We start from the raw sequence: 72,089 nt of genomic DNA, 5'->3' as shown, positions 1-72,089 counted from the left end.
ATCCAGGGGAGGGCAACCAGGCACAAAGGGTTCGACGTACAAGACCTACAAAGAGAGCTTGAGGGAACTGAGCTTGTTTAGCCTGACAAAGAGGGGCCTAGAGCTACTTGAAAGGAGTTATGATGATAGCAGAGCCAAACTCTTCCTGGCAGTGGCAGAGAGTGAAAGACGGGATGCTGGCCACAAGATGTAGCTTAGGAGGTGAAGAATGGACACTAGAAAAAGTTATTTCACCAAGACAGCAGCACAGCCCTGAAATAGGTACCTGGAAAGATGGTGGAAAGTGCTTTCTTGGAGATTTCCAAGAGCTGGCTGGAGAAAGCCAGAGCTGGCTTGGTCCGGTGCTGGTGACTGTCCTGCTCCAAGCAGGAGGCTGGGCTAGAGACCTGCAGAGAGCTCCCCCAGCCAACACTCTTGTCATTCTGTGACCTCTTAATGTCTCATGAAAAAAACAAGAGTCAAACACTGTGAAGAAAAATTGTACACTGAAACTAAATCATCTGAGAGTGTAAGAAACATGTTAGTTATTTCATAAATATGAAATCACCTAATGCAATCTAGACAGCTGATCACTTCTGGAGCTAATCAGACTGCATATTACTGAGAGACAATTTTAAAGAGAGACAGAAAAAGGGTTTTGAGGGGTGGCCTGGCACAACCAAACAGCAGTAGCAATGACTGTTGGAAAGCCCAACAGCCATTTCTGAAGAGGAGAAATATTTGGCCATGACACTGGAGACGGGACAGTGCAGATACCCATCTGGATGTTGTAGCACAAGATTAGAGCCACCTCTTCTTGGGAACAGGAACAACAGAAGCATAATTTTTTTTTTTATTTCATGATCCAAAGCACATGCTCTTCCAGTGTTACCCATGCTATTCTGACTCTGTACTGTCTAAGGATAACTGTTGCTAGACAGTATACATCCTTTTCTGAATGATTCACAATCTCTCAAGATATACTGTAATTACTGTAACTTTCCAAAAAGATATAATTTTCTATCTTACCAGAAGAATGTTCAAGTTGAGTTAAACATTTACAGAAAAGATTGAAATCAGAGGGCTCAAATCCTATCTCATGGCCGGGCTTGACAGGCATCATGTGAGATAAGATCATTGAGAACAGAATTATCGGAAGAATTTTGTCAACCAACTGAAAATTAATTCCATCTGAAATCATTCTAATTAGTTAGCTGTTTTAATGGTAAAACATTCAGCATTTTGGGGGGGAGCTGGGTATTTAAAAACAAAAATGATAATTTATTTAGTCTATATAGACTTGCTCAGCTGTAAATCACTGATGCATCAGATAATACTTTGCATTTTGTCTTGAAAAATCACACTAAGTAGAAAATATTATTTTTTGTGTTATCAGGAGCAGCAGAGGCAGCTGGCTCACTCTTTCTAATCCTTACTAACATAACTGCATAATCACCTCACTGAGCACTGAACCTCAGCTCCGAGGGCTCTGTCTTCTGTTGTTAGTTTCTAAAAGCACAGGGAAGATCCTCCCCAAGTGGGATTTGCATCACTAATTATTATGGAATAATTAGGAACAACAGATGCCAACTTTTGAACTCACTGAGCCTGGTAAAATTCCCAGGGGCTCAGAGTTTTGGAAATGCTGAAATTCTAACTTTTCATTCGTGCGGGAGCTGGATTGCTGTCACTAAGAACCATGTGATGATATCAGGATTACAGAGACCCACCACTGTAACTAGAGTTCCACTGACCCATCTAAACGCCCAGAGTTCATGCATCTCTCCTAGTGATTTTTTAGACAGGCTCTATAATTTAATATTTTAATGGAGACTACTCATGAGTCAATAATAGGGCTTTGACAGCATTATAAATGACATAGCATTCTTCTAAAATACACTGCAAATTTTTAATAGAGAGATTTTTTTTTTCCCAGTGTAGTTAGACAGTAATGGAAGGTTTTTAAAAAGAACAAGACCCTTTTGTAAGTTAAAGACCCCCTGCCTACAGTGAGTTTTTCTATACTTGGGAATATTATACTACGTTAAGTATGTCTTACAAACAGGAATTGCCTTTAAAGACTTCAATAATTGCCTTGGAATATTTAATTAAAGAAGAATGTCTAGACTCAGATGAAAAATTTAAGTCAGCATTGATTCCACTACAAGCCATTGACTAAACTCTACCCACCTATAACATCAGCAGAGAGTGACATGCTTTCCTCAAATATAGCTCAACTTGAGCTGGAAAACACTAAGAAAAACAAGAATTGAGCTTCTTTATGCTCAATTATTTGCTCAAGTTTTAATTTCCTGAAAAAGAAGAGGTGGAAGCTTCACTGAATTCACAACAAGCCCATGAGGGACACCTGCTGCCTATGCCACTGCCAGCAGCCATGGGCACACACCAGGCACCCATACACATGCTAGATGGACTTTTAGCAGTGACGCTTTCTGAAGTTGGCCGCTTGGATAAAGGTGTTTAAGGAACGCAAGATGGGATTAGGCTAAGGATAGATCTCAGCCTCTGTGCAGCTTTGGGACCAACACTTAAAGGCAGCTCCAGGAAGTCCAAATCGGTTGTTGGGACCAGCAGAGATCACCGATACCTATGTGAAGGGAGGACCATTATGATTTAGACTGAATTCCAGTTTGGGTAAGATCTGATGTGCTCCCCAGCAGCAAAATATTCAACAAAACTATAAAAACCAAGTACATTGACCCAAAACCTGGTGAGACTGCTCCATCCTTCAGCGGTAAAAATGTTCATGAAAGTTCATGGAAAACTAATACAACGAAGAGCAGGAGAAGATTGTTCTAGGGAGGGTCACTCAGCCTGATGATGCTTTCCCTTAGGCTACTTCCATTGTCAGTTGACAGAAATTAGCTTCTTTCTGAAAATGAATCACAGCCCCAAATTACCTTCTGGAGGATCCTCTCTCTACAGATCACCCTAACAGCCTAAAGAGAAGAGTATCTAAGCCAGTCACAAAGTGTCTGTAAAAGAGGGCCAAACAAACATCTGTGCACTTGCAATGAAGCCACGGACTCTCTGAAATCAATTTGTCATTGATTAAAAGGGGACCTGTGCCTCTGGGATGTCTGGATCAATAACTCCAGACTCCCACTGCTCCAGGGTTGCTGCAAGGCTGCATCACTTAGCTCTTCAGGTTACCAGGCTTTTACAAATGAATATTACAGCTTCTTTGTAATAATTACAGAGCAATTATGGAACTAACAGCAAAATCTATACAAGGCCAACCCTGATCCTGTCTGGGAAACTAACTCCTACCAGACATATCCTAATAGTACCTGGGGAACTCCAGACATTTCCAACTCTATCCTTAATCCACAACCCCATGCTGCTCCTAGCCTTAGTTTAACCCTCACCCACAACACACATATGTCTTTAGCACATTCTTTCTCCCCATAATCCCACCTAAGAAGCTGCTTCAAGATCCTCATCTTTACCTGGCCAGGGTCCCACTTCTGGCCCCAAACATAGCAGGCAAGGTACTGATCCCAGCTTGGTCTCTGGGATCCATTTGTTGCAGAGACCTAAATAAAACAATGTTTTGCAGAAACACACCATTTCAGTGTCTAACAACCACTTATTGGTTGGGCTAAGCCATGCGTGTGATCACAATCAAGTCAGATAACCAAGACTGTGGAACTAATTTAAATTATCAGGATCAAATGCCATAATTCCTATTTTTAAAAGTACAATTTCTGCCTGGTTTTTATATACACTTAATCTATGAAGAAATTAAAATAATGCAAACACTCATGTTTCTATCACTCTCTTTAAAGTAGTATTTAGAAATCTGTGTACCTCGAAAGAGTTTTCAGTGTCACCTTTAAATCACAATCTCAGATTAAAATGATAAGGATCTAGTTGCATCTCTATTCCCCCTCTATGCAGAGGCTGTAGGAACAATTGGTTTTCTGGTTCAGCTGCTGAATCAAAAAACACAGAGTGAAAATAAAAAAAAAAATTAAACAAACAGTCCTGGATCAAACTTTATTTATTTTTTTCTCTGCACAACAAAATCCACCCCCCCCCCAATCATTTCACTTGACATTCCATTTGCTCTGAAATGAAATGTTTTGTTCCATGTGCTTGTGTGAAAAGGAAAGGAAATACCAACTTTAATAAAGCAAATCAGGGAAACCTTCTGCCTGATTTAAGGCTGGGAGTCTGCCTTTCATCTGAGTGTTTTAACCTCTGTGTGGATGACAGCACTCTTCTGTGAGAGGGCACTGGAGAGGGTCTTCTCCACCACCTACAGCCACCACCCCATTCAGCACAATGGAAAAAGTCATGGAGAGAGGGCATGAGAAAGACTGCCTGCAATGGTGAATAGGACACTTCGCTAGAAGCTTGTGCACCACCTGCAGTGAATGTCCACTGATTTACTGAAGAAACAATGCCAGAGAGACAAGCTGAGGACACCTTGCCCTAGGAAAATGCTGGAACATGTCCAGAGAAGGGCAATGAAGTTGGTGAGGGGTCTGGAGCACAAGTCTGATGAGGAGCAGCTGAGGGAACTGGGGGTGTTCAGTCTGGAGAAGAGGAGGCTGAGGGGAGACCTTATCGCTCTCTACAACTACCTGAAAGGAGGTTATAGTGAGGTGGGTGTTGGCCTCTTCTCCCATGTAACTAGTGACAGAATGAGAGGAAATGGCCTCAAGTTGCGCCAGGGGAGGTTTAGGCTGGATATTAGGAAACATTGCTTTACTGAAAAAGTGGTGAAGCATTGGAACAGGCTGCCCAGGGAGGTGGTGGAGCCACCATCGCTGGAGGTATTCAAAAAACGTCTAGACGTGGCACTTCGGGACATGGTTTAGTGGGCATGGTGGGGTTGGGTTGATGGTTGGACTTGATGATCTTACAGGTCTCTTCCAACCTTAGTGATTCTGTGATTCTGTGACAGCCAAAGGAGAATTTAAACCAAGCTAGAAACCACCCTGAGACTTGCTAAGGCTGAGTCAATATGCTAACTTCTAAACTTCACAGCAGGATATTTACTGTGGAAGTTTGTGTGTCTAGTTCAAAGAAAATCAAACTCAACTTCAGGGTGGCTGAAACTGTACTTAACATTTACCCCAAACTACAGCTGCCTACTCGTCTTAAACACTCGGTCACAAACTATCAGCTGAAAGTGCTGCTTCTTGGGGCAACTTAATCCTGCTGAAAATCAATAGTAAAAAACCACAGGAGAGGTAATGTCTAGGGAATGGGGAAACACAGGCACATGTAGCCATGACCCTGTAAATGGAAGTGGTCTTGGGAGACCAGAACATCCAGCTGAGCTGCCAACAACTCCCCGTATTTCCCAGGAAATTTTAGTCACAGCTCTGCCACTGGTGTTATAATGACCTCAGTCATCAACTGTAGCCACACAGCTTGGTCAGTCCTGTTTTCATTGGTGGAAGAAAAAAATAAGAAAAAAAACCTTAAGAATTGCCATTATGTCAAACACCAGTTAATGCCTGCTTTTTCTTCTGGCCTCTTCTACTGCCTTATTGCTAGCCACTTTTTCACTGCCTGCAATATACACGTTTCAGTGCAGGGACAGACCTTGGTTTAGCAGACTGTATTACGAGTTATGTGCTGTTCTCTTATAGCGAAGGTTGCTCTTTATAGGAGCTGAATACACACAAAGCGATCACAGCTAATAGTCAGTGGTCCTGATTGCCACAAATTTAATATGGCTCGCAAAAAAGTTTTGAAACCTCAGCTCCTAGACTCACAGGATAAGGAAATTATGTTTTCAATAAAAAGCAGTTTCTAACATCCACAATGATGAAGGAGAACCTAGAAATGTAATTATCTCATATCCCAAGAACCCATTCCTCCACCAAAAGGCAATGAAACTAACATCAAGTTACGTCTTTAAATGTTCACAGCACTCGCCAACTAATGACCTCCGCATACTTGTGGGAGAGAGCACAACATCACCACTCTGGAATTTCTCTTAGCAGCAGGTAAGACAGAGTCTTTGTCTCCTGCTGATCATTCAGACCTCTCACATGGGGAAAGTTGTCTGAATTCCCAAAGTCCACATGTAAAGCTCAGAAAATCAGGAACTTAGAATATTTTTTTCATTTCTTCTCCTGCATAAGCACTCATTTTAGAAGATCTGCTGCTATTTCCACTGCCTGTTTGCACCAGCAGCTGAAGATAACCTTTTGATAACATTTGCAACTCACACACTCATGTACCATCTATCTTTCATTATATCTCCTCACTGCATGTTTTTCTATTCACAGCAATTATTCAGATTATTCTGTCTTGTTTTACCATCTCTCTCTGTGCATACAAACAAACTGAAGAAATTAGCAATGCAGAATTCAGAGAGGTGTTTTGAAACTCTTATCTCAGCCTCCACCAGGCAGAGTTTCCTTCCCCCCCACCTCCCCACTCAGATTTGCCTACCATTAAGAGTGTCTTATAGCATTATGCAGCATATAAAGGTGCACTGGAAAACTGTGAATGCTGCCTTTATTTTCCATTGTTACTGTCCCTTCAGTAGTGAGAATTCAGAGGGCACGTCCAGTCAATTCCTGACATGCTGACAATTTTACAATTGTTCATCTGAACCACAAAATAGTACAACATTTTGAAGGTGTTTTCATTTTGTGTGATATGAAGTTCACTTTATGATATTTTTTCATAATGTGCTGTCAAAAATCCATCTTTTCAGGACACTGACACTTCAGTGATAATTTTGTGGTGCAGTATTTTTCTAGAAAAATTATTTAGAAAAGTTAATTTTTGATTTTTAAAATAAAGCATCAGAAAAACATTGGCTACAATTCCTCTATATACAGCATTTAGGTCAACAAGCGAAATTGCTATGGCATTTTGGGAGGCAGTGTTTAAATTCCTATTCACTGTAAATGGCATAAGGTGAGTAAAAAGTTATTATTACACATACATGACTTTAGAAATTACATGAATGAATTTAGCTTAATATTTACTAATATATAAATAACCATTAAGCCATATCAAGCAGTGCACATCTTAATGAAAAGAAAGTGAAACAAACCAACCCCATCAAATCAATACATGTTTCCCAGAAAGTTCAGTTTGCTCCGTAAGATGCACTCCTCTTGAAGCATTTTAAATGAAACTCAAACCAATGCTATGAAACCTCAAGAGTGAAGGGCAACAAATACCAGACTTCCCTCCCTGTGTTAAATTCTGCACTTTTGTGGTACTTTCCACATCCAAACTAAAAGGGAACAACCTTTTTCACTCTACAGCATTCATACCACTGTAAAATCAAAGCAGTCTGTGCTCTCAGCTCGCTACCTTCTGATTTATTTTCTGGCTCTAAGGAGGACTTCAGAAGCCCCAGTTCAGCAATGTGCTTTAGAGGAATGACCAAACTCTTTCCAACCACCTCACTACACAAGCCAGGATCCATCTTTTGGCACCTCCCAAGTCCCATTAATCTGAAACTGATCCTATCACAAACTCATGCATGGGAGCTTTGCTGAAACACGTCGGGATGAACACCTGTATCTGATCTGATGCAGGCTTGCGTGTGTGTCTGAGCCTGTACCCACTTAAGTCGAGCGGACAAACCCCATGGATGACACGATCACTGAGACATGCCCCTGCACTCAAGGGAGGTGAATGCTGCTTCTACAAGGGTGAGCAGTAACCTCATCCAGGCCAGCAAACGCTCCCAGGCTGGAAGCAAAGCAGCAGCTAAAGAAAGCAGCTTGTATGCCTCCTTTTGTCTCATCCCACCAAAGCTGTAAGATATTCTTGAAGCATCCTGTTGTTTGGGATTGCCAGGTATAACAGGAACAAACCTGGCAAATGGAGGGATCCGGTCACCCTCCCTGCAGCTGCTCTATTCCCTCCATTTCCTAGGAACCTCCTGCCCTAGCATCAGAGGGGGAAAATGAGCAAAAAGAAGGGTTCTGACCACTTTCCCCTTTTTCAGATCGAGCTCAATGCAAAAAACCCACCTGAATAAACATCATGGCATAGGATAAACTAATACTAATACTTATTTATTACATTCATGTCTCTCCTCCCTTTTTGATAGGTCCATAAACCTGATAATCAATAAACTCATTAAATAGCTGGGCATCTGACCCAAATAAGAGATACAAATAAAATATATATGCAATAAAAACTAAATCATCATATAGTTCTGATAGATAATGAAGACCTAGGCTGTAAAATGATTCCACGCCTCTCCATCTCCCAGAATCCTACATATCGATATATCCATTAGCCCCCAGGAATATTACCAGACAAGAGCAGAGTGGAAAGCTGTACAACAAAAACCCAGCATCTTGCTCAATATTTCCAATGAAAATCATTGGTAGAAATAATAAAATGTATTACTGTAGTGTGAATTTACAGACCTGGTTATGTTCTTTTATAGAAAGTGATAGTTACAGATGAAAAGATAAATATCACTCCAGATCCAAAACCAAAAGCATTGTTAGTTTTATTCCCACAAGATTGATACTAATCATGCACTGTAGCCAACCAGGAACAGTTGATAACAGTCAGGAGGTGCTAGATTCAATTCTGCTTTAGTGGTGGGGCTGCTAAGTCAATGACTTCAAAAGGCAGTTTTAAAAAAAAAAAATCATCTACTTTTTAGAGAGGCACATAATAGGAACCCATTCGTAAGTCAGGATTTTAAGCAGATATAAAAACAGATCATGGCCCTAGTTACCCTTCAAAGGATGTTTTTGCTTGGGTTTAGCTCAGCCAGGAGAGAAAATCTGTGTCTATCCCAGCATTGTCATGGACTACTGTGGGGCAACCCTATCCTCAAACGAGCAGCCCAAAGCCTGCCATGGATTGGTTTGTCTGGCAACAGGCAGAGTCCTGTTGCCCTGACTGCAGATATGCCTGTTTGCACTTGCTGCGGAGCCCCTGTGAATCACCTCAAGCCTCAAAGCTACAGCATTTCTCATGTAGTGCGTTAGAGGTCTGCATTAGAAATTTTACGTGAGCATATAACGGCCCTTGCACACCAACACCTGCATTTACCATTCCTTGCTGGAAGCCTCCCTGAAGTTGCAAGGAAGCCTTCACTGCTGGCGCTCGTCTGCTTGCCAGAAACTTTTTTTGCTGAACTTGCTGAGAAACTCCTCTGTGCACTTTGACTCTTTTGCCAATTCAGTTTACTTTCACGAAAGCTGGCTACTGCCTCTGTACAGTAGCTATGTCAGGAAGCAAGCATGGCAGGAGGGCTACAAGGTGTTGCAGTACCAGACTCCTCAATATTGAGTATTTTTGCATGCCCCAGGGAAAAAAAAAAAAGGACAACGAGGAGGCAGTGGAAAGCTGAGAATTTTGTGGCTGCTGTTCCCACACTAAATTTCTACAAATTTACATGTACACACTGAGCCTAGAAAAGAAGAGACCTGGCCCCAGGTCATGTATAAATTAAGATGGAATGAGTGAGATTAACATCAGGAGAGCAGCAGAACTAAAGGCACCGGGACCCCTAAATACATATTTCCACATGCTCACATTTCTGAATGTCTTTCACCCGTTACCCTCCCTCTGTATCGCTGGATTCTAAAGCTCAGAAATTCTCAAAAATAAGACAACAGAAGTATTTGAAGGGCTTTTTTTGAAAGCCTTAAGTAATTAAAAAGTATTCCAATTCTTGACCCCACAAAACTGTAGGCAATGTTCACTGATTACTACTGTTACTCAACATTTTCCCACTATATGATGATGTCCTGGTTTGGTTATTAGCTCTGTCAGACCACCCCCATTCAGACTGAAGTCTTCTGTGATTCTGTGCTGTACAAGACAGCCTTTTTGTTTGGAGGAAGAAAGGGGATTTCAGTTTTAATGGCTTAGATATTTTCAAAATTAAGTGGGGTGAGGGTAGGAAGGAAACTGTTTTAAGGATTAAAAAATAATACTAATTATTCTGGAGATGGTTATTTCTCCTGCAGAAAATTCTGTCATCACCATACCGAAGAACATGGATTCAATATCCTGCAAACAGCCACTGTGGCAGGGACACACAGCTTACTGCCCACCTAAATTTGGCAAAGATACATGAAGTCTTTGAAATAAAGCACAGTTATTTAAGAGCAACCTAACTTCTAATTCCTGACCAACTCTAATGGAAAAAAAAACAACTGGCTACATAAGAGACCCATGTCCAACAGAAATTTTAAAAATAATTTGATGCTACCGATGCTGTAACATGAATGATGGTTTTGCTAATTAATCTCATAATGAAGACTAGACGTACAGCTTAATTTGCTAAAACTTATGTACTCTGGGGCACCAAAGCCAGGAACCGAGATTGTGTATGTTCCCTCAACCAGTCCTCGCATTGTTGCAATACATAGTCACAAGCATGTGAAAAATGTCTTGCTGTACAATCAGGAGAACTACATTCAGACCAAAATATTATTTCTGAGTTTACGCCTGACTGCCTTCTGGATTTTGAACTGTTCATTGGCTCTCAGGCCTTTCTTCACAGCTTTTCTTCACAGCCCAGAGATTTAGTTTCGTTTTCTTCCCAACCTGAGGTTTGAACATTGATCACTTGTCTCTGGGAGCTGGGATGCACAAAAAAAAAATCTCAAACCTAACTTTGCCTCTATGAATGTACAAAACCAGTCTGAAAATACATTTAGAAATCAAGAAAACTATTGAAGCATCAAACCCAGAAATTTTGCCGTGCATGCTGCAGATTAAACTTCTCAATGTAAAAGCCATGTCAGCCAACGTTGCTGGCAGCAGAGACACAAAACTTCCCTTTCAAATATTCCAAGTGATGAGTGCTAACAGAGCCCAAGGAGACGGTGTATTTCAAACATCGATTCCACGCTGGGCAGCTAGACACAAAAAACCTCGGCGTATGCGGGCAGCAGCTCTCCACCTGCAATCACAAAATGGAGCTCCCTACAAATGGCTGTGGGGCCGTCATCATGAAAGCAGCTTGTCTAGAACTGCTAGTGTGCATACGTGATTAGTCATATTGGCGATGAAGCAAAGCAGAATTCAAGTGTTTCCATACAGAAGAAATACAAGCAGCGAAATCAGAGATTTGATACGTCTGGGCAGCATTACTTCCCAGTTGCTCAACAAAGCGAACCACTTATGAGGCATGAAATACCTGATTGACCTTGAAGCGAGGTAGCTGAGGATTTATGTACAGGGAGCAATCGAGAACACCCTGCCATGGCTGAATTTTATTTCGACTCTTGGGAAATATGGCAGATCCCTCACATATGATAGCAGCTGCCTCCGTTAAACACTGCAACAGCAAACAAATCATTTAGCCTGCCACGAAATCCCAGAGAGAGCAATCATAGAAAATAGACCTCCATTTGCTTGTCAGCAATTTGCAATGTCAGCAGGTTTTGAACAAGTCACTGTTTTGCACTGTGTTGCAGTCCGTGGAGGACCAAAGACGACGTAAAAATGGGCTGGAAGACCTGGGATAAGAGTCCCGGAGGGTGAGTGACCACCCCTGGAGAACCAGCCGCTGCTGGCTACGGGCGGCAGGATCCCATGGGCTGTGCAGGCACGCCAGAAAACAAACATCTCCCATCAGTCACGATGCGCTGGGCAGGGTGCAGCCATGGGGTGACTGGGGAGCTGCAAGCAGGAGGCCAGTAGTGCTCCATCTTTGCATAATGGGGAAGGGATGTCCCCAACACCTCACAAACATTCGGGAAAAGCTGTGGGAACCGAACAGTACACGCAAACAGTAGGAAAGAGGCGGCAACAACAACAACATGAGGTGCATGACTACCACTATGTCCTTGATGCTGCCATTTCTTTACAAGGAGGGCATTTCTGCTCCAGGAGGAGGGAATCTTCCAGGAAACACTGATGACCAAAAAAGCTCCCTCCCCTGGTCCACGCTAGCAGAGTCCTTCTAGGAAGAGGCAATTAACTCTGCAGCCAATTCAGTACTTAATTGGCACAGGGAAATGTCAGGGGGAGAAAAAAAATAGCTGTACAGAGAAGTTGTTGAAAACTCTTTGAAGATAAACCTCAAAAACAACTGAAGTCCAGAAAACAAAACCACCTGAAGAGGAGTAAGGGGAAAGGTTCCTAGCAATTTCCATGTTATTTTTCATTGTTAATTCAAACCATCCCACAGCTAGAACTTTTGAACAATTGACTCCAGCTGCAAGAAGAGCCGTTCTGACTGAAGAGGACATGGGATGGCAGGGACACGCAAGGGGCACTCAGATAGCCCAGTAAGGCAGTGCCATCTGCAGGTCTCTGAAAACACTTGAGCCTGTTACTTTTTGAAAGCCAGTAAAGCTGTTGTTGCTGCGGCAGAGGAGCACTCCCCCCATGCAGAACGAGGGCTGCCCAACAAACCAACCGGGTCACCTCTTCTGAAGGAAATTAGGACAAATAGTAAAAGATCTTTCAGCAACAAAAACAAGAAAAGAGAGATGTCACTACACAAGGAGCATGAGACCTTTCAAAGCACTGAAGTGAGAGGGTAATGAGTTAATTTTGATCTCAGACCATCTCATAAGTCACAGCATCACCATTTGGGCAAGGGAGGACATAGCACCTCCAGAGGAAAAAAGGGGAAAACATTTCTGACCACTGCAGCAGCGAGGATCTGGAACAGCCTCCCAGGGAGGGTCTGAAAAATCTACCTCATCTCCAGGAAAAGGGACTGCAAAACCCTGAGCTTGTGTTGACAAAGAGCTTTACTTGTTGACCCAAAACATCTTACTGAGTCTTCTATTCATATACATGCAATGTTTACATTGCAGAACAGATTTAGGAGGAGAAGGCATTTCCTGGAAGGTGGAGACTTACTAACCATGGGGTGTTAGTATTGGAAAATGACTGGCACTGAGGATAGAAGGCTCCCACACCACCGGGATGAGTAAAATGGTGTATGGAAAAGGAAACATTTACTGATGCTTTGCTTTTCCTGCAGTAATACACAGCCTCAAACTGCTTGTCTTCTACCAGGCTTTTGTACCGACTTAATTACCAGTTGTTCAGCCTGCAGTGTGTTTAGAGCCTAACCCCAAAAGAAAGGGTTTTCTGTTCCTTTCCTAACTTAATAGAAAAATAGAAATGGAGAAAAAGATATCTGCTGCCATGTTGCTACCAGAAAAAAAAAAATATTCTCATTCCGTATTCTCCAGTCCACTGTCCTGCTCAATTTTGCATTTCAGAGTTCCGTTGCTCTTCAGGGAATGTCTGAGATTGAGAGATCTTGGAATAGTGAATCGGGGCAGGGAACAATTTCAGTACACAAATTCACCCAGCTGAGAGCGGTGCCGAGCTTGCAGATTGAGCCAGAAGGCTGGAACAATCAACATTCTCCAACTGCAAGGACTTGAAGACCCCTCTATTAATTGCAGATAAGTACATTATGCTCAGTACCACAGTGGGCTGTCCACCAGCCAGATTACTGGTAAGATTATGCACCTGGAACCCCTTGTCATTCGAACTTCTGCTCATTCATAAAAGCCAGTACAACAGGTTTTTTTAAACTACCTTTGTGCAAAGCAGTTTACTGTAAACTAAAGAACATGGGCTAAGCTGAAAGCCAGCAATGAAACAGGTCTGTTGCTGTGTTGTGCAGCAACACCCCACAGTAACACCAGCTTATTAATTCTGGCCCGCAAAGCTCTTTGAAGTTACAGAAAACCATTGCTTGCCTGAAAATGCTATTATTTTCTTGAAATCAGCATCTGTTGTTTTCAGTGTGATCTATTCATTGTCACAAAACAGCATCCGAGCATCCCTGCTGCCTGTTTATGAGAGAATCACCACCCCCACGTTAACATTTGTTTACTCCCAATGCCAGAGCAACTGCAACTGCGAGAGGTCAATACCCTGCCATAACATTTCATCCCATTACGCTGAATCATGCTAGGAGGTGCAAATTATAGCTCTGAGTCCTTGCCGGCCCCACGCATCGGCTTGACTAAACACAGCCTTCTGGAAGCAAATTTTGGTGGGCTGGGAGCAGAAGCTTGACACGCCTTATTGCATATGCCTCTTGCTTATCTCCATGGGCAATTAATAGGATCTCTCTTGAGTGATGGGTTTTGATGGGCTGGGAGGATGGGCTCTTGAACACTGCACAGTTACTGAGATTTAATTACAGGGCCAGACTGCCACTTTCACAGCACTGGCACTCAGGTGCAGGATTGGGGGCAGGAGGGAGGTGGGTGCCAGACAGCTGCCTGGGCACCCGCTGCCTGTTCCCACCATGCCACTGAAATGCACAGTTCCCCTCCCATGCCGCAGTCCCACTCGCCTGCACAACGGGAAAGAAAACCACACACAGGCCACTCACCCCTCTGTTGACTTTCTCTGGAAGGCTGCTAAGTTGCAAAAGCACATAGGGAGGCTGGTGGGAACCTTTACATTCAGCACCTTCAGGAATCGGACCCAGGCGGACACACTTAAAACTGTGGTGCCTCCGCGCACAGTGGTACCAGACTCTTGCTGTTTCCATGGGAGCTGAGAGGAGCTGCAATATTTTGGGGCAGGAGCAGTCTCGGCCACACCTCTCTCCAAGCAGAGGCCACTGACTCCTGCATCCTACCACCTCTTCCTCTGTCTCAGCAAGGAGGAGACCTTTGCTGATGATCTCTGGGGATTCCGCAATACACACTGAGCTTAAGCTGAAGCTTGTGCACATTCTCCCTCTCCAGGAAGAAGTCTAACATGGAAGTGGTGGCTGTTTTCCCATGTGACTGAGAACCCGCCATAGCCCTGTTTACCAGTTCTCATTTTTAATTACCTTTCCAGCAGCAAAGAGTACATGCTGCTGGAGGTCACTGCAGCCCATTGTCCCCAGAGAAGCACATGAAACATGAATGACTCAAGCCTTCTGGTGGGAGAAAAACTTCCAGGCCATCCATAAGTAATGTCTGTTCATTACAAATTTCAGCATGTCAATGGCTAAGACCACAGAGGTCCATGAAGAGCCAGCAAGCACGACAGACAGAAAGAACCTGGCTGGAATTCAGTTTTCAGAGGTTGAGTAAGGTTGGCAATATGAAGTTAAAGGTACTGCAAGTTTTCTAGTGACTCTTTCTGTATTTCTTAAAAATACAATTAAAAAAAAAAGAATTAATGTGGAATGGAAAAAACAAGAACTCAAAGCTCTGTGTTAATGGCAAATATTTACCAGCAGCAAGAGACATCTCCATGCTGATCACACTAGTAGTGGTCACTGCATTATCACAGCAAAACACCAGAATTATTATTACTTTATTTAATTATGTTATTACTGCAGATGCATGTGGAAATCTTAATACTCTATTGCCCAAAAAGAAGAAATTGGTTTTGTGATGAGATTACACACATTCTGCTGTGTAAGGAGAATATTGGAGATTATAAAAAGAGGGCAGGTGGGTGAGAAGGCAAAGAGGAAGAATAAGGTGGAAATAAATTAGAATGAGTTTATAATATATTAATTAACATCAGAAAATAATTTCGGAGCTATAATACCTCCTGTTATTAAGAGTCCTTAGCATTACTATTTCATCCAGCCTCAGACAGTCCCTATCCCAGAAAGGGAAAGTGGCTAGTAAATGAAAAAAAGTCAAATGCAAGGAAACCCCATGCTACACTAGATGCGAGTGTAGGGAAAACAACAGGAAATGTCTTTGGAGTCATGCAGAGTGGCGAAGGAGCTGGAAGGAGAGCAGACATGGCAACACATGAACACTGAGGCATCTAATCCACCCAGTTGCGTTTCATAACCCTGCTATGAGTGTGCTCCATAAGCACGACACTTCTGTAGGCATGTGAATGCATCACATGAGAAATGACAGACGAAACAGTCCATTTAATAAAACTACACACACAGCCACAGAACTGGGAATATAAGAACAGAAGCTAAGCCCACCCCATTCTGATACATAAAACTCTGGGCATATACGTTTCTAGCACTCGCAGGCTGGCTGGTCCCAAGTGCTGTGCACACACGTGCACGTAGGCATCAGCCAATCAATGCAAAGGACACTGCACGCTGGCAAGAAATGATGCAGCATTTCCAACCGGCTAGTAAATTCAGCAAAGTTGCTGTTGCGGTCAGTGGTTCCCCAAAGCCTGGTGGCTGTGCCAACATGCTCACCTGGGCACTGGCCCCATGCAGCAGAAGTTTGGAAAGGCAGGAAATCACTGTGTATCAGGAGGGGTGTTGCTGAGTGCCCTCTGGGCAAACGAGAAGAGCCGCTCATCCTATGCTACTGTTCAAGAAGCTCTGCTAAGTCAGTACCCTCTGTCCCTAGGGTTGTCAAGAAAGGAAAGAACACAAAAAACCCCAGAATTTGGCCCTGAACAGCAATGTATTAAAAAAAAAATAGATTATTTTGACAGGAGTCCCATAACCCAGCTATAGATAAAAGGCTTGATTCTGTTACCAGTTGCACAGGTGTGAACCAGACCAACACTATGGGCGTCCATGAAGTAACAAGAATGTGAAGCTCACGAACATGAATACAGGATACAACCCAGAATCCACAGTAGTTTTATCAAAGGAAGAAGAAAGGAGGGGAAAAAAAAACACAACAAAGAAGAAGTTGTATCCACACTTTGAAGATGTTATGTGAAAGTCAAAGAAAATTCATGAGACAAAGTCATACTGTAGACAGATAGAGACAGTCGACTGCTGTATTATAATACCCCCTGCATCAAAATGCCTCCTGTGCACTTCAGGATAGTAGTTTGCCTGAAATCCCCTTAGCTTACTACACTAGGAAGAAAATCACTATAGTGCTCAGATCTGTACATGGGATGGACCAGGTGGCAGGATCCTAAATACTTCTCCTTCAAGCACCATGCCATGCTGAAGAGTTGCATCCTTTCTGGTGAGCAGGTCCCTCCTTTCCTCGCCATCTCTCGGAGCCGGTGGCTGGACTGGTACCTGATACACCTGGCATAGCAAGGCAGGCAAAAACACATCAAACAAGGACACCAGCCGTGCAGAGAAACCAAACACAGATAAAGTAAGGCCAAGAGTAACAGTTGACCTGAAAAGCGATGTTTTCTCCTGTTAAATGGAGGACTGGAGATGCCCTTCACAAGTGCTCTTGCTTCCCACAGCACCCATCCTTACCAGAGAGCCCTGCTGAGTTCATAACATATATTGCCACTGGAGGATCCAAGTCAGACCTCAGATGTTGTCTTCCCCAGCAGCTCAATAATCAACTTAAGTGACTGAATTTTACCTGTATTGAGTTCCCTAACAGTAGGTCAGGCCACGTGTAACCAGCTCAGAGTGGTCTCTCTTACATGAAGCCACATTATTATTACATGGATGGCTGAACCGGTTGGGTCGCATGAAGTGCCACAAACTTCTGCTCATTCCTCAAAACAGACCCATGAACCCGACACAAAACAGGTGCTTCTTCCTTAAAACAAGTCTGATCTGAGCTTTTCACCTCCTCTGCCTATTGCCTAAACAGAGCGGACCCAAGACTGCCAAGCTGCTCAACACCCAGCACAAGATGAACACTTTCCCTCAAACTTTTAAAATGACCTTCACTGATCCTCAGAGCTGGCCTTCCCCCTTGCTTGTGCTCTTTGGGTCCCCCAGCTGGCTGGCAGAGCTTGTAGCTAGCCTTTGCTTCCTTGAGACATACCATCCTTGGAAAGATCTGGAGATGAGTCCTCAGTCATGCCCCCTTTCAGGGCAGGAACAGCTCAAGAGACTAACAATATCACTGCCCATTGCTCAAAATTACATGTGTATTTTCTAGGAAGCTATAAATGAAAGCAGTAAAAAACCTTTAAAAAGATCCTGCTTTAAAAGCCTGCGCACTTCCTGGCTTTAGAGGGACACAAAGGCATTGCAGAAGACATCTATGAAGCATTTCTGTCCTCTTCCCATACAGAACTACCCTTAACACCTTGAAGTTTGCATTAGCTTTGAAGTAATATCTGCATTTCAGAGGTCTTCTCTACCCGAACTGCATGGCTACCTGATGCCAGCCGTGTGCTCCAGCAGTTACCAGCCTTCCCATACCCTCTTGCGAGCCCCTGGCAACACCCAGGATACAATCTCGCCCAGGCAGTTGTAGAGAGCAGCTATTATTTTGCAAACAGAGCTGTGGGATTCAACCCTCTGCTTATTCAGCCAGCTCTCCCATTCATGGCTTTATTGAGCTTATTGATTTCATTGTATGTCATAGACTAAAGCTGACATTTCCTTATCAAAATGGACTAAACACCTGCTTCATTTCAGCCCACATATAACTCCCAAGAAATAACACAGTGACCCAGAAGAATCAGAAGTACCTTAGTCATCAACTACCCTGTTTTTGCTGTACCTCACACTTCAGAATCACTTAGGAGCGCATCTTCACCACCCAAGGTTTGGGGTTTTTTTAAAAAATAAATTACGTATGTTGAAATGTATATCAAATTAAAATAAAAGTAAAAAAAAATCCTGACATGAAAAAAAATACAGCAACGTGACTCGTGACAGACACCAGACATAGCCCTCTCATGCTGGTCTTGCACTAATGCACCGACAACTGTAGAGACTCTCATCATCCATATTTATGTAGCAATATCCAGACTGAATGGAGCATATGCAGTTTTTGAGCCGACATTTTCAGCCAGCTCCTCCCAGCTGCGTTTAACTGGATCCTCAGTTAAGTGTTGTCAGACACGGTGCACGGGAAGCTCACTCTTCTGAAGGTGTGCTAACACTAGAGCAAGATTACAAGCTTCTAAATGACTTAGAGGTGCACTTGTTATGGGCTCATTCCTATCTCTCAAAATGCTTGGGAAGCCCTCTCCCCCTGCATGACAGTTTACAGGATCAAAACCTCCCTTTGCAAACACTAGCACACCTAAGTAAATTTACTTTCAGGACTAGCTCTAATAAAGCCAATGATGCACTCAAATTCCCAGCAGTGCTCTCATTTGCAGGATCAGAAGCTTCAAGAGCCTTTTAATTTTATAACAGAAAGGGAAGAAAATCAAGAACAGTGATTTCCCTGGAGCTGCTTACCTTAGCACCGGGCCTGGAATTCAACACTGAATCAGAGAAAAACCAGTACAAGATGCAAGGTCAAAAGCTGACCCTCACTGCTTGTCTTTCACTTGCTGAAATCACCAGGCACCCAAGCATGCAAGGGTTGAACATTTGTGCCCAGAAGCAATCATGTATGAGAAGACAACAACTTGTAGCTTTCCACTTTTTGTCTGGATGACCAAGTCCTGAAGGAGCGTCTCCAAAGCACAGTCAACACAGGTAACGGAGGCATAACAAGCAAATCGTAACTCTTACTCTGTAGACCCCTGTCACTAACTCACAGTGCCGAGGGTTAACAAGTCTCATCACCAGCACATACTGCATCCAGTGCAGAGGAATATACAGCAACAACTAAGTTTTCAGAAACATGTAAGTTTTTGAGGCCTCTGCTGACCATGGCATAACAACAGTGAACCAGTGTCAGCCCAGTCCATCCAGTCTACTCCAACTGGAGCATTTCTGAGTTCAGCAAGACAAGGGGTGAGGAACAACTTTGCTACCTATCATCTCCGTGAAGCAACATTTCTAGAAAGATCTGCTTTATCTGACCCCATCAGAGAGCTTTTTATTTTTGCAGGATCTGAGTATCACAAGAGACTCAACAAGTAATAAAACAGTGCATGCCAGATCCTCAACTGGTGGGCATTAGTTGGGAGGGGAGGTGGTCTGATTTACATCAGGAATGTCAAGCCCAGTATGCTAAGGCAATTCAAACTATGCTCGTCCACAAGTAAATGGGCATCATTTACAGAAATTAATAAAGGTTAAATTTAAAAATAAACAGAACTAAATGCCATCAGGCTTTTCCATACCTCTTCACTTGCAAACAAGGAACTATAATGTATTCCAAGGTCCAAGTCATTCTAGCCAGCATCTGCTAATCAGAAACCCTCCAACAAATTGGCGACGCTGTTTTGCTCACAGAAAAGAGGTCGTATGAATGTGCTTTGCTTTGCCTTGCTATCAGCTTTCTGCTGCTGCATCCAGCAAAGGCAGGAAAAAAGGAATACAAATCCACAGCACTGCTCCACTAGCAAGCTCTTGGCAAAAGTCGTCAGAGCTGCTTGGGTTACTAATCAACTTGCCATCTGGCCAAGCAACAGGAGCTATGAAACTGTGCAGAGATAAGGTGGTAGTAGACATTTTTAAATGCATACATGAATTTTTGAAGTTTGGATCACCAGCTACTTTTCTCACTTTCTTCCCACTCCTGTTAGTAAATTGGGCCTTTGCACTTTGGTAGAACCCCCATGAATATCCTTATAAATCCTCCACGGCATGAGGCCAGGGCAGGGCCATATCCATACTCACTGTGGAGTACCTGGGAAATCTCCCTTTGCATGAACATCATGGGAAATCTGGAAGTTGCAGATTTAATAAGCATCAAAGGTCCACACAGATGTTAGAGGCCACTAATCCTGGCCACATAACAGGAATACTCTCCAGCCCTGAAGCCCTGGCACGGGAAACTTAAGCTCCACTGCTAATGGTGGTGGTCCCTGGGGCAATGGGAACTAACAATACAGTCTAGAGGAAATGCAAAAAATTATGCATGGCTCCTAAATCACTTGACCTACCTGGAATCCCACCTTATGATCCAACATCACTTATTTAAAAGTCAAGCCATCTAGGATCTAAACGAGTTACCCCTTCTGTGCCTACAGGCAGTTTGTGCCAAGGGCAGGGAAGTAGCACGTGGCAGATACAGCAGCGACGTGGCAGCTACAGCAGCCCTGCACTGTATATGTAGACAGACAATTCAGCAGGTGCTTTCTCACCCTCAACTGCATGGCATATACATGTCCTACAAATGGCTCACAGACCCACTTTCTTTTTTTGCTGTGAAGTTTATCTATTTCACCTTCAGAGCTTGCAGCTAATGAGTAGTGCCACTCCATCATTTTTATAGAGGCACTCTCCTGTGGGCCATTAAAATCACCCAGTGGCAGTCTCTCAACAGCTTCCAGTGGGGTCTGAAACCACCGCAGATGTCTGGAAACATGAGACTTGATTCCAGACTCGTTCACGTTGGATTTACTTTATTTAAATTAAATTTACTGTCTTTGATGAAGTGTTGCTCCAGATTCACATGGAGCACCAAGTAAGGCTGGCTCTGTGTGGCTTTTCACACAGTGATTCACACTGAGTGAGTCTACTTAACTATGAAAACATCTATTTTAAATTACTAATTTCCAAGACAAATTAAAAGCCGTTCATCTTAACACATCCAGGCTGAAAAATCATCAACTGTCTTAGCCACCACAGCAGAAGCCTCTTTCTAAGAACCACACTTTCTTTAGCACTGAAATAGCAGGAGACTAGGAAAAAACCTCACCAGTGATAGACTGTCTCCATTATGAAGTATTAGACATGAGAGTGATTGAAATTAAGGGCTTTTCCCTGGAAAGCTTTGGACTCTTTATGACAGGCCATAAGCAATGTCCCTCATCTTCTGCAGCTGCAGAACTAAGGTGCTGCCGAGGAATTCAGCAGGTTGGACTGCAAAGGTCAGATGCTCAACTGGCATAAATCAGTACAGCTCTGCTGACCTTCCGTGGAAGTGCAGGGATTTACCCCAGGTGAAAGTCTTGCTGGAAGAGATGTTTTTATGCATTGCAAAGAAAGGTGCCCAAGAAGCAGACTGCCAGCTGGCTAAAAGCAATTTTGCTCCACTGAAGTCACTGTCAGATGCCTCAGAAGTTGATGGCAAAACTGACAGTGACTGGCATGGACGTGCTGTGACCCCAGTGTGCTCTGCTTTCAGAAATGAGTTTTGTTTGTGACCACCTATTGCTGAGTGGCAGTTTCTAGCTTACTTCCTCCACCAAGCTTCTGGGGACGGTAGGAGAACAGTAATAGAGCAGTAAATAAACACATATGCAAGCTTATCTGATTGGTATGCTTGAGAAGAGAGCAAATGTACTGAAATGAGAAGACAAAAACTGAGTTTACCCAAGCTTGCCCCTGGTGACTTTGCTGAAGGGAGCAGCCCTTAGTTGCTGCAGGCTCCCTTCAGCTTGCCTGTCCCAGAACTCAGCCACCGTGCAGTGCCACCGACAGCCACAGGACTTCATCCCAGTCCCTAGGTCACCCTCTGGTGACACCTGCATCTGGTAACAAAGAGGCAGAACCAGAGGATACGCAGTTGAGCTCCCATATTCTTTTACAGCCCCCAAGGTAAATTCAAACCGATGGCATCGTTTCCAGAAGATACAGTCTTTCTTGTTAAAGAATCTTGCTTTAAAATATAACTATAAAGTAGCGGTGTTTGGCTGGGAATATTGTGCAGCCAGCTAGCAGAACCTGGTATTTTAATAGTGGGTGGCTCGGGACTTTCTGAAAATCAGCCCTTTGAGCACGTCAAACTGAGCACCCAGAATTTAAAGCACTTAATGTATCAGACACTCTAAAATGCTGGCCCTTGATTATGAAGGAGTACAGCTGTACAAGAAGGGACAGAAGCTCCTCACGGGAATGATTTGATCTTCAGAGTAAAAAGGCAAGAGCCCAGCAATATTTACTTATTTGGCTTTTAAACAAAGTTTAAAAAAAAAAAAAAAGAAGGGGCCATGGCTAGCAGCAGCAAGGAACAAACTTCTCATTAGTGGGCTGTGCCAGATTCTTTATCTAAAAATAGTCTGTTCAGCAGCTTTTGAAAAAACGCCGACATGTTTAATTGAGATGCCACTGTATATGCAAAAGAACAAACAGAAACCTTACACCTCTCTTCTGCAAAAGCTGTATTTCACTTGCTAATTGCTGAATCTGATCTAGGTGTAAAAACACTTGGCAATATTAGAACTAATGGGCTAAGTTAAGCACAGAATGTGAAGACATGAAGGGGTTTCTGCCCTCCCCCTCTTTTCTGGGAATGTCTCAATGAAAAACAGAATCAGCATCAGTTAGTATTAACTAACACAATTAAAGAGGGAATCCGGTACCAGGCACAGAAGATGACCAAACCAAGAACCTTAACAAGAGTGTATGGCAAAGCTTTAGTAAATCTAGGTCTTTACCAATAAAACCCAAATAAACAAACCTCCCATTTTCCTTCCCAGTGCTACTCAAGTGGAGATAACACAGATCTTCCCCAACTCTTAGAGGTGAAAATTGCTGCAGGAGCTGGTTATTTCTGTGTTCAAATCATTTGTAAATGATGACTTTATTTTTGGGCACTGAGTTAGCACAGAGGTTGGTGTTGTAAAGTAAATAAAAATGCTCTTTAACTGCATCTCTCTGAAGGCATCAATACTTTGCAACATCAATGTCTCTTTCATTCAAGAAAAACTGCAGGTCATGTTTCAGCTGAGCAGTCCTTCGCTGACATTTCCCAGCTGAAGGCTCTAATGGACAGGAAGTGGAGGGAATTTTCATATATTTGTTGTTGGAGTGAGCTTTTGTATAGAGGACTTCAAGATGTCACATAAATATTGTAGGCTCTTATTGATTTGTAGAATAGGAACTATAAAGTCCCTTCACACCAATGAAGCCTGGTATTGTTTCTCAGCTGGATTAAAGTGGAGTCACTTAAAAGAGGAGAAGCGATTTCATTCTTTGTGACCTTACTGCTAAAAAAAAGCTTAAGAAAATTATTTATTTTGTACTGCATCCACACCAGCTCGAATCTCTAGCAAATACACCTGTCAACGTGCACTCAGTATTACTCTGTACATCCCAGTTAGCGCTGTGTCTGCCAGGCACATCTTTGTGGCTCTGAAAAGAGGCACTGGCTAACACACCCTGTTAGAGTTAGGGCATTCTCCATGCTCATTTCTGGTAAAACAGACATTTCCTAACCTTTATTTTCCCACTAGCCCAGTGACTTCCTAGCTAACAGTCTTCCATGGACACTTACTATTTTCTAGCAGGTTGGGCTAGCAAACAAGGGACATAATTAGTTGATAGGCTAGCAGCTTTACTAGAGGAATATCCTAGAAGAATCACTCTCCTTTATCCCTGGCCCATGAGGTTTCCCATAAGAAATGGCGGTATGGCCTGTTACAAGCATACTTCAGCTGTGGCAGCATTTCCCAGCTCTGCTAATTGAATTAATCTCCTGTTACAAACATCTAAAACAGCTTCACCAGAGCATTCGCATTCTCAGTAAAACCTGCTGCATCTTCAGATGTCTGGAGCTTATGTGATTTCATAGGCTTCCCTCGAGTGACTGGGATTTTCATGCTTTATCATGAATAGGGAAAAATCTATTTTCTTTTGTCATAGCCATCCCTGTTGTTAGAAGTTACAAGTAGGGGGTGAGAGGAGATGGGGGAAGGGGATATATGAGAATATTAAATACTTCAGAAACATCCCCAATACATTTGTGCTATTACTGAGCTTCAGAAATGTCATTTGTATAAATGCTTTTACAACGCTCCTAAAGAAACCTGATTTATCATTTTCTGCAGCAATACAGCTGTGCTACAACTATCTTGCTGTACACCATACCAGGTGAAGCGCTGCCTACAGGAGAGCAGATAGGAATGTACCAAAGGCAAGGACATGTAACGTCCCACAACAAGAAAGCATTTCACAAACATGTGTAGAAGTGCTTTGTTGAGTGGAAAAGAATGACCAAAATGGGGTTTAAAATGCCAGGCTGGTTTCTGGCACAGCACCGAGCTGGCACATCTCCCAATTCTGTTCAATCTGGTTCTTTGTTAGGCTGTGGATATATTGTAATTAGTGATTATACAAGATACTATTGGTTAAATCCCTCAGCCCCTGTTTTGTATATTTGCTGCATCTTGATGTTTCTTCTGCCCAAATTAACATCCTTTTGGGGGGCACCTGAATAGGGCTGACAACCAGCTGATGGCTCAGAGACCTCGGATCAAGTCTCTGCACCATCACTGATCTCCTGCCTGTGCTCAGACTCCCCTCACTCAGTTGCCTCCACTGCACAAGAAGAGTTAACAGCACTGCAGCACCAGCCTCAACTTTGGTGGGGAAGACCAGCGAAGTACAGTTAAACGTCGAGTTTCCTTGCCAAATTGGATGCAAAGGAAAAAAGGAAACAAATCTTTTCTCCCTACTCCTACAAAGATTTTACCATGGAGAAAGATTTTTACCATGAGAATACTAATGGAAATTTGAAGACCTCTAGAAAGTATCACCATTCATAGCAAGGGATAGTTGGAAGCTAAAATAAATTATGCCCTAGAAGTCACGCAGTTTTTAAAAAAATCTCCAGGATTGAGATGTGCTAAAACAATTTTGAAAAATATAGAGCCTTGCATATCAGTGACTCCACCATTTACTGACATACACTATAACATTCCCCACCAGGCAATATACACTGTAAGATTCACCAGTCAGGTAAAGCCTGAGAGGACGAAGCTTCAAAAAAGCTGATCCCCTCTAGCTGCTGGTACCTAAAGTACAGCTATTAGCACTCACAGCTTGGGACAGGGGTTTTGCTGTGCTTTTCCTTGCAAGGAAGAGATGCCAATGCCTGAGCTTGAACACTTGCAAAAATAAATTAAGAGAAAAAAACCCCAATATCAAAATTAGAACAAAATTACCAAACTAATGCCCACCTAACTGGGCAAGTTGTAGATCAAACACATTTTTAGGATGCTGGCAGAATTTCAGAGTCAAGGTTACCTTTTTGCATGTGCTTCAGCAACCATTAAAGCAGAGAGACAGGCATGCACTTTCTGAAAGTCAACCATTTTGGGTGATACCATTGTTTATTAAAAACACACCCCATTGCAAATTCTACTTGTTACCATTTTTTGGGTGTGCTGGTGAGAAGACAAGACAGTAACAGACAATGGGCAAGGCATTTGGATAATTACCATTGCAGAGGACTTGCCTCCCCGGTACCTTTTCAGTGGTTTAATACAATTGCCATCTAATGAACTTATGCATGACCTTCACGGGTAGCACTCCAAAAACGCCGTTTGGTCTCCTTCACCTCATATACCACATTTAAACACAAACATGCCAAAAGAATTATAATTACAATATTGCAGTAAAGTGTTTTCAAAAATAGCCAGATCTACTATTCTGTTCTGAGGACACGTGCAGAGAAATGAGCTAACTATACACTCGCCCATCTGAACGCTGACTACGGAGTTTATTCATCCCGGTTGCAAAAATCATAAATAGAACAGGAAGGTGAATCAGAGGGTACAGTTTTACGGCTATAATTTTGCTTTCCTCTTCAGATCAGATGGCTGAGCTGAAAGAATTAAAGCCCATCAGACTTCACACCGCATGCGTATGCTCAAAATGCTCAGCAAGGATAATACACAATATGTGGTGAAGCAAATATTTAAAGGAAGATTTTGTAGGCTACTGTTTCTTATGCATATAACCACACTGAGGAGCAGGTTTGAAGCACAAATCTTAAAGAATTCCTGGTTTGAATGCTTAACTGTGTAGCTTTAATATTTTATCTCCCTAGAGTTGCTTTTAACTAGCTGGGGCATTTGACTTAACAGCTCCAGGTTCACTTTCACCTGAATTTCCAAAAATTTTGGGAAATTCTCCAAAAACTGTTGAGAGTATGAGAAAGAATCACTAGTTTTGCTCTGTCTCCAATTCATTCAAGAAACAGGACACAGCAAAATCAGATTCACCAGTAGGCTGCGATTGCCAGTTACTTGACAGGTGGGTTTATTACCAGACATGGCAATTTACAGACACAATCTGACATTTTGAAATGCCTGTTCTCATACCACTGTAAATTTCTCACTGCAACTTACATTACATTTAGGAAACAATTCAGAAAGGTCTAAAATCAACCTGACTCCAGCTGCTGCAATGTCCCTTAAATCAAGACTATTTCATGTTAAGCAAAGAGCCAGTGAATCTGAAGAGTTGGTGTTTTGAGAAGGAGCTGTTTCTCTTAAGCCCCACAGAAAGGCACGAGAGAAGCAGGTTGCAGGCCTTCTTTCCAGCTTTTAGTTCCTTCAACTCTCTGTCTGGAAACCAAATGCAAATCTTGGTCACCCTGAAAGTACCAGGGGTGAAATCTCGGCGTCAGTGCTAACAGCCCCACTAACTGCAGCGGAGCAGAATTTCACACCAAGCAATGCGAGTAGAGTACAAATCTAATGAAAGGGTAGTGAAGTCCTCCCTCCCTCCATCAACACTCGGATCTTGGGATAAAGCATCAGCAACAAACAGCTGCCGCTCTCCCAGCTCTTGTGAAAGCACAAGGAACCTCCTTACTTGGCATAATCCTGCGTCACAGAAAGACTAGTCCCTGGTCTGGAAGCGCTGCTGCATTGACATAGTGCTCTGGACCCAGCTTAAGGATTTCCAAAATCTGTTAAGTGACACTAGCCACCAGTGCCAATGTGTAAGGTTGCAGTCTTGGTCTTCATGAAGTCAATGACGAACTCTTGCAGAGTTGAGTGGGGAAATAAGAAGTCTTTCTGGTGCAGATTGCCAAGCCCTTGGTAGTCCACAGAAAGGGGGGCTAATAGCCAAATGTGTCTTTGTGGAAGAATCTAAGCATACCACTACCTAGGGGTGAAAAAAGGCTGGGGATTCACAACTGAGTCTTTACCTTCTATTGTGTTACTCAGTCATTTTGTTATATGAAATATTATTTGCATTATATTCATCATTTACTATCATACTAATAATATCCTATCGCATTCAGCTCCGTTGTCTGGCAATTGCCTACAAAGGACTCCCAGGAATTGGTGCGAGAAGTGGTAAGCTAAGACTTCTTCATTTCATAGTTTTGGATCACTACATCACGCTGCTTTGTCCTCTCCTGAGCAAGAAGAGTGGAGGACTTCGTTGTCCTCCACTTGTGCTCTGAAACCACATCCTCAGCTGACTAAGACTCAGCTCTTCATTTGCACAGTGCTCAACAGAATGAGGGCCTGATGCTTGGGAGCGTTTGTGGAGCACAAAGTACCACAGTTACTATCTAGTGGGTGTATTTCATTAGGAGCTGTACGAGAGTCAGCATAACTTACCTCATTTGACATAAGGAAATAAAGCACTAAACATAAAAGGAACATCTACTGCACTCAGCACCTGCCTTGGCTCACTGCAAGGCACCTCCTGGCTGTCTCTGGGAAAGGGGGAGGCAGAGGAGCTCCCCAGGCTCGAGGAGAGGCTGAAGGACTCCTCTGAGCCTTGGGCAATCTTAGACCTGCAGTTCTGACTCTACTGCAGGCTCCCGTCAAGCTCGAGGTGATGATTATATATCTCCGTGTCTCTGCTTCCCCTCTATAAAACCATGAGAGCGTTTCCCTCATCCCATGCACTTTCTGCCTCACCTACTTTATGACTCCGATTCTCAGAAGATGGGCACCCCTTTCTGCAGCATTTGTAGCACCACTGAATCCGAGTCGTGACTGGTCCCCTAGGTGATGCTTTGAAACAAATACAGATAGAAATCTTTCATAAACAATTGACTGACCCCCCCACCCCAGGTACCAGGAATGTGCTGCAGCCATCCCCGAGAGCCCCCCAGACTTTCCCAGCAAATCCATAGAAGATGAAATACTCGGAGCAGAAGGCAACAATTATTTCAAGGTAAAAGCTAAGATACCAAAATTTGCCTTCCTGCCAAATGAAGAAGAGATACATTTGCACATTTTTCTAAAAGAACGTGTAGGAAGATCTGCAATGCAAAAATCCCATGTGCAAAGTCCGAGGACTGCAAATTATAAAGCACTTTTTTCTTTTCTTTTTTTCCCTTCATCCTAAAAAAAAGGGATTTGAACACAAGTTCTTTGCAACTGAGGTCAGTGCATAAAACACTGCTTTCTGCCGCAGACCCAAGAGTCCCCTGCAAGAGGATCCTAGAAGTAAATATGCCTCTGCAAAACCCTCCAGCTTTGATAAAATAACATTTTGACTGAATTGTTATTTTACCCACAGTGTTCTCACTAACTCCATTCCAGCTACAATTAAGTTAAAAAACATTACATCTCCAATCCTTTCTCCTGTTCTGTAACCGTCATAAAGAATTTAAAAAAAAAAGACATAGCCTTTTTTTTCCAATTCTTTGTAAAACACTATTAAATCTGCATTCTCACTTCATAGTACAGATAGAAGCAATTTTATTAAAGTATTTATGATTATGAAGGGCATAATATGAAAACGATCCATCTCTCCTTTTTCTACTGATTCATAATACGAGAACAGGAGTTCAAGCAATGAAATTACCAGCATGCCAGTGTCAGACAAATGAAAGATGCCACTTTACACAGCACGTGGGCACCTTATGGAATTTCCTATTGCAAGATGTCTAAATGTCAGACGGGGCTGAATTGAAATGCAATTGGACAGCACAGTTATGAATGGTACGAATGCTGCACAAGCATGGAGATGCCATTTCTGCAGTGAGATACTCATGGCATTTTTTCCTGACCGTGAAGGTAGAAGATGGACCTGTACCCCCCATCCATTCCTGCAGCAGAAGGTCCATCATGCTGTAATTGGAAAATCTCCCAAGCCTAAGGTGACATTATCTCAAGCATGCGCAATTTTCCTGTTTATCATTTCTAAGATGCAAAGTTGGACTTGGTTGGCCTGATTCCAGAGTTCCTATCTTCAAATGCTAATTACACTAGATATTACTGATAGCACTACTGCTACTCCATACAGCAAACTGCATACCACTAGGTAATGAGTAATGAATGTGCAATCAAATCTGGAAGAGAGGGCATTTTGCAAGCCTTTAAACCTCAATATATTCCACAAACATAGAAGCAAATCCACAATCAGAAATGTGAGACATAATCTAAGGCACCGTTCTCTCAACTTTTACATGAAAGTTGATGTTCTCGTTCCCTAGATACACCTCTGGGGCCTCAGATAAGGAAGGTGAGGCCAGGCTGGTCTCTGAACAACAGCTACTGAAGAAATGGTGGCATGCCCGCTGTATTACAGTGCAGGTCACGGGCAGAAGCTGGACACAGCAGAAAGTGGCATGCTGCTTCAATGGTTAATGCATCTGACTTAACCAGTATGGAATCAGTGTTTCTAAACCATTTTTTAAAATCTTGGAGTACTTCGCTTTCCCTGAACTGCAGAAATGAGAAACGATCTAGTTGATTTCCTCTTGTACATTTGATTCCAAAGGATGTAATTTACTTCCTTCCGAAACGGCTATGAGGAGTGTTAAAGAGGCTCAAAACTGCAGGACAGAAGCCACAGCACCATCTGGTATGTGAAATGAGGGACGGCAGTCCCTCCGGATGGCAGCTGCGATGAAATGAAGAATCATCATGGTTGCTACACAGCTCTTTACATTTCCTTCTCTACTGCTGATTGCTAAGAACCCCCCCCTGAAGACAAGGTGGCAAGCTCTGATGAAAGTTTTCATCACACCCTCTAAAACAGGGCATGCATTTCATTATGGGGTGGGGAGCTTTATGGTGTGAGTTGACTACAAGTCTCACAAGGACAAACACATACAAGAAAACAGAGGTGCAGCTCCGAAAGCAAGAATCCCTCCAGTTTGATTAGTATCCAGTAGAAACCAGGAAAACAAATGCAACTAGATCAGGTGAAAATCATCACAACCACACAAAGCATTCTTCATTCCCTTAAACTAATAATATGTGCTCAGCTTCCATACCACATTAGATTTTTGATGAATTTGCACTCTGGAGAAAGAACATAATTAATTCCTGTGGTATCCAAGCCAATGGGCTTACCTTTCACAGGGGAGGAAAAAAACCAAATCACAAGCCTAGTATCATGATGTTTGCATGATAATGCTTTGCTTTTGATGCTTGCCATTTTGCTTTCATTGCATCATTTTTTGTTAACATGTATTTATGCACACTAAAGATTACATCAAAGTCATTCGGCAAAGATAACACACAGTAGGATTTGGAAGGGTGAAATCAAATAATCCCATCAGCTTTGCATTTTAGTACCCAGCTAGAAAAAGGGACAAGATCTACAACATCCTTTCTTGTTTACCTAGTGTAATTGCTTTTGAGCTTTCTTGCAAGTGGATTTGCTGAGAAACATTGCTTTCTCTCCAGTAAGGTCGGCTTTCATCCCAATACACAAAGTTCTGTGACCAGAGACAATAAGGCAAAAATAATAAGGTGAGCTTAAACACCAATGCCTCTGCTATTTCTTTCCCTGTAAAAAACAAAACCTAAGTTTCTGATCATCTTTATAAATCACATGACCAACATTTTGCAGAATAAATGCAAAACTGTGGATTACAGGCTCACAAAGCTCATAATTACAGTAAACATTAAAATTGATTGAAGTGTTATCACCGAAAGTAATTGTCAAAATGTAAGTTGTCAAAACTTAAAACTTAACAAGCAGCAGAAAGCAAATTATTGTGAATAACTCATTTTAAATCTACTTTTCTAAACAACAAAAAAAGAAATATTACCACTGAGCATTTTGGATGCGAGAGAAGTGGGGTTACTGGTGTTTGCAAACGTCCAGCTTCCTACTTGCCCCAGTGCCACTGCTGGATCAGAGTGCCATTTGGGGATCAGAGTGAAACTAGTACATGTGAGATTAGTTTAGTTTTTTGATGGAGGCAGCTGGTGGAATGAGAATACCAACAGTTCATGTTTCCCCAGAAATCACAAATCCTGATCCAAAGCTCCTAGAAGCCTGCAGGATTCTTTTCACTGACTTCAGCAGGGTTGGACCAAATCCTTATGCATGCTGTGGCTCCTGAGGTTGGCAGTGCTTAAAGCTTACCCTTTTCACGTTTACCGATTTGCTCTGCAGGGAGATGATTTATTTATTGCCTCAAAATTCTTCTTCTGTTGTTTAATACAAGTAGTTTATCATTGTGTTGAGGAGTTCACTGCAGGCAAGAGAGAAGGCAACAATGCCTTGCACTGGCTCATGAAACTCCTCTTTCTGATGCAGGGAAGGTGAGCTGGAGGAATCCTTCTGCTGATGACCTGCAATTAGGCCTCAGGAGAGTAGGGGACAGAGAAGACAGACAGAAAACAAGACCAAAAAAAAGGAAACAAAGAAAGAAAAGAATGGGTGTCTTAAGAAGAAAATGACAAAGAGAAGCAGAGAAAAAAGAAGGCAGATACAGATACTGAAGTCAATTCTAAGTTATGTTAAATCATCCTTTCAAGAGTATTGAGTCTGGCAGCGATTTTGAGGTGATCATGATCTTAGGAACAAGGAGCTTCTGACCATTTATGCTAGGGCTGGCACGGAGACTGTCCTTCCTTCCTTTTTTATGTGACTTGCCAGTCCCCGGTGAGCTCGTACGGCCAGGTTTGGCACTGCAAAGCCTCTTTGGCAAGATGCAGCTTCTGGCAATGAGTTGTACTGATGTTCGGCAGTGTAACAAGTGATCCCCTCTCCTCCAGCCAACTGCAGGGATTCCTCCACGGGTTACATCCCACATCTACTAGATTATGGGTTTGGCTCAGGTAAAGATGCTCTTTATCTACATTGTTAGAGCAAGTGAGAAGGGCCAGGGTAGTAGCAGTTAAAAAGATGCTAAGTGCATTTTGGGGCTCTTCTGTCTGGAGAACAGCCAGCTGAAACTGAATCACACAGGTATTTTCCAGTAAAGCCACATCAGAAAACCACTTATAAGCTACATCTGGCTATATTTTCCCAGAAAATTAAACTGCATTTATTCCTCAGGCTGTTGCCCCTCAGGATTGTTTCCAGGGTTTTCAAATTACATGAGTAACTACATTCTTCTAAGTCTTTGCATCCTCTTCCTAATTAAAACATCTCTCAGACTTATCAAAGCAGAGATATTAGCATTCTGGGCCAGCTACCTCTCATTCCTAACAATTCCCTGTGTACCCAGAGAGAAAGCCAGGAAAAGGGAAAGAAAAAAAAAAAAAAAAGGAGACAGGGACAGGCTCCATCTCTTACATCCAAATCAAATCTGTTTTAGCACGTCTTTTCTAAGCTCCCCCTATCCTTACTGGCCATCACACTATTTTACAAAGCTGTCACCGTATGCGAGATATTTGGCTTCAGGGAGAAAATGATCAAGATGAGAGAATGACTTACTCCACTTCTACCAACCTCGTGAATCATTCATGTTCCTTACCCGAATCACAGCCAGCTGCAGTATCTGTCACATTCTGGATTTAAGCCATGTACAATGTAACATTTACCAACGATCATTCCAAATATTCTATTAACACCCCCCCCCCTTCAAATACACACATTGTGTGTTGGCACACAGTACAGGAAAAAAACAATTTATTGTACAGTTCAGCATCTTGCTGAGGTGCCATAGTTTTAGCTGAAAGCTATACAGCCTTCTCTATAGGCAAGGAGTGACTTTGTTTATTATTTTTCAAAAGCTGTATCTAAGGATATGACACCATTTGACCCTGGACTTTAGTAACACCAGGTTTTAGATTCTCAAATGAAAACTGCAATAGGTGGAAACCAGGAGTAAGGAAGCCTGTACCTATGGTCAGACTAGCAGAATAAGCCCTACCAAGGATGCTTACGTACCAACCAGCACTTGTGAGCTATGCAAAAATCTCATCTAAAGCTCACAAAAGTTGCTGGGAATGCTCCAGGTTCACCTTGCAAACTATTTAAACTCAGTTCAGCAGAATCTGGATGAAGGTTTATGTTGTGTAACAGGAGAACCAGCACTCTGGAGTATGCCGTGCACACCCCAGTGTCCCCCTTTAAAAACCAGGTGTATATCCTCAGACCCATGAAATTCTCTCTCCAAACAAAAAAAATCACCCCCCAAAACCAGGTGTTGCTTGGAGACTAATTAAGATGTTTTGTAACTGAGTTGCTGCCACATTTACATGCCCCAGCAGGTCAGTTCTGCCCTGAGGCTTTTGTGCTGGTGCTGGACACATTGCTCCTGCCAGCACAGGTCTCACCAAGGCAGAGCGAGGCCAACACATACTCAGCTACCCAAACTTTTATTGCAGTAATGGGATTACAGTGAGGATTGGTTCAAAGATGAAATAAAGTGTTCGTTTAAAGCCATTAAAAATAGTTACTTTGCTGTCAGATTATTAATCGTCTGTCACAATATTCTTAGAGGTGATTATAAAAAGTGTATTTCTGTGTAGTCAGAACGCCCGTCTGTCAGACAGCGCGGTAAATGAAGAGCCAGCAATAGAAACGCTGCCACCGCACAGAAACACTGCCACCTCTTGTTGATCACCAGGCAGGCAGCTGCCAGGCATACACTCAAAACGTGGCAAACACCAGGTTACCTGTCTTAAACCTTAATGACAGAGACATTCTCTAACGTGACTTTTATCTCGTGTTTTGGGTAAAGGCACACATTGTTCAACTAACACAGGATAATTCATTAAGCCACAGTAACCTGCTTTTCAGCCTGAGCTCTGTCAAACCCGATCTCTTTTCTTCCAGGCGCACGATTTTGGCATTTCATTGCTGTAACACTAGAGACATCAGCAGTTACTCCCGCTACCGGCAACACAAAAGCAGATTTAGTCCTGGGAGACCATGGAAAGATGCAGCGTGAAATGCTACAAAGCCTAACACGTTTTCTTCATGCAAAAGTTGTTGCTAAACCACCTGTAAAAACAGAGAGCAAAGCAGCACGTCTTGAGCCAGTGCTGGTGCCCAGTGACACGCAGCACCAAGCCCCCCTGCCCAGGCCTGCCTGCCTAAAAGCTTCGCCCCCAGGCCCCTGCAGCCACAGGCAGGCAGGAGCTGGGCAGCAGCACCCACTGCGACTCTTTGGAGACCGTAAAACACAGATTTCCAGTGAAAACTCCAGCATCTCACTCACTGGAAATGAATGATTTCTTTCATACTCTTTGTGAGTCAGTTAATAGCTTCTTTTCCCCCTGATTAATACCAATACGATCGTGGTAAGTGCAACAGTATATTTTATGCCTAGGCTGGTTAATTTTCATGATTATTTTGCAAGGCATCTGAGTCTGTTACTGAGGCATCCATGTATGCATTACATTTCAGCGGCACATAATGAAGGTGTAAATGAATACTGCAAATTTGGGGATTCCAGTTCAGTGGGAATAAGAAATTGTGTCAATGGAATAAGCGACCTGTTCCAAATTTCTGGTTATGATATATGGTAGAAAATGTAAAAAAAGAAAAATAAAGTAAGGAATATTAAAAGACAACAGTGTTCATTCACTTCAGGTAAGACTTCCACTCTATCAAACAAAGACTATGTTAAAGCCCATCTCCCAAAACTAAATCCAAATAAACACCATGGAGTCGGCTCCTGAAAATCTGAGGTATTTTTGATGTACCTCACTGTTCCCCATCTGTGCTGGAAGCAGCTATCAACAAATGCCCCTAACACCTTGTCACAGGCCATAAATTCACCGAGATTCTGGTTTCCAAATACTTCTGAACTTGCAAACCTGTCTCTGTGGCAAAATGGCTAGGTTAAAATGTTGATTTTTTGGGAGAGGTACATTGCCCCTCCACTTGCAAGCAGCGTTAGCAGGCCGATTCAAACAGGGCTGCGAAGGAAAATAAAGTTTGCCGGCAGCAACCCCCCAACATCATGCTTTGCTGCTTGAGGAGGGAAACCACCACAAACAGCGACTTTTACCTCCTCTGACAGCGTATTTTTCGCACCCTGGCTAGGCAGCTTGCTCGCAGACCTCTGGCCTCTGGCGCACGGCCTGACAGAAGCCCGCCATTTCTCACTTCTTCACAGCAGCTCCACAATAAGCATGGAGCAGCCACCTCACGGCGCAGGTTGGCACAGTGCCTGCTTCACTTTGAAAGAGCGTTTTTCCCCATCCTTCTCTCCTCAGAAAAGCCCCAAGCACTGCCTCACCCCACGGCCCCCCACACCCTTGGGACCCGGTGCCGCTTTATGCCCTTTTCCATGAGGAAAGGGGGATGCATCTCCCCGGCCTTGTGGTGAGGAGGCGGCCACCGGCCTCAGGGCTGACTGACCTGCACGCTTGCACTTTTCCAAGGCCAAATCCCATGTGGATGTGATGAGCCAGCTCAGGAGAGGCAGGAGGAAGGCAGAGGTCCTCAGGGTCTCGGCTTGCAGGCCTGTACGGGGCTCCCCTCAGGAACCCGCTGAGGAGCGGTGCTCCCCGGGCAGCCCCCGCCACTCCTGGGTGCACCAGTCCCACACTAAGGACCCTTCCCACACCTCCTGCCTGGGCAATGGCTGCTCGGAGGAGCGGAGGGCGGGGTGAGGAGAGGTGCACACCTGAGCCCACTTGGGCAATTAGGCAATTAAGCAAGCTGGGACAGGCCCCACACCTGCACCTGCACCACCCCTGCTCCTACACCACCCCCCTGCTCCTGCACCCCCTCATGCCACCTCCTCCACCCATACTGCTCCTGCACCCCCTCATGCTGCTCCTGTGCCCATACTGCCCCTGCACCCCCTCATGCCACCTCCTCCACCCATACTGCTCCTGCACCCCCTCATGCCACCTCCTCCACCCATACTGCTCCTGCACCCCCTCATGCTGCTCCTGTGCCCATACTGCCCCTGCACCCCCTCATGCCACCTCCTCCACCCATACTGCCCCTGCACCCCCTCATGCCACCTCCTCCACCCATACTGCCCCTGCACCCCCTCATGCCACCTCCTCCACCCATACTGCTCCTGCACCCCCTCATGCTGCTCCTCCACCCATACTGCTCCTGCACCCCCTCATGCTGCTCCTGTGCCCATACTGCTCCTGCACCCCCTCATGCCACCTCCTCCACCCATACTGCCCCTGCACCCCCTCATGCCACCTCCTCCACCCATACTGCTCCTGCACCCCCTCATGCTGCTCCTGTGCCCATACTGCTCCTGCACCCCCTCATGCCACCTCCTCCACCCATACTGCTCCTGCACCCATTCCGCCTCCTGCACCTGCTGCTTCTGCACCCACACTGCCCTCTGCTCCTCCACCACCTCCTGCTGCTCTGCACCACCTTCTCCCGCACGTGCACCCAGAAACCCCGACTCCATACAACGAAATTCAAACAAAAGCCATCCTCAGGCTAGAGACCGTGCGGTGCCTCTGCCCAGGGGAAACCCGCTCGCCGGCTGGCTGTCCCCTAAACAAGTCCACTCGGTGGCTTTCTCAGCGCAGCTGGGGAGCACCGCCGGCAAAGCGGCTTGTTCGCGTGTACAGGGGAAACACGGGGGCTCGCAACACGCGAATTTACTGTGTTTCTCTTTTGTCTTTCTCCGCATTCAGATTTTACCTCGGGAAGCACACTGTACTTTTTGTTACTCGAAACTACAATTAACTACAAAACCCGACATTTTTAAAGTCATCTTTCCTGACATGGCTTAACCTCCTTAATACATATGTAATTCTTACCTCCCTCCTGCACTTCCACTAACTTGACTGGCATTACAGCAGCCATGGGGAATCCTCGGCTTTTCCCCAGTCCTGCAAACAGCATCTGGGGCCCTGATGCAGTCAGAGCTGCCACGCTGCAAAGCGGGTCCGACAGCCCCTGAAAACCACCACAGCATGGGCGGTCCTTTGCGAAGTGACTGACTACGATGCTGTCACAAAACGGTGCTGCTGACTCCCTGCGTTAGAAAAAAGAAAAGTAAATGCTAACGAGCAAAAGCAGTGCCATTATTCCAGGTCTACGTTATTAGTCAAACCAGTAATTAAATACCTTGTGAAGGTTTGCTTACCTTCTCTTTGAACACACCCAACAAACAGGAGTTTGAGTCTCTTCTGCACATCCATGATTTGAGGGATTAAGAAATGATCTCGCAGGTTGAAGCTGACAGAGGTCAAATCACTTATCTAACTGAAAAAGAATATTAAGATCCGTAAGCAGGAGTTTTGGTTACTAAAAAAAAATCTTTGGGCTGGTGGGAAGGGGCATTAACAACTTCCAGTGAAGTTGTTCTCGAAACCAAATTCAATTTCAGAATAATTTGCAGGGGTTTGGTTTGTTTTGTTTTATACCAGAGTAGTCAACATTGGGAGAAATGAGCCAGGAAAGCAATAGGTTATTTGCATCTTCAAGTCAAAAATAAATACTTTCATGGATTTATGTAGTTAAGCACAAGTTATCAGGCTCCACACAGGCCTTAGCGGATGAAATTCAGTAACTGCAGTGTGCAGAGGGTAAGAGTAATGGTCTCTGCTAGCTGCGAGGGCCATGCACTGGTATCACAGCAAGCTTGCTCTCCGGCACCCCTCCAGGAAGCAGCTCCTGATCGGATTGAACACCTTGCCCACCAGCCGGGGTCTCCGTGCTGGGGTGGGTGAAACAGGGCAGCGTTCTTGCACAAATCCCATGTTGCTGTCCTTTCACGTTTCACTCATCCTCCCCCTGCCTCGCACCACCAAGGAGCACCAGGACCTCAGCTTTCCTAGGGGACTCGGCCGTGGTGTGTGGGCTCCCCACAGGCGACACCCCGGTTAGGCAGCAGTGTGGCACCGCAGAAACAGATCCGTGGAGAGAAGCAGCCAGCACCGAGGACGCGGCAGCCCTGTCACGCGTGTTTTGCAGGGTGGTCGCTCCGGCGTGGAGGAGGACTGATCCTCATGTGCCACGGAGGGAGCATGTTAGCTGCTCTCCCGGAGCGCACCTCCCAGTCTGGCTTCCCCCAAATCTTGCTCGCGTGCTGCGAGGCGGCGCAGCGAGGGGAGCTGAAGCTGTGCGAGTGCCGGCAACCGGGAGATTCACTTCAAAAGTGCACTCGTGACCCCAGCTGAAATGCTCGTGTAGATGTACCCAGAAACACTTTCAAAGTGGAAATGAATTAGAATTGGTTGAATTAGTCTCTGTGAATAATTTAGCCGCTACATTTTGCATTAATTGTTGAATAATTTATTCTCAAATACATTTTCTCCATTATTTGACCTCTGCTGCAAAGTAATGAATGCTATTTAGCAAATAATTTACTGTACAATATTTATATGAATACATTAATGCTGAATATATTTCCCTATTACCCCATTATTTCCAAATTCACTGTTTGACTGATCTCAGCATAGGCAGCAGTCAGCCATCTTTTACAAGTCATTCCTATTGCCTGGTCTGGTTCATCCTAACTCAAATGTCCCAGTGCATATTCCAAAATATTTCAGCCTGTTCTGGGCACATTCCCTCTGGATGAAGCCTGGAGACCTCCTGGAATAAGCACAGTGATGTGCAGACAGGTGCAGTTGTGGGTTGCTGGATGGGGGGAGCAGGAGACATAGAAATATTCAGACCGAGGGGTTTTGGGTTTTTTTGGAAGGCATCTCTAAGTATGCAAAATCTCACTGAGATTTGACAGGGACTAAACGCATAATTCCAACACTCTTAAGAAAACCATGGCCTTTGCTAAAATCTTTTTTACCTCTGTAGTACAACGATACAACCTACTCTTTATTTAAGCACCAGGGCAGCAGACTTTGCACAGTTAGAGTCAGGGTCTAGAAGATGGACAAAACCCATGCTGCTCTACAGACATCTTGTTACTTGGGTATTTAGGATAAGCAAGGGGGAAACTGGCTGCAAATATCTGCTTGAAATACATGTAATCAACATGCACCTCGGAAACCTCTCTGAAAAAAAGCTTTGCTGTCTTGGACATGAACAACACACCAACGCACAATCAAGAAATTGTGCTGGATTCAACTCTGCCTTCGGGACAGCTACAGTAATACAGGAGCAGCAAGGTACTGCTCTGCACATCCAAATACGATGAAAGAGCATTAAAATACCTAGACAACACATACTTGAAAGGATATTTGGTTCACAGATTTATGGCAAGTATACCAAGCTTACTTTCTTCTAACCATACTCTCATGACTCGGAGTCCAGCAGTTCTCCTAGACAAACGCAACAGGCGAACACCAGCTACATGAGCCCTGTGGCCGGAGGGCTCCGCAGGACTATTTTGCTGCAATTCCCAGAACCAAGCAATGCAGCAACAAAGCCAGGGAGAAGTTCTGCAGGATTTCGTCACCCTTTACTTGCCACTTTTTAATGAAAAGTTGAAATATTATACAATCTGTACTGCTAAATTTGCTTAACCAAAATGACAGTTAAAGGCAAGAGTCCCCTGCTATTTTCAATCACGCTGACAGCTGAATTTTTTTCTGGGGGAGGACAGCAAGTTTGACATAAATATTTAACAAAAAACATCCCTGTAAACATGAAGACTGGTAATGTTGAGCCTCTTCTACATTTAACCAAACAAACTGCTTGTTGGGCTGGCATTGGTGGACTTGTGATTTTCCATGTTCATAAATCAATCCACCATCTGGGACAAGGGACATAATCAAAGGGATTCACACTCTTCTAAGCCCCTTTTCAACAGTGCTACATGTGAGTACGAGGGAGCTTATCCATGCTGCTACAACTTACTCTATGACCTACTGTTCTCTTCTGGGGAAGGAAGCACAGGAAAATCCTCGTACTCTGTAATTTAATACCACCATTGCGGGCTGAAACACCTCAGACTGCACCTCTGGGAAAGGGTATAAAGAAGAGACAGAGCACTGTGTACATTTGGGATGATTTCATCTCCTTCATCCAGAGAGTAAATGTTGACTGAGACAAGACCTTTATCCTGAAGGGATCATATATATTCTCTGCCTTTCTTGTACTTTCTCCATGCTGTGTCCTGAGCAGAGAAAAACAAGCATTTCCTTCCCGGATTTTGAGCTTCTCTTGCTCTGAGCTTGAGTAGATAACCTGCTTTCACACGATAGGCAATACTGCCCAGGACCTGAAGAGCTCCACCAGTCTTTTTTTTTTTTTTTTTTTTTAACTTTTTTACAAATTTAACTGCTTAATGAAATTTTTTTCTCTTTCTTGTGGGGAACAAAAATCAGTCCTTCTGGAGAGTCTCCATCTGGAGAAGGCTTGCTCATATACTGTCTAGAGCCATGTAAAAGAAAGAGAGCCATAAAGCTGTAGACTGTCTCTGCAGTTCATTCAAGATGCTTTTTTCTTTTTCCTGGGAATCCCTTCCAATTCCAATAATAGTTCAGATAACTTGAACAAGTTCAGATGGAAGAGAAAAAATTATCTATCCTGCACATACTCATTATAGATGGACTTGGTAGTAAGAGAGGATTGCTAGCTTGCAGCCAACTCTGAACATAGACACGAGGCTAAAAACTTGGAGAGTCATCTCCATACCATCCCTTATACATATCACGGAGTGTGTAATTAGATGACAGATCTTGATCTTCACACAACAGGAGTCAGGCGTATTTTTCATTTATTCTCCTTTCCGTGCACTGCTTTTCTAGTCTTCGTTACTTCAGTTTTAATTCATCGTGTCCATTATTCCCTTCTAAACAATTTATCTTGTAACTTATTTGCAGATGGAGGAAGCTGAGGAGGGGTGGAGGGATTTGTCGCTCTCATTTTTGCACCTGCTTGCTTTCACCTACAGGGTGCTCCTTTGTCACGCTCATTCTCTCATGTCTCTTTCAATTATAGGCAGTTTTCTTCAAAATGTCATCTCTAAGTAGCTTCCCAAGGAGAGGCTAGCTGCTTTTTCTTTCCTGAATTCCTCTCTTCCAAACATACCATTAGTGGTATCCTTTAGGATACCTTAGAATTACCTTAGGATCCTCTTCCCCCAATACAGACTATCTATTGTCATCTATTTTCTGGATTTATTATTCCCCAGAAAATATTTTTTTCCTGAATTATCATACTCATGTAAAGATGCATTTGTTGGGAAATTTGCACCAGTAGCAAAGGCCACAAAAAGAGGTGATACTTACAAGATACATAGATCTTGAGATACTCCAGCAAAAAGGGACACATTTCACTGACAATGAATTAATTTCTTACAGTTGTTTAATTCCCTTTGCTCCCAGTCACAGCTACAAATGATGCAGTGATCTTGGTTCTGGATCTGTGGACAGCTAATGAGTAGAAAGTCCTAAACTCAGCTTCCTGGACACATCATAAAATAGTCTTTTTTATAAACCAGAAATGACTGCAGAGGGATCAGCATCTTTTTGGATGGGTTTGCTGGACCTGGTAGTGCTCATTCTCACAGTGGCTGTGAGCATGGACAGTGTAACATCATGTAACATCTCATTCCCTCTGTAACCAGAAAATACGCGGATCCGCTTCTTTACCTGGCACAAGCAAATCCTGAGCTAGGACCTTCATTTAGTAAACAGTCAGAGTTACTCAGCCCTCATTTTCCACTAGCTAGGTCTTTTTCAGCTTTGTTTTTTGAAGACACTGGGGACAAGTAGCCATCAGTCTCTTGAGCAGCTTCCTTGCTTCCTGGGAAGGTCAGGATGCCCTTGGTCCCAATTGGATTGAAGCAGGAGGCTTCACAGCACTCAGCATCTATTTCTCCTTCCCACATTTGTCTACGTCCTTCCTTGTTCTCCCATAACTCTATCACCTGGGATGGTTTTGACAATTCTTTCCTACATGCTCAATCTGATTTAGTTTCCTTATATTTCCCCAGGGACTTGAATTGCTGTTCATGCCCCATTTAGTTTCCTTTTAGAGAGAACACACTCAGTGTAAATGTAGTGTCCGCAGCCCCAGGAATAGGAAGAGGAGTATGGAGCAATTTCAAGGCTGCTCAATTTCTTTGGCTCTTACTTTGTTCCCTTTCATACTGCTCTTCAAGGAGGATCCTCCACTAGACCTACAGAATTTAGACAGAGCACCTATTTGATTTCTCTCATTTCATGCAGTCTTTGCATTGTCTGCTTGAAAACATAGCCCAGTCACAGCTTTCGTCCTTCAGCAATGAGATGTCACACACTTTCAACCACACAATCTCACCTTGCAAAAAGAAAAGTAAAAAAAAAGAAAAAAAAGAGAAAAAAGTCTTCAGGCAAGTAAAGAGCATCAAGCCCTATAAAAAAGCAGGATGTGTTTCTTAATCACCGACCGCTACCTGCAAGAGCAGTAGCTACTTTTGTACTCTTATGAATGACTTGGTTTATTCCCTTTTTTTACTGGCCACCAAATGCTCAGCTGACAGGACAGCAACAGTTTCTCATTATCATCAGGGAGACAGGCACTACTCAAAGCTGTGGGAGCAAATGCTTTGCCCATGTCCAAAAGCACTGAGATTAGAAATGCAGCTCTTCAAAGTCCCACCGGATTTTCAGAAATGTGCAACTCGCCTTGTTCTGCCGTCTGGCCTTTTCCTCTCTACTGCTGCCTAGTCTGCTGTGGATTTTGCTCCAGTGATACAGCAAACACCTGAAACCCCACGTGATAGATGGCATTGAAGAGGCTTATTTACAAATGCTCACATTTTCCCAGGTGAAATTTCCTGATCCAAGATGGAAAATAGGGCAGAGCCTTATAATAAATACCAAACCAGTAACTCTGGAGTGTTCCCAGTTAAGGCCAGTCCCTCGCTGCTCTTTCAAGCTGCTCTGCCAAGCGCATAAACCATCAGTGTGAACGAGCTGGATTGGAGCATTTTGGAGAAGTACGTGCTTCTCTCACAGGCAGGCTTTAGAAATGTAAACGCGTGTAGGAGGATCTATGCTTCAGGCTGGCTCCTCTAAACAGAACAACTTTTAATTAATTTTTTAAAATACTGCTACAGGCTCCTCTTAAATTGATGAGAAGTGCATTCTACTTTCCTTTACAGAAAGGCATTGTATATTACACTTAATCTGATTAGGTAGAAAAAAAAAAAGCCAGCTGTGCTTCTAGGGGCTTTAAATATGTCCTTTTAAACAGTGTTTAAACAGAACACTGTTTATATCAACCCACTTTAATATGAGGTAAAGCACATTTAAACAGCCATTTTAAAATACCACACAATTATTATATTATTGCAGCCCTCTTGTTATGAAGACACCTTACAGAGGAAAAAAATTCTGAGCAAAAACTGCTGTCACCAAATTGTAATTTACTGACTCTGAAAGTGTTAAAGAATTAGAGCAATAGAGATTTAAGATTATCCACCAAGGAAATGAGCCTTGAAACCTGTATCACAATGTATTTGGTTACAATTTCATTTCTGAGGGAAATTATATTAAAAAAAAAAATCACATAAATCTTTTCAAATAAGGAAAGATATACTGGGGAATCAGGATGGGATTATGTCTCCTGGCCATCACTTCCATCCAGAGGACTTTATTTTGCAAAGCAGATGAATAACCTTACCCACATGAGCAATGAAAAAACAATTCATCACTTTAAATCAATGGTCCCAGTTGGCTTAACTGAGCCTTGAAAAAGGCCCCTAGGGCTAGACTGGGACGGTGAAGGCTGCCCTGGTTACAGCATTTGGGCAAAGCAAGGATCAGAACCCCCGCCTTGCTCTTTTTCCCATTTACTGTATTACCTGTTTGTTCGCTAATGGAAGACGGTGTGAACATAAAGACTGCCATTAATGAGAGAGATGAAATTGTAACACAGCCTTGTAGTTTGGGTATTTGTCCCATGTAAACAAACCCAAACCTAATATTTAACTAATGACTCTGACACACTCTCCTCAAAGAGGTCAAGACCGGAAGCATGAGGAGATGGTGAAGAGAAGGTTAAAACTGAGAAAAAGCTATAAGTAACCATGAGTGTTCAGGAGAAGAATCCCACTATGTGGCCAAGCTGTATGCGTCATAGCAGGACGCAATGGACTGAAACTAAAAAGAGGTAAATTGTAATTTGTGTTAGGTAACATGACTAAGTGATTAATAAGGAACTGCAATAATTTGCCAAAGGATTTACAGGCATCCAAGAGAAGATGAAGCACTTAAAAGTGTGCCATGGCGAGGAAAATCCTTCATTTTTGCAAATGGCCAGAGAGTGGCATTCAGGAGTATTTAGCCAGCTCTATTATTTGTTTCTTGTTGGTGGCCTCTTTCACCTGATATTGAGAAAACCAAGGCAAGGTTATATTTTGTTGCTGCTTTTGTATTTTCTTCTTTCCGATTAGCTTCTGAGCCACAAGACCTGAGGCACTTCGGGGTATCTGCTGTCAGCTGCAGAACTCTTAAGATAACTCTTCACAGAATCACTAAGGTTGGAAAAGACCTGTAAGATCATCAAGTCCAACCTAAAAAAAAAAAAAAAAAACCAAACAAAAAAACACAACAACAAAAACCACCACACAACAACAACAAACCACAACACACCAAAAACCAACCCACCCAACACCACACAGCACCATGTCCATCAAGCTACATCCCACAATGCCACATCCACACGCTCCTTGAATACCTCCAGGGAGGGTGACTCTACCACCTCCCTGGGCAGCCTATTCCAATGTTTCACTACTCTCTCAGTAAAGAACTTTTTCCTAATATCCAGCCTGAACCTCCCCTGGCGCAACTTGAGGCCATTTCCTCTTGTCCTGTCGCTTGTCACTTGGGAGAAGAGACCAACACCCACCTCTCTGCAACCCCCTTTCAGGTAATTGTAGAGAGCGATAAGGTCTCCCCTCAGCCTCCTCTTCTCCAGACTGAACAACCCCAGCTCCCTCAGCCGCTCCTCATCAGACTTGTGCTCCAGACCCCTCACCCCTCAGACCCCTTGCAAAGTGCAGAAAATCTGGACCCTTTTCTATACTCTTAGTCCCACCCAAGCTCTTACTAATTTCTTCAAAGCGAACTTAGGCCACGACTCTAAATAGCTACGCACAGCACAGTTGACAGGTTAATACCATGGAGGCTATCAGATCATCTTATAAAGGATAATAACCCGTGGTTCACAAGATGTCCACATTGCTATATACTTTACCTGGTGCAACATGACTCATCAAACCTTATCATCTATAGCCCAAAGACCAGTAGAAAATGAAGATAACAAGCAGCAAAAACAAAAGCCTACCTTCCTGGAAAAGTATGGCACTTGTTTCGCACTAACCAGCATATGGTGCATGAAATCTACCTGGCCCTGCTCATTTGGTCAGATTTTCTGCTCAAAGACCTACAGAACCAACTCCTACCTCTTAAAGAAAGATATTGATTAACTCGTTACAGAAGCATCCCACCTTCTAAAATCATGAAAATCTAGAACAGCTCAAACCACTTCACTAATGATTACAGGAGTTTTAATCACTTCCATTTTGAAATTCAAATTGGACATAACACTTGAGCACCTATAATTATCTTTATGGAAGCGAAGATTTTCATTATGTTAGGGCACTTTACATATATCAGGCAGAGAAATTACAAGATTCAGGGACCAAAAACTGAAAATGTACAGACACCGATTCAAAACAAGATTCACAATTCCAGTGATGAAGACAATTAACTACAGAACACAGGAATGTGATGGATTCACCTCTGCTATAAGTGAAGATTGGATGACTTTCCCAAGGGTCTGTTGTAGCTCACACATCAGACAGGAGCAAAATAGGAGTTATTAAATGACATTTTTCACTTTGTGTAATACAGGATGTCTGAACAATTGCAATGACTCCTCCTGCCTTTACTGCTAACAAAATTTGCAATTGTTATCATAAACAGTCCACATTTAGATGCTTCATCATAGAATAAACTTTAAAGGAGGAAGTGATAGTGTTAAACTCTAGAGCTCAGCTGAAAACACCAGTGCATGGCATACAGCTAGTTTTAAGATTAAGTTGTAAAATTGGTATGCAAATATCGTACTATCATTCGTGATTTAAAAAGCAGCCAGTAGGACAGGAACCAAAATAACAAAAGGTATGAGCTGTAATTGTATCACTAGGTATCCCTTATGTCTCTAATAAAGTACTGGAGTTTAGTTTCTGCCGAGAGGAGGAAAAGCTGATACTACTCTGGTTGATGTTGCAGTACAAAGGAAGTAGAGAATCCTCATCTGCAGATAAAACAGACATAAGCTCTAATGAAGACATGCTTTAAAAAAAAGAACTCCCTCCCAGTCTAATAGCCTGAAGGCATCTTAACTAAAATGTCTGAGAATGAAAACCGAGCTATTTAATTAATGCTGAGCTCTAATCGTTAACAGCAATTACATAACAAAAACTATCTCAAGACAGGGATTCATGCACTAGGAAATTAGATACAGTAGACAAAACAATAATTAAAGAGCTGAACATATTTGCTTCTGGAACAGCGTCTAGTACATTTACGCTTGTGTAAATGCAGGATTGTATCCTTCAGCCATGGCATGGATGAACCATCTGGGCTGGTGAGCTACGTGATGTTGGACTTCTAACATGATGTGTTATGTTCACTGCTATGGTTTGCTTCTATGCCCATGATGAAGCTAGAAGCTGCTATTTCCCATGCTTTTCTTAGAATTGATTTGACTTAACTGGTCACTGAGTCAGCATTTTGTGAGTAGCATGAGCCATAGCATAAGGAGCAGCTGCTCCCAGTCTCTTCCGAAGCAGCAATGAGGCGGTATCAAATGAAGTCAGGAAGTAACAAGTTCAGAATACATCAAGGGAGATACATACTTCAAATATTGCAGAAGGCTACAGATGATACAATATACAGAGATTCCGAACGTGACGAAATACCAACATCATGGATGCAAAAGGAAATACAATACTTCTGAGTTGGAAGTTGGAGCTGCAAATGCCAGAAAACAGCGTGAAGACTGAGGAAGTAGGGAATGATTGCCTTGTTCATGAGGCAATTCCTGTTGCCTGATGCTGGCTATGGCTGCACACAAGATACAGAGTCCTTTCAAGGCCATCCTTTTACTTGGAGATTTTGAGATTGGGCCTGTCTTTTTTTCTTTTCCTCTATTGTTTTTTGGTCACACCCCATTGGGGTTCACTATAATGCTTTCAAACAGCTGAGTAACGTGGTTACCTGGTGGATTTATGTAATTCCATGGCAAATGGCAAACGCTGGGGCCATTTGCCTCATCAGTGGCACACTTCCATCTTAATTACACATTGAGCCCTTTGCCTTCCGCTGGTGCAAAGCTGAGAGGTGCTCTTCAGATGGAAAAGGTGACCCCTGCCTTGACAGCTGCAGCGAGCTCCGCTCTCCTGCTAGGGCTGGAACTGCTGACTGCCTCCCGCTAAAATGATCGCATCTCTCCCTTGCACCAGAACAGATTATGCATGATTACTGGGCTCCTGCAATCCTGGCTCCCTGAGCTCTTCTTAAAAGAGCACGTCTATCTGCTGGTACAACAATCTTCACTTCCAAATATCTGCAGTGCTCCCTTGCTCTCCCTTTTGTTCCCAGCACCTTTGTTCCCAGATGCCATTCTCCCTCCTTAAAGTCCAAGTCTAACAGAAAAGACTGAGCTGTCCAAAAGCAAGCAAACCAAATGGATCATTTTCTTGTCTGACTCGGATCTCTGCAACGTGCAAAGCTTATGCCTCCTGCTGACTGGTGGTCCCCAGGCATCAAACTTCAGCAGTGTCTCTGAGAGATATAATATTTGATGTTATCAGGAAACTGCAGAGCTGCTGTGGCTGATACACTACCCACAAAGCAGTCCCTTCCACCCAGCCTAATGCACCACCCTGGATTAGCTCGCTCACTCCCATCACAGCTCTTAAAGACGCTTGTTCAATTTAGGTCGTTTGGCCAGAACTGTTTGACTTGGCTCACTATGCAAGGCAGGAGCCCTTCCTCTCCCTCCCTCTCTGGTTATATGTTCTCACCCTCCTCCCTTCCCCCAAAAAAAATCAGAGCAGAATTTTGCTCAGTCCATCTTCTCCCTTCTGTCTCCCGCTCCCCATTCGCAGCACAAAAGCTTTCCTTTGTCAGATTTGTTGGCCTGTGACTGACAAGCAATTACAATAAGTAATTTCATTTCAGTGGAAGATAATAAAACGTGATACCATAACTACCCGCAGAGCCTCCAAAGTATTCATGTTCACTCTAATAACCTGGTGAGATGCTGTTAATCTTGACAGAGGCTGCCCAGCAGGTGCTGGGGAGCTGAATCTTCATATTCTTTCACTGTTTGCTGATCCTTCCACAGGGAAAGCTCCAAGCTGTTAAAATGCAATGGCCCTGCTCTATTTTTTAATTACATTTAGTTTATTAGAGGCACAATCAGATGCATAACTAATCCTGGAGCCTGCCCTACCTTACCAAAGAGGGAAAGGGAGGTCTGACTCATTTAGGCTCTCGCAATCTGGGATGCAGGAAGCTGTTTCCCTCTGGGAGACAGAGGCATTGAAGGGGAATGTGCGGCGGAGGGGGAACTCTTGTTTTCAAAAGCAGATGATTTTTACCGATACTTCCCTCCCCTGCCCAGGGACCCCTTCAATGCAAGTTGCCTTTGTTTTCAGATATTCCTCCTAAAGCCAAGATGTGCCAAGGGAAGATGTGCCAAATCGGTGCCGATTTGCCATTTAAAACTCAGTCTGTCTGTCCCCTCAGGACCAGAGTGCAAACGAGCTGTGTAGGGGCGAGGGGACAGACGCACTGGGTGCCGAAGAATTACAGGCCCCCCCCTTAGAAAAAAGTGCATTGACCAGCACTGCAGAAACAACATGAACTTTCCCAGAGATGCCACCCCGGGGTGCACATCAGCACAAGAGGAGGAGTAGGGAGAAAGGCGATGACAGTAGGGAGAAAGGCAGCAGCAGCAGCTGCCTAGAAATGGAGGCCGCTTTTCCACATCTCAGCTGGGAAATTAATTTTGCTCCCTCTTGGAAGCACAGTGAGGGAACCTGAGGGGAATTAGGCCCTTATGGCCAAGCATCAGGTATATACAGGCCCTCTGCTCCAAAATGTCTCACTGGCTGTTCAGCATGCCAAACCCTTGGTCCTTAATCCGTGAAAGCAGAATGTGCACCAGAAGCACATCACAGAATCACAGGATCACTAAGGTTGGAAAAGACCTGTAAGATCATCAAGTCCAACCATCAACCCAACCCCACCATGCCCACTAAACCATGTCCCACATTGCCATGTCTACATGTTTTTTTTGAACACCTCCAGGGATGGTGACTCCACCACCTCCCTGGGCAGCCTGTTCCAGTGTTTCACCACTCTCTCAGTAAAGACATTTTTCCTAATATCCAGCCTGAACCTCCCCTGGCACAACTTGAGGCCATTTCCTCTTGTCCTGTCGCTAGTCACTTGGGAGAAGAGACCAACACCCACCTCTCTGCAGCCCCCTTTCAGGTAGTTGTAGAGAGCGATAAGGTCTCCCCTCAGCCTCCTCTTCTCCAGACTGAACAACCCCAGCTCCCTCAGCCGCTCCTCATCAGACTTGTGCTCCAGACCCCTCACCAGCTCCGTCGCCCTTCTCTGGACACGCTCCAGCACCTCAATGTCCTTCTTGTAGTGAGGGGCCCAAAACTGAACATTCGAGGATTCGAGGTGTGGTCTCACCAGCGCCGAGTACAGGGGCACGATCACCTCCCTACTCCTGCTGGCAGTATCCCAACAGTAAAATGGTGATGCTCGTACTTCTTTGAAGCCTGGGTTTTCTCAGGACACACATCACCTGGGTGCACAAGTGACCCATGGCCCCTTGCTCCTGAGCAAGCAGAATCCCAGCCTGCTGTCCGAGCAAAGACAAACCAGCCCCCCAGCAGCCTGCCAGCGCTGCAGCGGGGATGATTAAGCGCACTCAACTCGCTGAGTCCAGAGAGGAGCTCATAACTGGGGCACGGCAATCTGAACTGTGGCCTTCACAGAGACAAACCTGGCCTCCCGGACCTGTGCAGAGAGGGCAGCAGGGAGAGAGGGAGCAGGGTGCAGTCAGACAGCTTTCCGCAGCATCAGTGGTACTTTTTTTTGACAACCCTATTTTCAAAATTTCTGTAACCACAAACATAATGAGGTGAGAGGGCAGAGATCTCTCTTGGAGAGGGCTAGTTCAGGGACTAAAGTGTGAAGATGCTCCTTTTGAAGAGGGAAAGCCAGAGGAGCTGCTCCCAGCCAAAAAAAAGAGCTAACAGGCTGCTGCTAAAACTTCCATGTCCGCTTGGGAAGCGAGAGTCTAGCTACAAGTTAAACTGGAGGGCCAGCATTTTCCTCATTAAAATCCACCTGGCTGCTGTTCGATAGTGTCTTGTTCATGTTAAATCCACAGCTGTAATTAAATTGTTTTCCAAGCTCAAGAAGTAACTGAAATGCTGAGAAATGGTCTGAAGGAAATGACAACAATAGCTGTGATATGTCTCCGTCTTCCAAAGACAACATGCAGATCTCTATCCACCAGCTGGTGAGTTGCAGGCTAAAACCTATGATATTAACTCTTTAGAAAGGAAGCTGTATATGGCCCAGGTCTCACTCCTTCCCAAACCAAGAGGGGAAAAGCATGAGCATCATTTCAGTCTTCCGTTCTTCAACCAATACACCTCCAGACCCTGCTGAACTTCAAAGGAACTCAGTATTCATGGTGGAGAACGGTCCTCTGAAACACATTTCATGGACCTCTCAGAGAGTTAATTCCTCTGCCCTCCTGTCATTTCTTCACAGCTAAATGAAGCTTTAGAAGAGAGGAGTAATATACGTGTTGAAGATAGCTGAGCTGTGTTTTTCTCCACACATTGTTCAAAGCAAAACTACACAATGTTCCTGATATTGTCTGGAAATCTACTTATGTTACATCCTTAAACATACTTACCTTTATTCTGGAGGGCCTTCTTGAGTTTGCATAGTGAAAATGGAAAAAAATGTAATTCTGTATTTCTTTAATATTGAGAACATGGGAAATAAATAACCTTGGGCTTTCTCTCCTCCAAGAAGAGAGGTGATGTAAGAGCAAGCTACATGCAGCTGACTTACCTGGGTTCAGAAGTATGGTCCAAACCACTAAGAGAGCCTCTTGCAAAAAATAAAAAGGTCAAGAGTATAAAGATGTGATCTCGATGGGGAAGAGAGCCAAGAAAACAGTTCGCTATTTAAATAGCTGATTAAACTAAATATAATTAGGGCTAACTTGGCCCCTTTCCCAGAATTCATAAACCCACACAAGGAACCTCCTCTGGGGGCAGTACAACCTGACGTATGCCTGACTTAAATCAGGCCATTTAAATAGCTGACCTTTTCTAGTGTCAGCTTCTGGTTGTTCGTACACCCACATCTCTTTGTGAAGCTAACCTTTTATATTGCTGCCTGCCTGCTTGTGACATGTCTTACCCACCTTTAGACATAGCAGAAGCCAAATTAAATAAACCAGAACTACCACAGAATGAGAAGTTGCAGGAAACCCTTTGCTGCATTTTTATTTCCTGGATCCCATTTGCTGAGCAATGGTCTGCCTTGCATGGCCTTGAAGGGCTGGACTGGTACCAGTACCCCACTGCTCTGCTAAGCCTGAGGAACAGATTTTTAGCAGCAAATTAAATCACTTGGGCACAAGCCCACCCTAACCTGTTTCACAGCTTCTGGACAGGTGGCTTATATCAATATTAGTCCATTGCTCAGGTAGAGTTGGCTTTCCATGTCAGTACTGACCATATGGACATGTGGTCTGTAGGGTATGGAGCACAGGGAGTTCCTCCTTTAAAAAGAAAAATTCACCTCAGAAAAGAACCTGCGGACTGATAACCATGAACACCAAGAGAAAGAATGGGGGAAAAGTAGGATGGAGAGCCTGTAACTGCATTTTTCTCTGTCTAAAAAAACCACTAAGGTCTGATTCAAAAACCTTGAAGCCAGCAAGAGTCTTTGCTTTGTCTACGGGAGGCTTTGGATCAGAATTTGATTTGGGAAGAAGGGGGAGAATTGCAGCTCTCAAGAGCTTTCATTGAAGTGAAACAATAACTCGAGCACAAGAGCTAGAGTTAATGAAAGGACAAATTACGATGCACTGCTCAGGGAGACATGTACACTTATCCTGCACAATGTGTCGTGCAGGAGGCACTTCCCTTCCAGGTTGTTTGGATGCTTTTACTTTATTCTGATTCCTGTCAAAGTTTATTTGCAGGGGGGTAACATAAATTCCAAAAGTGACCTCCCAGCTATACGCATGGAAAATATGTCCATCCAAAAAGTCCAAAAGCTAGTCAAATATCACCTCCCAGTTATTTTCAATGCTGCAAATATTGATTAAAATGTCTATAATGATACTGATTTTAGTCTGAGTTGATACTCCACATACTCTGCGCACATGGCTGTTTTTACACTCTTCAGAGGAACACCAATATCAAACACTTTCAGAGGAACAGAGTGAGCACAGTCCTAAACAAACAGACCAATTCCAACAGTGTCAAATGAGGTTGATGGAGAGGATTTTGTGGCTTTTGTATCAGAGACCCTGGGAAATGTCTCAGGAGTCTTTATTATCCCCATTACAGTAGGCAGCACAGATGGATCTGTGAGATGGAAGGCCATGAACAAAATGCACATAAATATTGTGGAGCTGCCCAAGGTCACGGAATAACTCACAGCAGCCTTACCAGACCTGCTGGATTTACCATTTGTTTCTCCATCCCTCCTGTATGAAATTCCTTTAAATTGTATCATCTGTTCCATGTCAGGACCAAAATGCACACATGAAAACTGACCCTCCTGGCTGATAGTTTCACACTCACTTAGTCTTCCTTTCAGAGAATTACGGCCCCAAAACGGAAAGACCAGAAGAAAGCTACTTGGAGATTTCAGCCCATTAGTTTAAAGGTAAAGAGTAAGATGAGTGGAAACTCCATTTCAGTGGCTAGCTGGGGAAACCTAGGGCTGCCTTAGGACCTGTAAGCAGGCAACTTCATTTGCTAAAATTATTTGCAACTCTATCCTTCTGCAATAAAAAGGTGGACTTCGCCCTTCAACAGCAAGAGCACGGACAATAGAATGACTGCCTCTCAGCTACAACTGTTTAGCTGCCTGCCCTGCTTCTCACCTGACAAAGTTCTCTTCCACTAACGACCCAGCAAAGCTTGCCCTTGCGCACTGCGTAGTCCTAGTGCTGGCCTCCTCGTGAGTCTTAGTCACAGCACTCAAGGCTGCTGGACGGAGGTTACATGATTCAGAGAGAAACTGTGCTTAGAAAAATAGGTGGACTTACCCCTGCCTGAGGGCATGGAAGGCACATCCTCATGTCTAAGCAGCTCAATACACCATGCTGTGATACAAATCTGCTTGCTCACCACCACCTGAGATCAGAGACTCCAGACATGAGCACCTGGCAGAAAAGGAATTAAGTACTGCCTAGAAGCTAACTAATCAACTATTTAGAAGGTTTAAACTCTTTTAAGGGATAAAAACATACGTACTTCATTGACATCAAGATGCTGGTACTGTATCATGTCTGCAACACTCCAAGTCTGCATCTGCATGGGCCCAGAGATACATTTTTGCTGCACTGATGCCTGGCACAATCAGATTTGGTCAAGTCATGCTGAAGGGTTTGATTTTTTCCATCCTGCTGAATTAGAGAGCTCATGGGTTAAGAGGAAATCCTCCAGTTGTCCAAACACAAAAAAGGCACAGACCACAGCAGTGTAAAAAAACCAAACAACAAACACCCACCTTGTCCCATGCTTTAGCCACCAGTCAGCCTGCTTTCTAACATGTGAAGTGATTCTTTTGAATTGCCAGCTGCACCAGATATGAGTTAATGACCACAAGGCTATTCTTCCGCTAATTCCCATACTCATTTAGACTCTTTCTCCCGCCCCTTTCTTCCACCTGGTTATTCTAACATGTTTTTGAAATGCATCATAATCAATAACATGTTCTCTATGATTGACTTCTCTTATGTTCCTACCGATTTTTTTTTCTGTCTTCTCTCCCCTGTTATACTTTATAAGTGAAGGATTTTCTTGAAACCATTATCCAGAGTTAATAACCGAGAGACTCAAATGTTCTTAAGAACACTGATTTCACTGAGGGACAGGGGCTATCCTGAACATGAACAGATGCAAATAGTCCATTCAGTACCATCCTGATTTTCCTGAATTACCATGGACCCCTTCTCCAATAAGTTTCATTTGCCCTGGTACCCTGTGGCACTGGAAGGAAGGAAGCTGGTATCAGAATCATGAAAGAATCAAACGGTATTGCCCATCTGTGATTCTGTGATCTCCAGTTCAAGCCAAATCTTTGCCACTCTCACTGCAGGGCAGTTACAGCTTCTCCATTTGCCCATCTTGGGGAGGACTGGCAGGTTACAAACCCGCTCAAAATATCTGACATCAGTCTGAACCAGTTTTCAATGTCTGCCACAGAAAGAAATAAAGACACATTGCTTCCACCTTCCCTCTTTGAGATGGAGGTAACCCCGTCTCCATCTCTCTCCCCGCCCCAAGAAACGACCACATTTCCAAACCCAGGCAATGACAGACTGCAAAATGTAGATTCAGCACATTTTGCAAAGTATCTCGACTTACACATCAGCATAATGGTATTCCTCCTCTCAGGAAAAGATTCTGATAGCCCAGATCAATCTGTTCACAAAGGTGAGGAGAACTTCCTTTTAGCCCTTTAACAGAATTATCTCGGTCATCAGAAGATCGGCAGTAGGAGTTGGCTTGTGCCTAGCAAATTTGCAGAGTCTGCTTTTTTTTGCATGTGTGGTTTGCTTTAAACCTCACTTATATAACACTTATTTATCAGAGCCACACAGGCTAATTCATGTATATGTATTTAGTATAAAAACATTTGAATTAATGTTCCCAGCTTGTTTACTTTGAAGGACTGAATGCCCCCTCAGGAAGACATATTGATCTTAAAGGAGGCCGTTCTCTGATGAACACTGCTTCCTGCAATATTTATGGCATCTGAAGCCTTTTCTCTACTCTTGATCTTTTGAAAAGAGATCCCGAAGGGGGGGTGACAAAGCTCGGAGAGTGGAGGAGGGAGAAGAAGTACAAGAGGGCTCCCTTTGCTCCGAGTGCAACGTCAAAATGTAAACAGGAAGGTGATGAAGGACTGTGGTGGTTTCTAAATTAAGCATTTAAAATGTATATTGATGAATATGAGAGGAAAAAAACCATTGAGCCAACTTTACAGAGAATGCTAGGATGGAAAAAAAAAGATCTGCAGCTTTTCTCAGTTTTGCAGTTCATTTCTGCTAATTTAGGCCATATCAACTGTGATTTTGAGGCCAGCCAAAAGAACTGATGTCAGTGGAAACATCAGAACATAACCCCTTCACGGTCTAGCACTTGCCATCCTTCTAATTACTCCACATGGCCATATTTATTATAAAAAATAAAATAGCAAATACTTTTCTGGCTTCTTGTTCAGAACTGAGATTGCACTACATATGGGCTGAGAGAATAAGGAGTGCACACTTGCTATTCATGTGATCCCTCCTCCTCCATCCTGAAGGAAAATCGCCATTCCTTGGTTGGTTTTTGTTTTTATGGCATGGTGAGGAACAGAAAAGGCAAAACACGAGCAGAAGGATCTTAGGGCTAGATCCAGTGCTCCAAAGTCTCAGTCATAATGTATCACTGACCCACTATTTTGTCCGTACTCTTTTATTCTCTCTAGCATTCTGCTTCTTCACCATAAACTGAGGTAATTTCTTATCCCTTCTATCCCTGGGCTAGCTCTAAATCACCAGGTGCAGGACCAGTCTTTCAGTACATTAGAGTATGCCTAGCAAGTGGGATCCTGGTTCTCAGCTAAAGCCATTTTACTGCACTGCAGAGCATGGACAACACACACGCAGATCCTGCCCAAACTCCACCAGGTAGCTATTATTTCTATCCCTACCCATCCCTCAATGGGCAGGAAACATCCAATGTCCTGTGGGTCAGGTTCCTATAGCAGGAGAAACTGCTGCTGTCAACTGTGGCTATATCCCAAATCCATTTTGCGCTGTTTGTGGCTATAAACAAGCCGGAGAGCAGGGGTGGTTGGGAATAGCAGGCAGGAGCGACCAGCACTCTCGGCCCATGTGGACAAGGAGCAAAGACCAAGACAGAGAGCAAACGGTTTTGCTGCTGGGGTGGTCCCCACTACCTGAGGGACCTGCCTCCATGCTTTTACCTTGCTTTGTCACATGCCGTATAAAATCATAGGGCTAACCCACCTCATATATACAAGTTATCTATGGATACATGTATGTGTTTATATATGCTGAGATAGGACAGGTGGGCAAGGTAAGCCACACTGTTACCAGTCGCTTCCCTTCACATTCTGTTCCCACTTGAGAAGTGGGAATACAGGTAATGAGTAGAAAAATATCTGTTTCTCCCATTTCTGGAGGATGTGCTATGATATCCTGCAAAACAAGTAATAAGCAGAGTCATTTGCACTGCTTTGTTGAATGGATGAGGTCTGTGAAGCTGCCCGCTTTGAGCTGTGCATCCCCCCTCCCCTTCCCTTTATTGAGAATTTATTTTGTCAGGAAAATCCATGCTAACATCAGAAACCAAGGCTGAGCCATGGCTGGGAAAAGATGAGGCCAGGGGCCAGGGTTACATTGTGAAAGATGCAGTTTTCAATCAAGGGCCTTTGTTGCACCTGGCTAAAAAGAATTTGACGGAAGATTTGACCAAAACAAATTATTCATAGGTGTAATGTGATGGAAAAAGCAAAGAATCAGAAAAAAATAAAAATAAAAATCAATTTCAGGTTAGCTTTCTGTTTAGTTACTTGTTGCAACTTGTCACCAAAGGGCCTCTTTTGGCTGTATAAAGCACTTCGCTGGCTTAGTCATGTGGAAGATAGAAGTCGGAGCACTTCTCTCATCAAAATATTTGTTTTAAAGGGAAATCAGAAAACTGAATCACGGTAGAGGCTCAACATGAGAGGTGGGAAAAGTAGTGTTTACCAAGTAGTTCAGCGTTGGAGACATAAACGGACATTTGAGCTCATTTCACTACATAATGTTATTAGTTATATGAAATTAGACTGTCAAATACAGCTCTATAAAATGCAAGGGGAATGCAAGAGGGCAAGAAGGAGAACGAACACACAGGGGACAAATCACTGTCACTCACAAAGGAGTGCCTGGCAGACTAAGAATTAAGTTCAGTCCTCAGGGCAAGCCATCCCCAGCTGTTATAAATACATTTTAATGCCCCTGTCAACATGCGGAAAGAAAGAGCCAGCCTTCCCCAACTCAGTGTGTCAGGTGTTTTCTGTCATTCAGAGAGCTTGAAAGAGCCACATTTAGATTGCAGTTTTGCCATTTCTCCTTCTAGCAGTGCTCAGGCAGCTTCTCTACCGGTCGGACGGAGCAGGCAGTGATTTTGGAGCAAAGCCAGGCACAGGCTGCTGCCTGCTCTGGCTCTTGGGAAGCAGCGATAGCTGGACAGTGCGGTTGCTGCCCGCTGCTGCCACGCTCCACCTTGCATCGCTAACGCAAAGGGGGAGTTTGTTGGACTCCTTCAATCCCCCTCTGGGCTGTATTGCAAAAGCATCATTTAACGGGCTGCTTGGCTTTTCCTCGGGGACTGACGTGGCAGGAGGACTCTGGCCACGCTTGGGTGGTAGGGCAGAGCGAGCCCCGCCGGCTGACGGCCAGCCTGCAGGAGACATTGCTCAAGCTCACTCCGGGAGCTGTTGCTTCCCGGTAGAGCCGTTCCCAGAGGGGTGAGGTGAGGTCAAACCTTAAGCCCTGAGCAAAAAGCAACGATGTCCCCAGTCCCCAGAGTATGGTGATACCTTCCTTTGCCCATTAGTCCAGGTCCTACTGCCTTCCCTAAGGTGCAGCTTGGCTACAAACACTTTTGGGGTGACTGTGAGCTAAATTGGAGCCAATTCGCTTTGCTACTGCTTTATTTTTCATTTCTGAAGAGCGCGGCAGCACTTTCTTCAGAAACAAATGCCAGGAGGGGACTTTTCCCCTTGCTGTCAGACAGCTGTGCAGTGTTACAGCTGCCAGCCCAAAACACCATCCCTAGCAAAATCAGAGCCAGTGTCGGGGCTCCTGCCAGGCTCCAAAATGGAGGCTGGCTCTGCTTGAGGTGAGCAGCTCTCAGACACGGTCCCATCAACCCAAGAGGAGTGAAATCACGTCCCACCGCGTAAATGCACTTTTGGATTTCTGCTGCCTTTCACTTCCCTCTGAAACATGAGTGTGGCCCCAGCTAGACTGTGATCTCCGAGCAGGTAGGAAATACGCAGTGTTTAGCACACAGGAGACCAAGCACAGGGACAAAACAGGATGTAGGCATGAATAGGCAACCCAAATGGGAGACTCGGGAAGAGGAGCTCATTTCAAAGAGAGAGCATTTCCATGAGATGAATGGGCTATTGCAAGGCAGTCCACAGCCAGCTGCCCATCCGAGGAGCCAGGCTTACAGGGCGAAACACGCTTCATGCTTTCCCTTTGGGCTCGAGTTAGTATTTTGTTCTCTTCCTGGCATCAGGCCCATGGGTGACACAGCAAACCCCTCCCTGTCCCCCCACTTAGAGCAGTACAACAGCTTGCAAGGCTTTGCTCTAACCAGAACACTGAAACAAAACAAAACACCAAAACCAACAAGCCTTTGAAAGTCACTGAAACCCTTATCACTGCACTGTTATGACTGGAGAGTGTGGCCCCACAATTACTTGGATGACAACAAGCGGGAGGTAGCAAACATCACTTTTACTGCCAGAGGAAGCCAGCAGTCAGCACGAGGCACAGATTCAGAGCCACAGCCTATTCCTTGGCAGGCAGATGTTGCCAAGATCCCACTAAGTCACTGCTGAGGATGATAAAAGTGAGCTTGCTGCTCTTGCATTGCTACTTCTGTTGCTCTTCTGACGTGAATATCTGACCTTGGGTCTTGACTGGTACAAACTGGCATCACCTGCTTGAGGCCAACAAAGAAGATGGACAACTGCACCAGCTACTGACCCAATCCACAGCAATGCCCAGGGCTGTGGGACAGAGGCATCCTTTTGAAACGGAAAACCTTTGTTTCTATGATTTGTTTAATTCTCATTTTATTTCTAAATGGCTCTTGTTTGCCCGCAATCGCCTCAGCAATAGTTCATGTACAGTAACATGCCAACCTACTGCAAAACGTCTCAGGAAGAGGTATTTCACCCAGCTCAGCAGCCCTTAAAGGGAAGCGTCTGCTGTCAGAAACGCGTGCTCATCACCCATTGATGCATAGGCCTGTCTGAGAGCAGACTTTGGTTCAGCACGTACCTCCTGCAAGAGGGAGATTTTTATCAGCATTACTGTTGCGGCAGCTCTTTGAAAACCAATGTGGGATGTCATATTTCTGGAAACACATGCATGCAATTTACAACTCACAGCCAGCAGCACCGCAACACAGATTACTTAATCCATCATTTCCCGGGAGGGGAAGGCAATTGCTAAGGCACAGGGAGGTTTCAGTTGGGTGAGACCTGGTCATTATCTATCGACGTAACTGCTTCAGAGAACACACTCTGCTTTCTAAACTTCAGCTAGAAGTAAAATTGCATCTCCAAAACTGGAGCTCCCATCCTGTCCCACCCTTAGCGATACACGACCAAAGACTTCCATCAGAAATGCCACACCAGTAATTCCACTTATAAACGTTCACGAGATACACAGAGTCTCAACAGTCGGCCTTATCCTCCTGAGCTTAGGGACACAGCACTGGGACCAGACTACCGTGCTACAGAAGAGAGACTCTCCTGTCCTCTACTACATGCCATTTCACTGTCCTTACAATCAAGAGGTTTTTCTAGCAGATATAAAAAAACCACCACTGATGATGGCATAACAGCCTAAATAATTTCAAATTGCTTCTCCATTTGCTATGATTATTAACCAGCAGCACAATGAGAGGAAGAAAAATGTTTTCTAGGTATATACTCTCTCTCTGAGAGACCTGGCCACAAGGCTGTATCAGGTCTTTCACAAGGACCCACTGATCTGATCAGAGATGGTCAATAACTAGACTGAAAAGTGTCTGCTCTTTATTGGTGAGAGTCAAGGATACTTATACTTGATTTCCCTGAGTCCAGGTCTGCTGTCTAAACTAAACTTGAGATGGTGCCACTTCTAGATCATCAAGTCACCACTAAGCTCCATGCAAAGAATACCACATACAAAATTAATATCAGGTTATGCAAAGTTATTGTTTTCCAGCCTCGGCACCCTGCGTTGATTTTATTCTCCAAATCCCAATCCACAGACATTCAATTTTCTCCAGGAGTTTCTATGGGGGCCTGTATGCAGAGGGTGCCGGGAGCACGAACACAGCTCTTTGAATGTCCATCAGTACAAAACGTTATGTATGTTCTTGCTCAGCACTTCAAAAATCCGGCCCTTGCTTTCTGAGAGCTGGTTGCCCAGGGCTCCCACAGCCTCCTTCATCCCATGCAAAGTGACAACATCTTCGAGATATCAGGTGTCTGATTTTCCAATATATAACTTATGTTTTTCGTATACAGCTGAAGAAAACTATCACACACCTCTCCCAGGGCTTGTAACCACAAGGTGGAGGCTTGTGCTAACATATTCCCAATCCCCAGCACCGCAGAGCACCCGGTCCAAAGAGGCTACGTGAACTCTGTAAAGCAATATGAGGGGGGTATTAAAAATGCTTCATTGCATTGGCAGCTCAACACATTGCATGAGAGAGGTGTAGCATTAATTAGATTACATGTCCTTAGAGATGTGTAATCAATGGTGGTTCCTCAACTCCCCCCAAAATATTATCAAAATCTCAATATTATCAAAATCTTCACCGAAGTAGTTTGGTATCAGTGAAAGCACGCTCATTTACATCAGATTCTCAGCAGTTCCCACTGAGCGGGGGAAGCTGATTTTTCTCTTAGACACGGGATCACTTGCTTTACCACTTTTTCTGCCTTAGAAAGGTTCACTGGGCTGGTGGAGACCAGGAACTCCAAGTTTCAGTGGGGAAATGTAGGAGTAAGGGGAGAACGGGAGAGAAATTATGACTAGCCTGACTCTGTCCTTATCTTTCAGCATATCAATGCAGAGCTTAATGGAGTCATAATGAACATGTTCTTGGGTACATGTGCTTTTCCAGCAGGCTTTGCAGCTCTTGTATAAGACAGACAGCTCCATCTTCTGGGATATAGCTCAGTCCCTGGGCCATTAACAGAGTCCTTGAAAGGGCTCATTCTTTTTATTCTATTTTTTTCCCAGTGTTGAAGAATCCCCTGTGAAAGTATTCGGTGACTGTGTAGGGGTGGGGGGAAGGAGAATGTCTTATTTTGCTTGTTTTTAGACTGCAGCCCTTTGGAGATATCTAACACAACACTGCCAGCAACCAGCTTGCAGGCTTGGGGCTTAGAAAGACCGTAACCTGCTGGTTCATTTCAATGGAGGCTAATGTTTGTCCCTGGATTTCCCACTCTTGAGGGCACTGTTAGGCAGTCAAATCACCATCCTTGCCCAGGAGCAAGTCAGCGTTCCTGGGGAGCTGGCATTCCTGCTCCCAAGGAAGTGTCCCCTTTGGTCTCTGGTCAGACTGGGGCTCCTGGTGGGGTTTCCCGTACAAAATCAGAAAAAAGGGAGGTGGGCTTCCAAACTGGAAGCCTCTGGGGCTTTGGGTTTTTATCACTTACGCTGCAACATTGAAAGTCACTTGGCTTGTGAAGCTGGGGTCTGATGCACAAGACTCACAACAAAAACACAGGGTTTGGTGAGAATTGTTGACTGAAATCACAATAATAATTCAAAGATGTAGGGCATATAACTGTGAAAAGCAAAATAATTTAAGAAAATACATTACAAGAGTTAATACCCCCAATTAATAACAGACTCTTTAAAATAAGCCAGAATATGGTCTAAAATTTGCTGCAAGTACTTGTAATGAAATAATGACAGGATAAAACTGCAGCTATTTTTATTAGAAAATATTACTGAATTCTTACAAGGACAGTGTCTAGCAGCTTCAGCTAGGGCAGGACTCACTTACAAAGGAATGCCCATTACACCTCAGGGTATAGAAATTCCCACTCCCGTCAATATCTCTGAGGATAGGGCCTGAACGGCTTTGCCAAGGAAAGCCTGTTGTTCAGTCCTACAGAGGACCCGCTGACCAGGGCTGTACACTTTCTGTCATGCAAGTGTGACAGTTCACATCAGCTCTGAAACCGAGCTCGTGACTCCTGAAGCATCGACTGGTACTGCCTTCCAGTGTTAACAGAGCCAGGCTGCAGCGTGTCAGACCAGGCTGGTAGTTAATGGATGAGCAAAGGCATAATACTGGAGGACATTAAAAGGAAAATCATAAAAAAAAATTACTTTATAGCTTTACAATAAAAATGGGCATATAAAAGAGGTTCAGAAGAGATTGCTGCTTTGTTCTAAACCAAGTCTGGAAATTAGCTAGAATTTATCAGACAGCTTTTGGATCAGAGATGCAATAAATGCTGATGTATTTGTTACTGCAGGTCTCTGATCTACTGTTCAGAATAGAAAATATAAACTTATCTACAGTTTATCTTTTCCCTTGGGTTTGGTTTTTTTTTTTCATTGCTTTTCTCTTTGCTTCAAACAATTGAATGATGCTATAGATAGTGCCTGTTTGATACAGGTACCCCACAAGCGGACTGGTGTTACTCTGAACTCTGCAAAAATAAGCCATTGCATTATATGCCGCAGAGGGCTCGTCAGCTCATGCCAACATGGGTCAGTGACATACTTGGGTCACGGGAATTGCACTTGAACAGTCTTAACTGTCTGGGGAAGGAGGGCAGGAGGTAAGAGGAAAGTGTGGAAATGTGCAAGAACAAATTATTCACTTTCCCCAGCAAGTAATTTATCACATCTCTAACAGCTAACGATCTGCTTGCTGTTTTCTTATGCTGAAATTCCATCTTCTGTGGGTTAGGAATTAATCTCTACCAATTTACTAGGTAATATTTTAAAAATGTGAGCTCTTCTTTCTCATTTCAAATTAGATAGATAGAAAATAGAAGCTCCAGGGTGAGATTTTTCCACAAGTTCTCATCACTGTCATCTCTCTGCTCTTGGCAGCAAAGCACCAACCGATCCCTGATCTATGCATGGCTGCTTCTGGTGCATGTCAGTGCCTATAAGTCTGTGCAGCCCAGCAAGTGCAGGATGAGGAAAGGAAGGACCATATCCGACTGCATAGCAAGGTGAAGAGCTATCTGGAAGGAACATGAATTTTGGCCAAGACGACTGTTTCGGCTAGTAGAGATTCCATAATGACTTTTAATGTTCACATGGGAAGAGTCACCCTTTAATTTCAAGGGCCTGTCCAGGATGGTTCTTGGCAGTAAAGCGTGTGGAACTCGCTCCAGGTAGGACCTCAGACTGAGATTTCAGGGAACCAAGGTCTGCTGAGACGCCCAGACCTTCACTCATGAAGTCTGGCACACTGGGACAGACCACGGGTATGTATTAGCCCCTGTTAGCCCTAGTCTTTCTCATAAAGCTCACTGCTCCAGAGAAAGGTGACATTCCCCCCCACACTGGCCCTAGGCATCTGTGCATAGCCACATTGGCCGGGGAGAGTGGAGGTGGGGAGGGAATAAAGCCATCCTGAGTCTGCCGCCAATCATCTTATATCCTGAAGTGTGAGATTTAATTACCCGTGTCATTAGCTTAGCCTGCCTCAAAAGTAGTGTTTAACAGACACCATAAAAGACTATCATACAAGCTCATTATCTTCTGGCTAGATGGAAAAAGAAGAGGTTAATTTGATAGAAACTAATAAACAAAGCAGAAAACAAAACATAATACAACCATGACCTAGAAGCAAGCAGGTAAAGCCAAATGAAGTCCTGTGTTGGAAAAGGTGGGTTTAGAACCAATATTTACACACAGATAGTGAATTTCCTTTACCCCACTCTTAAATAAGGGAAATTGCAAGAGTTTTGATAAACAAGGAGCCACGAATATCTGTAATATAGATAAACATGTCTCCAACAAGAAACCTCTGTGGGTGTGTTCATCCCGGGCAGTGTGTTTTGTGGTACCTTTAAATATGAAGAGAGCGGCTCCTTTACTCTCCTGACTTGCATAATCCATCAGTGCCTGCGCAGCCCCGGATCCCCGCGGGCTTCTACCACAGCTCATTTCCCGTGGCACCAGTTAGCGCTTCAAATGCACCGCCAAGAATGAAAAATGAAAAAATAAATTGGATTTGCCAGGGCTCCTCGTGCCAGACAACAGGAACAGGAAAGAAGAAGGGAAGGGAAAACCATTACTGACCTTCCTCCATTGCCAGGACACTTGCTGGGGGAGAAGGGAGCCAAGATGTCTCTTTATTTCCTCGGGAAGGAAGCTGTTAAGGGGGAGACTGAGAGCCAGGCACCATGTGGACAGGGGCTCCCTGCTACTGCTGGGTTGGATTCACTTCTGCGCTGCCTTGCCCGTGTCGCCGACATTTCCCTCCTGCAGGGACAGAGCCAAACCACGTGAGATGGACTCAAATTAAATTACTGGGTGATTTCCGTGGCTTGCACAGATGGTCTGGGGGACGGGAGTGAAACAGTCCCGTGGAGTCCCCCAGACCTCACACTGGTTGGGAGCCCCACGGCAGCACGGACCCAGCAGCCGTGATGCGGTGCCTGTGGTAAGAGCCTGAGCCCTGGGAGCCATGGGGGAGCGGGAAGGTTGGGGAACGCAAAGAGAAGAGGGGCAGACTCTCAGCAGGGCAAACCCTCCTTGTTCCACTCTTTCCAAGGCCGTTTGTGTCGGCTGACCACCTATCTTGTCATCCACAGAATCACAAATGCATGAAAGAATCCCCTTTGCTTTCTAAAGCTGCTTCATCCTGCTCCATAAAGGCACATACCCATTTCCACTCCCTCTCCCCCTCCAACTTCACCTCATAAAGTGTTTTTTAAATGTATCCCATGGTGCTAAAAAAAAAAAACCCAACCCAAAAAACCCCCCGCCTCTCCTCTGCTCCAAAGAGCAATTAAATCCCATTACCCTTCAGCTGGCTCACTCAGGCACAACGGTCACTGACAGCCTGTGAAACTGTCATTGAGCTATCATCGGCACGGTGGCTCTGAGCTGCTGTCGCTGAGCCACCAGCACCGCTCGGGGAAGCCTCCGTCACGGGTTTGCTCAATGTTCGCTCCTTACTTGCACAAAGCTGTCTGTGGGGACGGGCACGGTTGTTTTCTTGCTGCAGATGGGAGCAAAGCGCACAGGCGCAAGCACCTAATGCCCAAGGGGATCCATGGGCTCGCGATTACATACCTATCTCTGGAAGAAAAAACCCAGCGCAGTGAACAGCGAAACACAAAGATGAGGCTGCGAGCTGTGAGTGGCAGGCTGCACGCGTGGCAACACCATCAAATGTCCTGCTTTCCTTCTGCTTGAATTAGCGAAGCAGTTTTACCCCACTGGTTTTGCAGCTAGGTTTTGGGAAACATGTTGAATTCCCTTTGACTCCTCTGGCCTTTTGAAGGGTTTCCAGTGAGCCCTGCAGCCATGTCATCTTTATTAGGCCCTAAAACGCTGGCTGTTTCCATCTGCCAGTCACGTGAATGCATCCCGAGACTTTAGCAGCACATCACCATGTCTCAGTCTTCCTAGCGGGAGTGAAGACAGCCTTGCAATAAAGACAAAACCCGCCAGCACAACACGTGTGACAGAAAATAATGAAAACTGGATCTTGATCAGTCAGGAAATTACCCAAAGGAAAGGGAGAGGTAAAGGTTTGGAGAAGAGTCCCCATCAAACAAATCTCAGCTGATCTCTTCTTGCTGTGGGCTCAGAGGTGGCTTTGCTCTGAGCCACAAGAAAAAAGAACTCAAAAAAATACCTCACTTGAGGGGTATTTAAGAGGAAAGCAAAAAAGCCATCTGGAGCATCAAGTCTGTCCCACCTTGTTTCAGGCAACTCCAAACATGATATAGGGCTGTCTTACAGGGTCAGGTCAGCTCACACATGGGCATGTTAGAGGGTCATACCTAGAAAAGACTTCATCCCTTCCCAGCTCAGCCTTTATAATAAGAAGTTGAAGTATATTCCCTCTGTGCTGTTCATCGGTCCCTATACACAACTCAGTAAATAGCACAGTGAAGACAGACATCGCTTCCCTAAAACCTGCAGCCCTTAAGATGTACCAGGTCATGTATCAAACAACAGTGACACCTTAAAACCACAAGCGACTTCTGAAAGCGTTGGCTTCTATTTTTGGAAGGCAATTCCTTCCCTTGAAGTACCCTGTTTAAAAAAATAACAGTTTTTCCTCTCTTCTGTTGATACTCGTGACAGAATGATCGCAAGGTCTCAATTACTCTGTATTCGGTGTGCTAATCCCCTCGGAGATAACGTGTTGCAGTCACTGTGAAACCAGGCACTTAATGAAATGATTGAAAACAGTAATCAGGCACTAGGTGAAACGCCTAACCTCTGGCTATTTGGGATTACTGACACTAAAGGACAAGCTGAATCATTTTTCTATTGCATTTATTCACAAATCCATACAAGCTTTTTATCCTTACTCCAAAAAGACATAAGCAAGGTGCTTCACTTCACAGAACTACACTTACTGCCACAGCTGAGACAACAGGTCAGTGTGGCTGAAGCTGTAGATATCAAAACTCTGAAGAAGAGGGTGGATGGACTTGTGAATGCAGATATGGCCAACTTACCCAGCAGATCTGTGCCTCCTGGTAAGGGACCTTTCTCTCCTTGAATTCCTCTTTTGCTGTCAGTTCATGCGGTGGTGGGGAGTTCACAGACAAATGCCTGTTACTGAATGAGGGCAACATCCCCATATTTTCCACCCTGATGTTTTCCACGCTGATGTTTTTCCACGCTGGCAGGAGGAGCGGTGAGCACAGCTACAGGGAAACGACCAGTTTCTCCACAATCCCAAAGTGTCCGGGTTTCGTGCAGGCAGAGAGCACTTAGTGCCCATCAGTAGAAGAGCTGTTGGCACCGGTGGAAGCAGATGGGAACCGAATCTAACAACAGCGCAACAGCCCCGGTCCTGCAAGACAAGGACTCTCACCTAGAAGTTTTCACAGCATGTCAGTAAGAAAGAAGGGGAAAATCTAATGAAAAGCCTAAAACTGGTCTGCATGGTAGAAGTTGTTTCTCCTATCTTCTTACCATGATTTATGACCAGAAAGGAATACAAGTAAGAAACTACATGGTCTCTAGAAGTCTTGACAAGAAAAGACAAGCAAGGGAGTCTCCATCTCAAGCTGAGGGGAAGCAAAGAGTGAGAGGCAAAGATCTGCCTTAACGTTTCCATCTGTTTATGTCTACCCCCATCAGTCAAGACCTTCTGGGGATGCTGTTTTCCTGGGAAGACTCTACTTTTTGGACTAACAGCATAACAGAAAGCCCACACTGCAATTCCCCACATGACTCCTCCACAAAGCAGGGCATTGCCCGTTCACAGGTGGGACGTGTACCACAGCTCCTGCACCTGAAGGGCCTGCAGCCTCCACACAGTCTTCCTTTTACAGAAGTAAGAACCATCACCAGGTATATAAGCACTACATTTCAAGACATAAATAAGAACCTAAAGCAACCGGACCAATTTCCCCATTAAATGCATATTGCCACCACGAGGCTGAAATGAAGGCCTGGGTCTGAATGTATTGTTGACAGGAATCCATTTCCAGAGGCATCAATTATTTACGATTGCAATAAATCATTTACAAAGCGCTGTAAATTCCAAACAGGGTTGAACAAACACAAGGCTTCATCATCACCCATTTCTCTTACAGCCAGAGCTGGGCTGGGAAGAGGTGCCTATCTTAAACAAGATTGATTGGACATATTGTACTCAGGGGATTGTACTATGAATAAGGGGTAAACTTCATAAAATAAAGGGTAAATCAAGGTTAAACCTCATTCAGGCAGTTCCAGGCCTGCAGTGTTCACTCGTAGCAACATTTGAAGTGGGTAATTTACAGCTGGCTTGGGGATGTCTGGAGCAGAGGTCCAGACACGCCTCTTCTGCCACAGAGACGTTGTGTGTACAGAAGAGGTTCTGACACCTCTTGAGATGATCAGGAAATGCTCCATGGCATCTTCTGCCTGACCCTGGAGGGGTCTGCGCTGCGCTGACCTGTGGCTATGCTCAAATCACCTGGGCAGGGACAGCCCTGACCAGTGGTAGCCTGCCCACCAATATCAGGACCCAGAATTTCTCGTTACATCTTTTTATAAACAAAACCTGGGACAGATCCTGTGAGCAATGCCGCATGAAGGTTTCACAAGGCATGCATTCAGTAATCTGCTAAACAGAAGTGAGCTTCTACCCAGCGTAATGTGAACCACACAGCGAAACGCTGCAGCAGGCTAATGCAAGGTCGGATCCCGCTCATACTATTCGAATGTTCCCCAGCTGAAGTCTGATCCAACTGCTGAGACCCACTGCTGTGAGCAACCTTTGCAGTAGAAAAATCAGTCTCCTGGACTTTGGGAGCTTCTACAGCTCAGCCGTTATCCTGCAAATCCCTTCCTGACAAATAAATAAATAAAGCAATAGATAGATGGTGCTGACACAAGAGAGCAGCAAAATCAGCGTGCCTGTTTACATCATTTGCTGTTTGGGATACATTTTCTCTGCCAGACTGTTACTTTCAGCCCTGTGGTTCACTTTCCCTTTTTTTTCTGGACCAAAAACCTGCTACTGTTTTCTCTGAGAGTCTGAGTGCTGCTGACTCCTTTGTCTGAGCCGGCGGCTATTAGTCATTTGGGGCTAATTCCTGCCAGGGTTTTATTCACTGCAAGACCCACAGAGGGATTTAAAGCTTTGCAGCAAGCCACAAAGGCCTTGTTGATCATATAGCCAAACCCAGGGCTCTCTGTCACCTACCCACATCAGCCCACAGCGACTCAAGCAAGATGAAGGGTGACGTGACACTGTGGGGGATCCAGCCTCGTGTCAGTGAGATCGGAGCCTGACCTCCAGGTTTGAGAGGCCATCTGGCCCAAGAAGGAACCACGGGCTTGACTTCTCTTCACAGGGGCATCGCTGGCAATGTAACAAAGCAGAATCAGGCCGTTTGGAAGCAATGAAAGCTGTGATCCAATGTCACAGGACTTGGCATTGACATTTACACCACTGAGCCAGCAGTGATTTTCCCATACAGACTTACCTTGAAAACATCCCCAGTATGCTGGCAGCGATTTGAAGAGACATGCCAATATATTCTGGACCACTGAGTATGCCATATATCATGTTTCTGTGCCATTTTAAGAACCGCAGTATCAACCAAATCTCCAGAGAATATTAAAAATATAAAAGAATTTCTAAATATTTCACATTAAAATTCACTGCCAGAAGTTTGCAAACTTGCTGTAGCCTAATGCAGTCAATGGGTGATTAATTTTCCACAGTTTTGGGGTACATTTATCTATTTGTGTAATTTCCAAACTGCCCATGTGTTGTGGGCAACAATGATCTTCTTTGAGGTCCATGCATGGCACGTAGCATGATACATTCCTGGCCCACAACTTACCCATTAGGCTCAGTCCTTGAGATTATTACAGATAATGAACTTCTGGGAAAGAAACATGAGGAAGAGCAATGGAAGGGCGGGCTCTCATGATGAACAAAGGCTGCTGAAGACATCAAGAACCGATTCCATTTCTCTCGTAGCCTAATGGGAAACCTCTGCCATGTATTACTTCCAGCCAGGCTGTCAGTCCATGTTGTACACATGGTTCCCTGGTCAAACAGGGAGCCTGGGGCCATGCATCCAGTCTGAGTCAAGGAGCTCCACCTTGTCAATATGCTTCCAGCTAAAACGAGCAAGCTGTGCTCTCCTAGCACTGACAACATGCATTGTCTGCAAGGGGTCTGGACAACAAACGATGTTATTACCACCAGAAAAAGACAGAGGATAACTAACTTTCTGTCTGTCCCATTCACACTAAGGCATTTGAAAGACCTTTTGGGTTTGCCCCCCCTTTCCTTCTGTTCGGCTTGATCTGAGAGCATGCCTTTGCATTTTGCAAGCAGGGTTCCTTACTAGGATATTTCTAAGCTGTAATACTTAGTTATTTGTGAAGGGAAAAAAATGCACAATTTTTCTTGCTTCTCTAAAACCAAAATAAATTCTAAATACATCAGTACTCCTCTGAGAGATACTTCACTTCCTAAATGTCCATAATTGCATGCATCTACACGTGTATATGTGCATATTCCTATGACTATTCTTAGAATACATCGATATCACCTTTTGTAAGCAGGTACAAGGCCACCACGCCTATCCTAAAACCAGCCAAATGCCATTTACCTGTGCAAGAATAACATTAAACCTGTATTATCATACCCATCACTGCCTGTGGGAAGGCACCATCCTAGCTCAGACTTTTCTGCCCCACCTCCTTCAATTCTTCCAGCTGAGTCTAAAAGTTACAAAATGAAATCGCTGCACCTGCTTTGATAGTTGGCTAATTATTGCTGTCTTCTGGGTGACCTGAGATCACTTGGGTTCCAGTAGCAGCAGTCCTGGGAGTACTTCACCTCCCTTTGGAACCAGTCAAATCTTCAGCCTAGTAATTCTGCCTAACTAACAATTTCAGACTCTCCACTTCAAATGTATTAAAAGGAGCAACAATTTTTAGAAAACACTATGAAAATATGGCCCCTGTATTGAGCCTTCTGGCAGATGCCTAAATATGCAGGCACCTGAAAAGCTTGGTGAAAGCCTTTTAAAATCTGTCTCTGGTTTCCCAAACTGTTCAGTTTGTCATCTACCCACGAGAGGTCATCTTGTCAAAGACCTACTCTTCACTTACCCCACCTGGCACAGCATGGGGAGGTTGAGAGAGGTAATAATTGACCTCCTGGCTCAAAGATGTGCAGCTCATTGGGCATCTGTGGTCTTGTTCCCCTTTCCTGAGATCTCCCCGTGTCTCAGAGCTCAGGAAAGCCTGCAGGAAAGCAGTAACGAGGACATTCTTGCCTCTTTCCCTGCCAGGCTCAGGACAAGAGGTCAGGTGCACACAGTCACCCAAACTACTCACACAGAGACCCTGAGAAAGGGAGGTAGGCTTTACCCAGCACGCACATTAGCTTTGGGGGTCAATACTTGTAGAAGGTAGCCACTAGCTGCACCACGCTCAGTACCACTCCTCACTCCAGCTGCCCTGGCATCAGAGGTATGTTTTGGGAACCCAGCACTTTCAAACACAACAGAATTTAGCAGAATTTTGGCAATGCAGCCAACCAATGTAACCCGCTGGCAGTATGTCTGCCTACGCAACGTGCTACTGCCCGCCAGCTGGTGGAAAAGGTATTGGCTATTCCTTGTGATAACCTCTCGCTTGTCCTCCAGCACTCATCTGCCCTGGATCCCCAGGTTGCATGCCATCTGTAGCAGCTTAAATGGACCCCAATCACCTTAAAAGTGGACAATGCATACCTATGGCAAAAGTGAGCCCATGGCCCATGCAATTATTTGCAGACAACACTCCATCAAGTAAGATTTTGAGTACATTTCCTGTTTGGAATCCTATCCAAACACAAACCTTCTAATTTTCCACAAACCCTTTGAAATCACGTCCCTTCAAGCTTGTGAAAAAGTCTGAAAGTACAGAAAAGTTCTTCTATCCAACTCAATCA

This window comes from Gavia stellata, chromosome 8 (assembly GCF_030936135.1).
Source record: "Gavia stellata isolate bGavSte3 chromosome 8, bGavSte3.hap2, whole genome shotgun sequence".
NCBI lineage: Eukaryota > Metazoa > Chordata > Aves > Gaviiformes > Gaviidae > Gavia > Gavia stellata.
The sequence above is the reverse complement of the archived record's forward strand: the minus strand, read 5'-3'. Positions refer to the sequence as shown.